This window comes from Hyla sarda, chromosome 7 (genome assembly GCF_029499605.1).
Source record: "Hyla sarda isolate aHylSar1 chromosome 7, aHylSar1.hap1, whole genome shotgun sequence".
NCBI lineage: Eukaryota > Metazoa > Chordata > Amphibia > Anura > Hylidae > Hyla > Hyla sarda.
Window position 1 is genome coordinate 139,405,913 of NC_079195.1, and position 57,164 is coordinate 139,463,076.

Here is a 57,164-nt window from a genome sequence, read left to right on the forward strand (position 1 = left end):
AAATAGATGACGTTCTCCTCATCTGGAAGGGGAGTGTATCTTCCGTACCACTGTTCATCGACTACATCAATTCTAATAATTTCTACACCGTAGTTGCTTCCACAAATGCAGCACACATCCTTGTAAAACATGTCAATTTGTCAAGACAGGGAATATCTTTGTAGATTCTATCAGCAACCGCAGCTTTCATATGAAACTTATTCCACTGCAATTCCACCAATGTTGTCTATGTCATTGAGTGCTCAGAATGAAATCTCAAATATATAGGATGTTCCAAAAGAAAGTTCAAAACTCGTATTCTGGAGCATCTCAATTATATAGACAACATGGGGTTTAGACGAAATCGGTCTGGATCTTCCAATCACTTTATAGATATACATCACGGTTCACACCGTACATTTGTGGATTATGCAATAGAAAAAGTTACCATAAGCACAAGAGGAGGTGATTTACATAGAAAATTATTGAACAGAGAAGCCAATTGGCAATTCATGTTGAAAACACACGCTCCTACTGGCCTGAATGTCAGACAAGAACTTTTACTTCATCACTGACTTTTTTTATTATTGATAAATTTTGATAGTTCCATGTCTTTCATTCATTTTTTCTTTTTCCATATTTTTTCAGTTTTTTCGTGGTGCGATCTCTTGTGTTCCCGCAAGTATATAGAATACTTATATTTTTATATACATAGCCATTACTTATATGGCGTGATCTCATCATTGAGGGTGCAAATGAGCATGTTTTTGCTATTTTTGCTATTGTTGTCATATCTGCTATTTGTGAAGGCTCTCTAGGATCAGTAGTCCTTGCTCGCTCTCTCTCAGGATTTTCTTAACAAAATGGCAGCCACAAGGCAGTGCATAGCAGAAAGACCGGGCTCACCTGGCTAGGCTCACTCAGCTCTTCAAACAAGTGGAAGCCTTAACCCCTTTAGAATCTATCAGCTGCTGTATGCTCCAAATTTTGTAGTTCTTTCCAGTCTGACCACAGTGTTCTCCGCTGACACCTCTGTTTGTGTCAGGAGCTGTCTAGAGTAGGAGATGTTTGCTATGTGGATTTGTTCATGCTTTGGACAGTTCCTGATATAGACAGAGGTAGCAGCAAAGAGCACTGTGGTCAGACTGGAAAGAACCATACAATTTTCTCTGGAGCATGCAAAAGCTTATAACTACTGAAAGGCTTAAAGGGGAACTCCAGTACATAAGTTCCCCTAACCACAAGATAGACTCCCCGCGATCAGACACTTATGCCCTATCCTTTGGATAAGTGATAAGAACTTATGTACCAGAGTTCCCCTTTAAAGGCATTCACATGTTTGATGTGTTTTCCACATGGCTTGTGACAAACTTTAAATTGAATTTCTAGTGGCTCACATTTAACTACTGCTTTCTTCTTGTTACTCTTCCATAAAGATTTTTGGAGAACACAACTTGAAGTTGTCATGTAGACAGATTGTTTCACCTAAGCTGTTGATCTTTGCAGATCTTCCAGAGTTACCAAGGTGATTCTTTAATTCATTTTTTCTGTGCCTAGGTTGTCAGTTTAGGTGGAGGGCCTTGTCTTGGTAGGATGTTTTTATTTTATGAGAATGGATTATATGGTGGTCCGTGAAATGTTCACAGCACGAGATATTTTTTAATAACCTAATCCAGCTTTATTCTTCTCCACAACTTTATCCATGTCCTGTTTAGTGAGCACCTTGGTCTTAATATTAATAGTTTAAACCAGAATGTAAAGTTGGGTCTTGACACACTAAGAGGTGACAAACACCTTCATCATTTACATGTGCGATAACTGTGCACAGTAGGTATGTTGCATGTGTAATCTGTACCTATTTATCTACAGTCATTATCTTACTAATTTTACAGCCATTATCTTACTAACCATCTATTAACTCAATTCATAATATTTTCCATGTGATATTGAATCAGTTTTTATTGGAGCCAGGTATACATTTCAACACCCTATTAATGTTGGCGTCACCAGCCAAGTTGAGGAATGTATTCTGATATCAGCTTCACTATATAAATAGGTCCATCCTAAATCTAACATGATTGGAATAACTCCTTAGCCTTTGCGTATCTAGAGAAAAAAAATCTTATCAAAACAATCATGTCTGGTGTCAAAGGAGGACCATGCGGCCAAAAAATCCAGTGCCAGGATCCTTGCAAGAATCCATGCCAAGACCCCTGCCAAAAAGTACCAGTCTGCGTAGATCCATGCCAAGACCGTAAGTTGTTACTATTAAAACACTATTTTACAGTTTACATCTGGATAGCATGTACATGAAAGATTGAGTACATGAATGATTACATCAGTGATCTTGTACTAATCCTCAGTGTATCCTATATGTCTCAGCACCAGTACGATATTCCAGAGATACACAGAGGAACATGATGTTCAAACTTGATGACTGTATCCAATTTTATTCAACCTTTTATGTAGATTGTATCTATTTATAAACTGTAAAATGGTGTGCCCATTTGGATAAGCACTTTTTGACACATTATGACTTACATTCTATGGCATAAAGAAATAATTTATAAATGTAATATCTCTGTTTTCAGCATGCAAACCAGGAAATCAGCAACAAGGTTATTTCTATAAACAAGGTAAATATGCATCACAGCAGCAGTTACAATATACTGTCTATTGATTGAAAAACATGAATTTATATTGTATAGTAAAAACAAAGTTTACAATAACAATGTCGAGTTAGAACAACATAATACCCAAATAGATACAGCACAACAGAACATTAGTAAATCAGTAGTTATCTAATAAAGCAATGTAATATCACCAACAAATGGAAATGAGAACATGAAACAGATATACAGGTATATAATTTTTCACTTTTAATAATGAGTGCATATCATACATATAATCCCAAATTGAGAGGAATCTATGCATATTAAGATGTTTCTATTACAACAATTTGTGTTGTTATTTTCAGTTTGATCACAATGCTCTCTGCTGACACCTCTGTTCATGTCAGGAACTGTCCAGAGTAGGAGCAAATCCCCATAGCAAACCTCTTCTGCTCTGGACAGTTCCTGACATGGACAGAGGGGTCAGCAGAGAGCACTGTGGTTAGACTGAAAAGAACTGTGCAACCTCCTCTGTAGTATATAGCAGCTTATATATACTGGAAGGATTAAACATTTTTTATAGAAGTAATTTACAAATCTGTTAAACTGTGTGGCTCCAGTTGATTTGAAAACAATAAATAAGAATTTATTTTTACTTCTATTAAAAAATCGTAATCCTTCCAGTACTTATTAGCTGCTGTATACTACAAAGGAAATTATTTTCTTTTTGGATTTCTTGTCTGTCAGGACCACAGTGCTCTCTGCTGACACCTCTGTCCATGTCAGGAACTGTCCAGAGCAGGAGGAAATCCCCATAGCAAACATATGCTGCTCTGGACAATTTCTAAAATGGACAGAGGTGTCAGCAGAGAGCACTTTGGTTGTGACAAAAAAAGAAATCCCAAAAGAAAAGAATTTCCTCTGTAGTATACAGCTGCTAAGAAGAACTGGAAGGATTAATAATTTTTAATAGAAGTAATTTACAAATCTGTTTAACTTTCTGGCACAAGTTGAATAAAAAAAAAAGTTTTCAACCAGAGTACCCCTTTAATTTTTGGGTTCTCTAAGGGAACTTGAAATAGCTATTGTATGATCATGCGTATAATGTTCTGGTCTACATAGTTTCTCAATGCTTGGCTGTCCATGTAATCTTGCAACACACAATAGATACATTTCTGTGGGAGCATCCACTGGATTCAAAGTGAAAGAAATTTAAAGGGATAATATATAAATTATACTAAATCTTTAACACAAATGCACAGTATTGATCAAAGCCCTTTGCAATTGTTTAAGATGCAGCTATTTGTACTCTATAACATGTTTCCTGCAAATTGTATACCATGATAAACCTGACATTTCCTTTTAAGGGTTGGGTCACAGGTGCCATGTTGGGCTGCATATTTGCTGCTGCATTTTTTCCCACCAATGAGCAGCAAAATCGGCAGCTAATTTTGCTATCCATTGCCTTCAATGGATAGGAAAATACGCAACAGCAAATACACAGCAAAATACGGCAAGTGTGACCCTACCTTAAAGGGTACCTCTCATCAAATAAACTTTTGATATATTTTAGATTAATGAATGTTGAATAACTTTCCAATAGCATGTTAATGAAAAATATGCTTCTTTCTATTGTATTTTTCCCGATCAGTCCTGTCAGCAAGCATTTCTGACTCATGCTGAAGTCCTAAGCACTCAAAGCTGCCAGTCTGCTTTGTTCACAGCCAAACAGGCTGTGAACAAAGCAGGCTGGCAGCTCTGAGTGTTCTCCTTTGTGAGCAAAGCAGACTGGCAGCTCGTAGTGTTTAGGACTCCAGCATGAGTCTGAAATGCTTGCTGCCAGGACTTGTAGGGAGACCCCTAGTGGTCATTTCTTCAAAGTGGAAAATTTAATAGAAAGAAGCATATTGTTTAATAACATGCAATTGTAAAGTTATTCTGCATACATTAATCTATAATATATCAAAAGTTTTGTTGTTGAGAGGTACCCTTTAAGGCTAGGTTCACAAACAGTCTTTTGATCAGTATTTTAGCTAAAATCAGAAGTGGAACTCATACAGAGAAAACTATAATTGAAGGATTTGCCCCTTTTTCTGTGTTTTGGAATCACTCCTGGTCTAACCAAAATAATGACTAAAATACTGTATGTGAGCCCAGTCTAATAGGAAGAGCAATTTCCTATGAATTCCTTTCTTTTTTTCCCCCTTTAATACTGTGCTCAATATGAAGTCTAATACACAGGATCATTTTCCTGAGCCAATTTGTCTAGTGGCATTTTTCACTCTTGTAACAGGTAAAATAAGATGATAATACTTTCGTTGATGGTGGATAAATGGTTAACTATTTGTGTTCTAACCTTTCCTGGCAGATCCCTGCAACCCCTGCTGTCCAGACCCTTGCCAGAACCAAGGAGCCTATTACTCTAATAAATGAAGATGTCACAAAGCAATTCAGACTGTCTTCCTCCTGGCAGACAAGATCTTATATATTCATCTTCTTTCACGTATTATCTATAGATTAAACCTTGTTCTATGTTTGTAATACATCCTGCTGCTGAATAAAATATTACCTTGCATCTAAATCATTTGCATTATTGGAATCCTGCATATTAAAATCTAGACAACTTATCTATGCCATGGGCTGTTACACCAGGATACAACAGGTTAATAAGTATATATAAGAATATATATATAAGATCTATTAGGAATGCTCAGGAATAAGGTGGAAGGGAATGTACAAAAATGTATCATTCCTCTTGTACAGTATCATCTACAAGGAATAGTTGCAGAATTGTGAAGTCTATGGGGGAGATGTATCAAAACCTGTCCATGTTTCCCATTGCAACCAATTAGATCACTTCTTTCTATGTTCAGAGGCCTTTTCAAATATGAAAGAAGCGATCTGATCATTTGGGTCTATCTTGTACTCTCTATATTGCTTTGATACAATGGGGGACATAAAGAGGTTTCTCTCCATGGATTTATACAGAATAATTAAGAAAACAAAGTGGTGGCATGTTCCATTAGATGCATTGCAGATCTATTCTAAAAGCATTTAAGGAGTATTTACTTCTTGCTCCAAAATCTCATGTGTCTCTGGATCACACTTGTGCATATGGCATACAGTCAACAACATATACTGTTTACCATTTGTACATAGAGAGAACTGCCAGCAATTTTATATGTATGCAAGTCCCCTGATGTATTTTATTAATGCATGTGGATGTAAAGTACCTTAAATGTTGTTGAATCACGTAAGTCAAGATGCAGTATGTATAATGCATCAGCCCTTAATCTAAATTAGTAGTTCATGACCACCAAACAAATCGTATATGAGGTGAGGTCACGTGACGGCACGTTGGCTCCTGCGCCTGACCGTTCCTCCGGCTGTCTGATGGATCCTTTGGACCAAGTGCTGTCCCCTTTCTTCCCGGCCTATCTGGTGGACTAAGAATGGGGAAACCCGTGGACACGGCCACAGCGCTGCATTTTTTTTTCTGGCTGCCTTCTGTGAGGGAGCTGTGCCCGTACATCCGGACGGGCAGCAGGAAGACAGCTTACCCCCAACTGTAAGGGTTCCTCTTGCGGAGAACATGAGTGGTGAAGGTGGGTCATGTGACCGGCTGCTGGTGAACCCAGAAGATGCCGGGAGAATGTCCCAGGCACCGGAGTGCCAGAGTGGCTGGGGCACGTGAATGGCCCCTTTTGCATGATGTCGCACATGAGGGGGGAGATATGGAAGTTGTTAAAGGACGATGGCACAGTGGTTATATGAATGTCAGCACGGAGTGATGCTCTCTATGTCAGAATGGGGAAGTTTGTGCTGTTGAAAGAAATCTCACTGCAGGACTATGGAGTGATTTGTACTAATTGAGCGGCTGAGGTAGAGCAAAAAGCCATTAAGGTGAAAATATAAGAGGGGAAAATGAAACTGTGTGATGAGACTGGAACTCCTCCAGCTGTTGACGGTAAGGAAAGAGGGGGGGGGGAAGGAGGGCGGAGAGTAGAAAAGAGCGAATCGAAGCAGTTTAACCTGAATTCGTTAGGAATATAATGATTTATTTGATTTGCAACAAATGTGAATATCGCCACGATTCTATCGCGCAAATTGCTTAATTAAACTCCCTTTAACAGCGTTCCAGGCTCCAGGACACCTAAAATGGCGGATCCACATGTCAGTACATGGGGCAGGGGATGCTGGGAAAGTGGGAAGGCAAGGCGGGAAGGGAGGTAGGTGTCATGACCCTGAATCACATGCGGGATGCCGCCTATCAGCATTCATTGACCCCTGTGATGTCACAGCCCTATATAATTGGCAGCCATTTTGAAGCTGCTCATTTCATGCCTTAAACTGCAGAGAGAGAGAGAGGACAGCTGCGTGTCTCTGTGTGTTACACAGACACGCTGAATTGATCATAATGCAGCGTTCCACTTCCAACTGCTAGTCACATCAGCGTTGTGGACAGAGAGCAGTGCAGCGCTTTGCTTGCTGACAGGAGAAGGATTTTTACGCTAGCCATTAACTTCCCAGTCACTTTATTCAACATTTTATCAGAGAGGGGCAGATAGCTTTTTGTTGCCTCATACATATCAACAAGCTGCCTTAACTTCATGAACCGTACCACAAGAAAGCATCTGCTGCTTATACTAGTCTGTAGACGGTATAATAGCCAGGAGCGGAGAGGTGGTGGGGAGGGGGGCATGCCACTACGGGAGTCGGCCAGCCTATCCAACTGTGGTCTGGCATCAGAATAAAGTAAGAATTTTCCTTTAAATAATGGGGAAAATGTCAGTAAAAGCACCTGCTTTTTCTTCTCATTCTGCTCTATGCAATGGTAGTTGCACTTCCTTACCTATACGGAGGTGACAGTTGTGCTTTAACAACTCGACCAATTTACTATCAGAATGAATTCAATATCTTGTGAATAAATGGCTGGGGAAGTTTATACTAAGGAAGAGCTGATGAGAAGATTCCTGGCCTCTGAATCCCTATGGTAAATAGGATGAAATCATAAAAGTCTGATAAAACATCCCACAAAAATGGAAACTCACAAAAAAGGTGATTTTTTCAAAATACAGAGAACCGACCAATAATCCCACTTAGGGAGTAGAAAAACGTACACAACCCTCTGACAAGGGTGTATAATCCACTCCAGAAATGGGAACTGGGTCCTCCAACCGTCTCAAAGGTAAATTTAAAGACTTAATAAATTTTAGATCCACAAAATTAGCAGCAGAACCAGAATCAACAAAAGCTTTACCAAATATTTTTCTCTTTTGAAAACATATTTGCACTGGTAACAAAATTTTTGAAGATAATTTTGGAGGTACCTCTGCACCTAAATGACCTCCCTGATTGTCATTTAGGAGCTGGCACTTGACGCAATTCTGGAACCGATGTTCTTCGTCTCCACAAAAGAAACATGTGCTTTTCTTCCGAATGGATTTTCTCTGCTGAGGGGAAAATTTCCCTATCTGCATAGGTTCCTCGGCAGAGACATGAGGGACAGGAAAAGAAGGAAACATGGAGGAAGGAGAGTGAGGAACAGAATTAAAAGTCCGCTCTCGATTTCTTTCTTTCATACGTCTGTCAAGTCGTATAGCTAATGTCATGGCTTGTTCTAATGAGTCAGGTGATGGATAGAGATGTCGCGAATTGTTCGCCGGCGAACAGTTCCCGGCGAATTTAGCATGTTCGCATCGCCGGGCGAACATATGTGAAGTTCTATTCGCCCCCTATACTTTAACATTGCAGTAAACTTTGACCCTGTGAGTCAGAGTCAGCAGACACATTACAGCCAATCACCAGCAGTCCCTCCCTTCCAGACCCTCCTACCTCTTGTACGGACGCCATTTTAGCCTCATTCAGCATGCTGCAGGCTTAGGAAGTGGAGGGTTAGAGAAGCTGCTCCTGCCGTATAGGGAAAGTGATAGCTAGGTTGCTGCTAAGTGGTGTATTCAGGGCCCAGTTTACTTCTAAAGCACTAGTGTAACATCTGCTTTAAGGACAGCACCCAAAAAAGCCCTTTTTAGGGCTGAAAGATATCAGTCCTGGTTGGGTGGGAACCGCTGGTTAAAAGGGGTTCTCCAAAATCAAACTTAAGTTCCTTCAAGCAACTACTACAGTATTCAAAGGGCTGAAATATATCAGTCCATGTGTCTTGCAACAGCTGGAGGCCCCCTGGTTGGGAGGGAACCGCTGGTTAAAAGGGGTACTCCAGAATCAAACTTAAGTTCCTTCAAGCAACTAACTACTACAGTATTCAAAGGGCTGAAAGATATCAGTCCGTGTGTCTTGCAACAGCTGGAGGCACCCTGGTTGGGACTGAACCGCTGGTTAAAAGGGGTACTCCAGTATTAAACTTAAGTTCCTTCAAGCAACTAACTACTACAGTATTCAAAGGGCTGAAATATATCAGTCCGTGTGTTTTGCAACAGCTGGAGGCACCCTGGTTGGGGACCACTGCATAAAAGGGGAACTCCGCTGGCAAGCTTTTTTTCTTTAAAGCAACTAACTACTACAGTATTCAAAGGGCTGAAATATATCAGTCCGTGTGTTTTGCAACAGCTGGAGGCACCCAAGTTGGGGACCACTGCTTAAAAGGGGAACTCCGCTGGCAAGCTTTTTTGCTCATTGTCACACTAGTGCAAATCACATTAGGTGTGACAGTTGTGCAAATAAAAAAAACTAAAAACTTTTTTGGCTGTTAAATAAAATCAGTCGTCACTGTCAGTTCACATCACAGTTGCCATTTTTTTTGCCTGCAGGGCAAATTGTGTCACCCTAGTGCAAATCACATTAGGTGTAATTGTTGTGCAAATAAAAAAAAAAAACCTTTTTTGGCTGTTAAATAAAACCAGTCATCACTGTCAGTTCATGTCACAGTTGCCAGTTTTTTTTGCCTGCAGGGCAAATTGTGTCACCCTAGTGCAAATCACATTAGGTGTGACAGTTGTGCAAATTAAAAAAATACCTTTTTTGGCTGTTAAATAAAACCAGTCATCACTGTCAGTTCATGTCACAGTTGCCAGTTTTTTTTGCCTGCAGGGCAATTTGTGTCACCCTAGTGCAAATCACATTTGGTGTGACAGTTTGCAAATGTAACCAAAAAAATTACAGGCAGAGGAAGGCCACCCCGCAGGGGCCGTCGTGGTGCTGGGATTCCCTTTGGCCCTAGAATGGCCAGTGTTCAGAGGCCACGTACCCTGAACCCCCAAAGTTCTGAGGACTCAGTTGACTGGCTATCACAAGACACCCAATCTACTACACCTTCCGCTCGGAACCTTGACGCACTGTCCTTCTCCTACTCACTTCGGGACAAGCTGACAGCAAGCCGCTGCCAATACCTCCTGTTTCTCCCCTCTCCTTCTATCTCCTTACTCCCTTACAAGTTTCCAGCTCCTCCATGACAAGTTCCGAGTGTGCTCCGGACTTCGAGATTAGATGAAAGCCCGCCCGGACGATGATAAACCCTGACACCGGCCTCCTGACAGCATTACAACACATCCCTCTTCATGATTGGTCGCCGCAGGGACCTGCCCAGCAGCTATTGGTCGTATTATTCAAAATAGATTTGCCGCCGACGCCTCTAGGAATCTCCCGTAGAGGATATACACGTTTTCATTCTGAATGGCCGCCACCCGGGCCGGTCCAACAGCGATTGGCTGACATTTTTAAACTTTATTCTACCGCCACCAGTGACAAAGACTTGCAACCCGGACTTATACGTCCCCCCTCTGATTGGCTCATCTAAGATCTCGGACAGCCAATCAGCATCCCGCTCACTATCTTTGTACTATATCCCAATATGGCCTATGTTCCCCTATGACATCGTAACTGTACTCAGCCTAGTACGGCTCGCTCCTGATTGGCCGCTTGCTGCGAGAGGTGAAGAGGTGGCCAATCAGGAGCGAGCCGTACTAGGAGGTACAAGAAGCTCGTCTCCATTCATTCCCTACAGCGGCAACCCTTCACAGCGATGACAGCCTCCTCCTACTGCCTCCTGACTGGTCCCACGGACACCGGCAGCTTCCTGATTGGTCGCCACCACGGACATTTCTCGCGGTTCAGTTTGAACTTCCAAATACTCCTGTAAAAGACTATACCTATGTTTTTTTACAAGTTTTATGTGGTTTTCATGCGCCTTCTTTGAATATCTTTAATTATTTAGGTCTTTAATGCCCGACCCTTACCTGGCCCCGGCATATACCCCACATGACGTCACCAGCTCACCTGGTTTTGGCGCTATTTTTTAATGTATTTATACACGTATACCTGTCACCTTGCCATACAGCAACCACCTGCAATTGAAAAAGGGAACTGTGACTCCCGAAACGCGTCTTGCTTTATATTTACTTATTATTTTCTTTGATTTCTTATGCTGTAAGAATAAATTATTTTGCATCAATACCCACGACTTGGGTTACTTCCTAGGGAGCGCAATTGCAGCTTTTTTCTCCTATACTTTTGCTTCTCCTCCTCTAGCTTAGCTTCGGGCACCTCTCATGCTACCACTTGCCCGCCTGCCGCCACCACCAACACTAGCACCGCAGCAGCTTTACTTCATCCGTCAGAGGAGTTATTTACACAGTTTGAAGACATGAGTGATGCGCAACCAGTATTGCCAGAGGATGTAGTTAACAGGGATATGTCTCAGTCAGGCAGCATTACACATGGACATAAGGTGTGATGATGATGTTGTACCCACTGCTGCTTCCTTTCTTGAGGTGTCAGAAAGCAGTGAAGGTGTTGATGATGACGATGTGTCCGTGGATGCCACGTGGGTGCCCGCTAGAAGAGAAGAAGAGGGGGAAAGTTCAGATGGAGAGACAGAGAGGAGGAGGAGACGAGTTGAAAGCAGGGGGAGGTCATTGCAAGGAGCTAGTGGCACACTCAGACAGCATGCATCGGTACCCGGGGTCAGCCAGACGGGATGCCAATCAACACATGCTGTTGCCACCACCAGAATGCCGTCATCGCAGAGCTCAGCAGTGTGGCATTTTTTTTGTGTGTCTGCCTCTGACAACAGCGAGGCCATTTGCAACCTGTGCCAGAAGAAACTGAGTCGTGGGAAGTCCAACACCCACCTAGGCACAACTGCTTTGCGAAGGCACATGATGTCACATCACAAACGCCTATGGGATCAACACGTCAGTACAAGCAGCACACAAAGTCAAAGCCACCATCCTCCTCCTGGTCCAGCATCTTCAGCCAGGTCAACCACTGCTGCCCTCCTTGCCCCCTCTCAACCATCTGCCTCTGCGTCTCTTGCCTTGAGCAGTTCCTGCTCATCTGCCCATAGTCAGGTGTCTATCAAGGAGATGTTTGAGCGCAAGAAGACAATGTCTCAAAGTCACCGCCTAGCCCAGCGTCTGACCGCTGGCTTGTCAAAACTGCTAGCCCACCAGCTTTTACAGTACAAGCTGGTGCAGTCTGAGGCCTTTAAAAAATTTGTATCCATTGGGACACTGCAGTGGAAGGTACCCGACCAAAAATTTTTTGCACAAAAGGCAATCCCCAACCTTTACTCCATTGTGCAAAAGGAAATTATGGCATGTCTGGCACACAGTGTAGGGGCAAGGGTCCATCTGACCACTGATACCTGGTCTGCAAAGCATGGTCAGGGCAGGTATATCACCTACACTGTGCATTGGGTAAACATGGTGACGGCTGCCAAGCATGGCATGCGTGGCTCTGCAGAGGAGTTGGTGACACGACTTGCAGGCAGGCCTGCTGCCACCTCCTCTACTCCTCCTACTCCATCCTCTTTCATAAACTCCTCAGCCGAGTCCTCTTCCACTGCTGCGTCTTGCGCCACATCACCGACACCCCCCCAGCTCCCCAGGTGCTATTCCACATCCCGGATACGGCAGTGTCACGCCATCTTGGGGTTGACTTGCCTCAAAGCGGAGAGTCACACCGCACCAGCGCTCCTGTCGGCCCTGAATGCACAGGTGGACCAGTGGCTGACTCCGCACCAACTTCAGATCGGCAAGGTGGTTTGTGACAATGGAACAAATTTGTTGGCGGCATTGAGGTTGAGCAAGTTGACATGTGCCATGCATGGCACATGTGTGTAATCTGATTGTACAACGCTTTGTGCTCAAGTACCCAGGCTTACAGGATGTCCTGATGCAATCCAGGAAGGTGTGTGGCCATTTCAGGCGTTCCTAGACGGCCATGGCGCACTTGTCAGATATCCAGTGGCGAAACAACATGCCAGTGAGGCGCTTGATTTGCGACAGCCCGACACATTGGAATTCAACACTCCTAATGTTCGACCGCCTGCTCCAACAAGAAAAAGCCGTCAACGAATAATTGTATGGCCGGGGTGCTAGGACATCATCTTCGGAGCTGGGAATTTTTTGCCATGTTACCGGAGGCTCATGCGCAATGCCTGTAGGCTCATGCGTCCTTTTGAGGAGGTGACAAACCTGGTCAGTTGCACCGAAGGCACCATCAGCGACATCATATCGTTTGTGTTCTTCCTGGAGCGTGCCCTGCGAAGAGTGCTGGATCAGGCAGTAGATGAGCGTGAAGAGGAAGAGTTGTGGACACCATCACCACCAGAAACAGCCTTATCAGCATCGCTTGCTGGACCTGCGGCAACCCTGGAAGAGGATTGTGAGGAAGAGGAGTCAGAAAAGGAATGTGGCTTTGAAGAGGAGGAGGAAGACCAACCACAGCAGGCATCCCAGGGTGCTCCTTGTCACCTATCTGGTTCCCGTGGTGTTGTACGTGGCTGGGGAAAAGAAGATTATACCTTCCCTGACATCACTGAGGACGAGGAACGGGACATGAGTAGCTCGGCATCCGTCCTTGTGCAAATGGGGTCTTTCATGCTGCCATGCCTGTTGAGGGACCCTCGTATAAAAAGGATGAAGGAGAACGACCTGTACTGGGTGTCCACGCTACTAGACCCCCAGTATAAACATAAAGTGCCTGACATGTTACCGCATTACAGCAAGGCGGAAAGGATTCAGCAAGTCCAAAATAAATTAAGAAGTATGCTGTACACAGCGTATAAGGGTCATGTCACAGCACAACAGGGATCAAACAGGGGAAGAGGTGAAAGTAATCCTCCTCCCACGAACATGCCGGCAAGGACAGGATGCTGTTTTGACATGCTGCTGATGGAGGAAATGCAGAGCTTTTTAAGTTGTACGCATCGCCACAGCCCTTCGGGGTCCACCATCAGAGAATGACTTGACTGACAGGTTGCAGACTATCTGGCCTTAACCGCAGATATCGACACTCTGAGGAGCGATGAGCCCCTTGACTACTGGGTGTGCCGGCTTGACCTGTGGCCTGAGCTATCCCAATTTGTGCTTGAACTTCTGGCCTGTCACGCTACAAGTGTCCTGTCAGAAAGGACCTTCAGTGCAGCAGGAGGTATTGTCACTGAGAAGAGGAGTCGCCTTGGTCAAAAAAGTCTGGATTACCTCACCTTTCTTAAGATGAATGAGGGATGGATCCCGAAGGGACTGACACTGGGCGATACATATGACTGAACAAGGCCTGATCAGATGAGCTGCCTTGGGCTAAAAATGGTCCACACGCTTCTGTATTTGAACTCTGAATGCTGGATGACTTGCGTGACTTATCCGCCACCAACTAGGGTTCAAGCCGCAATGTTTTAGGGCACTTTCTGCCTTGCGAAACAAACAGAATTTTTTCTGGCCGCTGCTACAGCAGTGGCTGCGACAATACCGAATTTTCCAAACAGGTGTACATGCCTAATTTTTGGGGACTCTGCTGCTGAACTTGTTATGGTGCTGCAAATTTTCTGTCCGCTGCTACAGAAGCGGCTGCAACAATACCAAATTTTTCAGGCATGTGTACATGCCAAATTTTTCTGGTACTCTCTGCTGACATCTCTCTCCATTTTAGCAACCGTGGATATTAGATGTATGCTAAGGGTAGCAAGGTGGCTCAGAGCCCTTGGGTTCAAATCCCACTATGTGCTGCCTCAAGGGGGGCTCTAACTATGTGCTGCCTAACATGGGGGAATCTATGTGCTGCCTAAAGGGAGATCTAACTATGTGATACCTAAAGGGGGGATCTAACTATGTGCTGCCTAAAGGGAGGTTCTAACTATGTGCTGCCTAATATGGGGGAATCTATGTGCTGTCTAAAGGGGGTAATCTATCTATGTGCTGCCTAAAGGGGGCTAAAGCACGTTATTCCAAACCATTTAGGAATAATAGGTGATTTATGCCCTTTATGGATTAAAACCAGACTCTGCATCAACTATGTAATTTTCCATGGGAGTTTTGCCATGGATCCCACTCTGGCACACCACAGTCCAGGTAATACTCCCCTTGAAACAACTTTTAAATCACTATTGTAGCCATAAAGAGTCCCTGTGGGTTTTAAAATTTGCCTGCCCGTTGAAGTCAATGGAGGTTCGCCCGGTTCGCAAACTTTTGCGGAAGATCACATTCACTGTTCGCAAACTGAAAATTTTATGTTCGCAACATCACTAGTGATGGATAACTTACAAAAGCATCCTTAATAGCATCAGATAATCCTAGTCTGAACTGACACCTAAGGGCTGGATCATTCCAACCCGAAGCCGTGCACCACTTCCGAAAATTTGCACAGTACTCCTCTGCTGTTTTCTTTCCCTGCTTAAGATTGACTAGCTGCGATTCTGCAAAGGCTGCACAGTCTGGCTCATAATAAAGAAGGCCCAAAGCAGAAAAGAAAGCATCCACTGAACTTAATTCAGGAAGGTAAGGAGAAAGCCCACTCTTGAGGGTCTCCTTGCAACAAAGACAATATAAGTCCTACTGTCTGGTCCTCTGGGCTAGTAGACTGTGGTCTCATGCGAAAATATAGCTTACAACTCTCTCTGAAAACAACAAGTTTTTTTCGGTCACCTGAAAAACGGTCAGGAAGATTAATTTTAGGGTCACTTGAAACAGCTGGAGGACAGACCACTGACTGACCATTAGCTGTCTCCAGAGCCTGAACCCTCTCAGCAAGAGATTGTACTAAATGGGTAAATCCATGCATTTGCTCTACTAAAGCAGTCAATGCTTCCATAATAGCAGATGCAGGTAGTAGTTTGGGCCTGTGAAAATGTCACATATGGGCAGGGAAGGAGTGCTTGTTAAGCTCACCCACACCCCTGTCCCTGCCTACTTGTCCGCTTATCCTAAATGATAGGCCGGCAACTGGTCGACAATCCCTTCCTAAATAAGTGAGGGGAGTCAAATGTCAACACAATAAAATACAATCCTGTCAGTTGTCAGGAGCAACAGGGAAGCAAGAAACTAACAAAGACAAACTAAACATGCACACATAAAGTCGATGTCAGTCAAACCGAGTCAAGCCAGGAGTGGGAAGGGGTGCCGAATCGCTAAGCCAAAGAGAAGTCAGATAAGGAGCCAAAAGTCAAGTTGCCGGGTATACAAGGGAATAAAGGAATGCTAGCTACTCAGGTAATGACCGCTTTCACAGGCATCTTTCCAGTGACTGATGCCTGGTAATATAGGGAGAGGCACATGTAGTCAATCAGTAGCTAGCCACTCAGACAGCAGGGCGTAACCCGGCAACCTTGCAAACAACACCTTGTCAACATCTGTTAACCCTGCTGGTGCTGACAACAACTATTTTTTTTATTTTATGAGAATGGATTCTATGGTGGTCCGTGAAATGTTCACAGCATGAGAAATTTTTTAATAACCTAGTCCAGCTTTATTCTTCTCCACAACTTTGTACCTATCCTGTTTAGTGAGCACCTTGGTCTTAATGCAGGTGGTTGTATACTAATGCTCTTTTACAAATCTTTACAAAACAGATGTATCATTATGTGACTTTGAATTGGTCAAACTTGATCTATGTTAGGGGTTTCACAGTAAAGAGTGTAAATACTTTTATTTCAAAATATTCATCTTTAATATTCATCTTTTATTTTTATTTTTAATCCATGTAAGATTTCTGACCATTTCTAAATGATATACAATTTTGTGGTGGTCCATTAAATTAAATCCCAATTAAATAAATGTGAAAATATGGAAAACTTCAAAATGTAGAAAATTCCATAAAGTCAATCCAGGCTTGTGAAGATTTACCTTTAGGTTTATTTAGGATATTTCCAATTAAGTAAAAGGTTTTTCTTAGTGTAAAAAGTGTGCAGGTGCATCAAGGTTCTGAAGCAAGTCATTATAAGTGATAAAAAGACTTTAGGATTCAAGTGAACTGCTCTCAAGTGCTATAGTAAGTTTAGTGAAGGACTCTTTTAGGAGTTGGCTTTAAAGAATTAAGGAGGCTTTAAGAAGGAGTCTATTGAGACTGAGTCTTCCAGTGGGAAGGTGCACAATCACGGTTCAAAGCTCCCAAATTGGGACCAAAGTATATAAATAAAGAAATACAACATTTGACAATAGCATGTAAGGAGTTAAAAGGCTGGTATCGGAATTAACTCTAATCTTGGCCATTGTAGCAGCTGTACATTATTACACCTGATGTAGATGTCATTTACACAGTATAACTTTATACTGTGGTGCACAAAATTAGTTTAAACCAGAATGTAAAGTTGGGTCTTGACAAACTAAGAGGTGACAAACACCTTCATCATTTACATGTGCGATAACTGCACAGTAGGTATGTTGCATGTTTAATCTGTACCTGTTTATCTACAGTCATTATCTTACTAATTGTACAGCCATTATCTTACTAACTATCTATTAACTCAATTCATAATATTTTCCATGTGATATTGAATCAGTTTTTATTGGAGTCAGGTATACATTTCAACACCCTATTAATGTTGGCGTCACCAGCCAAGTTGAGGAATGTATTCTGATATCAGCTTCACTATATAAATACCGTAGGTCCATCCTAAATCTAACATCATTGGAATAACTCCTTAGCCTTTGTGTATCTAGAGAGAAAAAAATCTTATCAAAACAATCATGTCTGGTGTCAAAGGAGGACCATGCGGCCAAAAAATCCAGTGCCAGGATCCTTGCAAGAATCCATGCCAAGACCCCTGCCAAAAAGTACCAGTCTGCGTAGATCCATGCCAAGACCGTAAGTTGTTACTATTAAAACAATATTTTACAGTTTACATCTGGATAGCATGTACATGAAAGATTGAGTACATGAATGATTACATCAGTGATCTTGTACTAATCCTCAGTGCATCCTATATGTCTCAGCACCAGTACGATATTCCAGAGATACACAGAGGAACATGATGTTCAAACTTGATGACTGTATCCAATTTTATTCAACCTTTTATGTAGATTGTATCTATTTATAAACTGTAAAATGGTGTGCCCATTTGGATAAGCACTTTTTGACACATTATGACTTACATTCTATGGCATAAATAAATAATTTATAAATTTGATATCTCTGTTTTCAGCATGCAAACCAGGAAATCAGCAACAAGGTTATTTCTACAAACAAGGTAAATATGCATCACAGCAGCAGTTACAATATACTGTCTATTGATTGAAAAAAAAAAATTATATGGTATAGTAAAAACAAAATTTACAATAACAATGTCAAGTTAGAGCAAAATAATTCCCAAATAGATACAGCACAACAGCACATTAGTAAATCAGTAGTTATCTAATAAAGCAAGTAATATCACCAACAAATGGAAATGAGAACATGAAACAGATATACAAGTATATAATTTTTCACTTTTAATAATGAGTGCATATCATACATATAATCCCAAATTGACAAGAATCTATGCATATTAAGATGTTTCTATTACCACAAGTTGTGTTGTTATTTTCAGTCTGACCACAATGCTCTCTGCTGACACCTCTGTTCATGCCAGAAACTGTCCAGAGTAGGAGCAAATCCCCATAACAAACCTCTTCTGCTCTGGACAGTTCCTGACATGGACAGAGGGGTCAGCAGAGAGCACTGTGGTTAGACTGAAAAGAACTGTGCAACATCCTCTGTAGTGTACAGCAGCTAATATGTACTGGAAGGATTAAGATTTTTTTTTCATAGAAGTAATTTACAAATCTGTTCAACTTTGTGTCTCCAGTTGATTTGAAAAAAATAAAAATAAAAAATTTCCCCTGAAGTACCCCTTTAACCCCTTAAGGACTCAGCCCATTTTGGCCTTAAGGACTCAGACAATTTAATTTTTACGTTTTCATTTTTTCCTCCTCGCCTTCTAAAAATCATAACTCTTTTATATTTTCATCCACAGACTAGTATGAGGGCTTGTTTTTTGCGCGACCAGTTGTCCTTTGTAATGACATCACTCATTATATCATAAAATGTATGGCGCAACCAAAAAACACTATTTTTGTGGGGAAATTAAAACAAAAAACGCAATTTTGCTAATTTTGGAAGGTTTTGTTTTCACGCCGTACAATTTCTGGTAAAAATGACATGTGTTCTTTATTCTGAGGGTCAATACGATTAAAATGATACCCATTATTATATACTTTTATATTATTGTTGCGCTTAAAAAAAATCACAAACTTTTTAACCAAATTAGTACGTTTATAATCCCTTTATTTTGATGACCTATAACTTTTTTATTTTTCCGTATAAGCGGCGGTATGGGGGCTCATTTTTTGCGCCATGATCTGTACTTTTTTTTGATACCACATTTGTATATAAAAAACTTTTAATACATTTTTTATAATTTTTTTTTTAATAAAATGTATTAAAAAAGTAGGAATTTTGGACTTTTTTAATTTTTTTTCGTTCACGCCGTTCACCGTACGGGATCATTAACATTTTATTTTAATAGTTCGGACATTTACGCACGCGGGGATACCAAATATGTCTATAAAAAATGTTTTTTATGCTTTTTGGGGGTAAAATAGGAAAAAACGGACGTTTTACTTTTTTATTGGGGGAGGGGATTTTTCACTTTTTTTTTACTTTTACTTTTACATTTTTTTACATTTTTTTTTACACTTGAATAGTCCCCATAGGGGACTATTCATAGCAATACCATGATTGCTAATACTGATCTGTTCTATGTATAGGACATAGAACAGATCAGTATTATCGGTCATCTCCTGCTCTGGTCTGCTCGATCACAGACCAGAGCAGGAGACGCCGGGAGCCGCACGGAGGAAGGTGAGGGGACCTCCGTGCGGCGTTATGAATGATCGGGCGCTGCGGGCGATCCGATCGTTCATTTTAATCGCGAACTGCCGCAGATGCCGGGATCTGTATTGATCCCGGCACCTGAGGGGTTAATGGCGGACGCCCGCGAGATCGCGGGCGTCGGCCATTGCCGGCGGGTCCCTGGCTGCGATCAGCAGCCGGGATCAGCCGCGCATGACACGGGCATCGCTCCGATGCCCGCGGTTATGCTTAGGACTTAAATGTACGTCCTGGTGCGTTAAGTACCACCTCACCAGGACGTACATTTACGTCCTGCGTCCTTAAGGGGTTAATATAATTTCTTTAATGAGGTTGACAACAGTGCAAATATAGCATATGCAGCTTGGCAGAAGAGACACAACATTTGGGACCTTATTTTTCAAAACTGAACAAAACTGAAAAACTGTCTTTGTTGCCCACAACAACCAATCAGAGATTAGCTTTCATTTTAACAGTCCAGTGTAGAAGATAAAAAATATGAGCAGTGATTGGTTGTTATAGGCAATAAAGATAAATGATCTTTTAGACAAATGCGATAAACCTGCCTCTTCAAGTTTTAGTACTTTTTTTTTCCCATAAAGCATGTTTTTAATTTACGTGGTACAACATTTTACATTTTTCTGCCAACATAGCTATATAAGGGCTAGGTTTTTGCAGGACATGATGTAGATTATATTGTTACCATTCTGGGGTACATGGTTTTTTGTGCTTATGTTTCTGCTTCTGTTTACCATGCAGTAAAAACAACAAGATATTTGTATTCCTATTGGCATTCTTTGAGGCAAAATGTGTTTTCTTACTTAAAGGGGTACTCCGGTGGAAAATGTTATTTATTTTTATAATTTATCATAGCGGCTGTATATTACAGAGGAAATTCTTTTCTTTTTGGATTTCTTTTCTGTCACGGCCACAGAGCTCTCTGCTGACACCTCTGTCCATGTCAGGAACTGCCCAGAGCAGGAGAAAATCCCCATAACAAACATATGCTGTTCTGGACAGTTTCTAAAATGGACAGAGGTGTCAGCAGAGAGCGCTGTGGTTGTGACAGAAAAGAAATCCCAAAAGAAAATAATTTCCTCTGTAGTATACAGCTGCTAATAAGCACTGGAAGGATTAATAATTTTTAATAGAAGTAATTTACAAATCTGTTTAACTTTCTGGCACCAGTTGGTTTTAAAAAAAAAAGTTTTCCACCGGAGTACCCCTTTAATTTTTGGGTTCTCTAAGGGAACTTGAAATAGCTATTGTATGATCATGCGTATAATGTTCTGGTCTACATAGTTTCTCAATGCTTGGCTGTCCATGTAATCTTGCAACACAAAATAGACACATTTCTGTGGGAGCATCAAAGACCCAAAGTGAAAGAAATATAAAGGAATGAATAATATATAAATTATACTAAATCTTTAACACAAATGCACAGTATTGATCAAAGCACTTAGCAATTATTTAAGATGCAGCTATTTGTACTCTATAACATGTTTCCTGCAAATAGTATACCATGATAAACCTGACACTTCCTTTTAAGGGTGGGGTCACAGGTGCCATGTTGGGCTGCGTATTTGCTGCTGCATTTTTTTTCACCAATGAGCAGCAAAACAGGCAGCTAATTTTACTATCCATTGCCTTCAATGGATAGGAAAATACGCAACAGCAAATACACAGCAAAATACGGCAAGTGTGACCCTACCTTAAGGCTAGGTTCACAAACAGTCTTTTGATCAGTATTTTAGCTAAAATCAGAAGTGGAACTCATACAGAGAAAACTATAATTGAAGGATTTGCCCCTTTTTCTGTGTTTTGGAATCACTCCTTGTTTAGTGTAACCAAAATAATGACTAAAATACTGTATGTGAGCCCAGTCTAATAGGAAGAGCAATTTCCTATGAATTCCTTTTTTTTCCCCTTTAACCCCTTAAGGGCCAGGCCATTTTACACCTTAGGACCAGAGCGTTTTTTGCACATCTGACCACTGTCACTTTAAGCATTAATAACTCTAAGATGCTTTTACGGATTATTCTGATTCTGAGATTGTTTTTTCGTGATATATTCTACTTTACTTTGGTGGTAAATTTTCGGCGTTACTTGCATCCTTTTTTTGTGAAAAATTCAAAAATTTCATGAAAATTTTGAAAATGTAGCATTTTTCTAACTTTGAAGCTCTCTGCTTGTAAGGAAAATGGATATTCCCAATACATTTTATTTTTATTCACAAATATAATCTGTCCACTTTATGTTGGCATCATAAAATGGACATATTTTTACTTTTTGAAAAAATTAAAGGGCTTCAAAGTAGAGCAGCAATTTTCAAAAATTTCATGAAAATGGCAAAATCTGAAGGGACAGATGTTACAGAACTACAACTCCCAGCATGCCTGGGCAGTCTAGGCATGCTGAGAGTTGTAGTTTGGCAACATTTGGAGGGCTACAGTTTGGGCACCACTGTAACAGTGGTCCCCAAACTGTGACTCTCCAGATGTTGCAAAACTACAATTCCCAGCATGCCCAGACAGCCTTTGGCTGTCTGGGCATGCTGGGAGTTGCAGTTCGGCCTTCCTAGTGGTTGCCACAGTAAAAATCACTTTACTTTCAGTTTCATTTCTCCCCCCTACTGTCGATTCCCTACCTGAGCGGGGATCTCCGGTGAATATCTGCGATGATTACCGGGCACCACGAGTCTTCTCCTCCAGGTACCGGCCTCCATGTTCTCCCCCCGTTCTGCCTGACATCCAGGGGTGGGCAGAACGGGAGGATTCCATGGCAACCCACCGTCCTGCTCTGCCATTGGTCAGAATCAGTTCTGACCAATGGCAGTGGATGGGAGGAGATCGCAGCATTGCGACCTCTCTCCTACCCTGCAGGATGCTGGGGCCTGTCACTCACAGGTCCGAGCATCCCTATTTTCCGGGTGATCGGGTCACCAGAGACCCGATCAGCCCGGAATAGGAGAAAATCGCATATCTGAATTGACATGCCATTTTCTGCGATCATCGACATGCGGGGGTCCCGGGGCCCCCCTCGGCACTTGCACGGCATGCCTGCTGAAAGATTTCAGCAGACATGCCGTTCGGATCTCTGCCCGGCGAGCGGCAGAGAACGGAAATACAAAAGGACGTTCTCTAACATCCTTGGGCATTAAAGCCCAGGTAGCGGGGATGTTAGAGAACATCCTATGTCCTAAAGAGGTTAATACTGTGCTCAATATAAAGTCTAATACACAGGATCATTTTCCTGAGCCAATTTGTCTAGCGGCATTTTTCAACTCTTGTAACAGGTAAAATAAAATGATAATACTTTAGATGATGGTAGATAAATGGTTAATTACTTGTGTTCTAACCTTTCCTGGCAGATCCCTGCAACCCCTGCTGTCCAGACCCTTGCCAGAACCAAGGAACATATTACTCTAATAAATGAAGATGTCACAAAGCAATTCAGACTGTCTTCCTCTTTGCCCACAAGATCTTATATATTCATCTTCTTTAACATATTATCTATAGATTAAACCTTGTTCTATGTTTGTAATACATCCTGCTGCTGAATAAAATGTTACCTTGCATCTAAATCATTTGCATTATTGGAATCCTGCATATTAAAATCTAGACAACTTATCTATGCCATGGGCTGTTACACCAGAATACAACATAATAAGTAAATAAAAGAATGTATATAAGATATATTAGGAATGTTCAAGAATGAGGTGAAAGGGAATGTTCAAAAATGTATCATTCCTCTTGTACAGTATCATCTACAAGGAATAGTGGCAGAATTGTGTAGTCTATGGGGGAGATGTATCAAATTCTGTCCATGTTTCCCATTGCAACCAATCAGATCACTTCTTTCAGTGTTCAGAGGCCTTTTCAAACATGAAAGAAGCGATCTGATAATTTGGGTCTATCTTGTACTCTCTATATTGCTTTGATACAATGGGGGACATACAGAGGTTTCTCTCCATGGATTTATACAGAATAATTAAGAAAACAAAGTGGTGGCATGTTCCACTAGATGCATTGCAGAGCTATTCTAAAAGCATTTAAGGAGTATTTACTTCTTGCTCCAAAATCTCATGTGTCTCTGGATCACACTTGTGCATATGGCATACATTCAACAACATATACTGTTTACCATTTGTACATAGAGAGAACTGCCAGCAATTTTCTATGTACGCAAGTCCCCTGATGTATTTTATTAATGCATGTGGATGTAAAGTACCTTAAATGTTGTTGCATCACATAAGTCAAGATGCGGTATGTATAATGCATCAGCCCTTATTCTAAATTAGTAGTAGAAGACCACCAAACAAATCGTATATGAGGTGAGGTCACGTGACGGCATGACGTGACGTCGTTGGCTCCTGATTCTGATCGTTCCTCCGGCTGCCTGATGGATCCTTTGGACCAAGTGCTGTGCCCTCTCTCCCCGGCCTATCAGGTGGACTAAGAACGGGGAAACCCTTGGACACAGTTGCAGTGCCGCAGTGCTGTGTTTTTTGTTTTTTTTCTGGCTGCCTGCTGTGAGGGAGCTGTGCCCGTGCATCTGCACGGGAAGCAGGAAGGCAGCTTACCCCCAGCTGTTAGGTGTCCTCTTGCGGAGAACATGAGTGGTGGAGGTGGGTCATGTGACCGGCTGCTGGTGAGAATGTCCCAGGAGTGCCAGAGTGGCCGGGGCACGTGAATGGCCCCTTTTGCAAGATGCCGCACATGAGGGGGGTGATATGGAAGTTGCAAAAGGACGATGGCACAGTGGTTATATGAATATAAGTACAGAGTGATGCTCTCTATGTCAGAAGGGGGAAGGTCGTGCTGTTGAAAGAGATCTCACTGCAGGACTATTGGGTGATTTGTACTAACTGAGAGGCTGAGGTAGAGCAAAAAGCCATTAAGGTGAAAATATAAGAGGGTAAAATGAAACTGTATGATGAGACTGGAACTCTTCCAGCTGTTGCCAGCTAGGAAAGAGGGGGACAAAAATGGAGGGTGGAGAGTAGAGATGAGTGAATCAAAGCAGTTGAACCCGGGACACCTAAAATGGATAAACATGTCAGTACATGGGGCAGGGGATGCTGGGAAGGTGGGAAGGCAAGGCGGGAAGGGAGGTAGGTGTGATGACCCTGAATTACATGCAGGATGCAGCCTGTCAGCATTCATTGACCCCTGTGATGTCACAGCCCTATATGATCGGCAGCCAATTTGCGGCTGCTCAATTCATGCCTTAAACTGCAGAGAGAGAGAGGACAGCTGCGTGTCTCTGTGTGTTACACAGACACGCTGAAATGATCATAACGCATTGTTCCACTTCCAACTGCTAGTTACATCAGTGTTGTGGACAGAGAGCAGTGCAGTGGTTTGCTTGTTGACACTGAGAAGGATTTTTACGCCAGCCATTAACCTCCCTGTCACTTTATTCAGCATTTTATCAGAGAGGCAGATAGCTTTTTGTTGCCTCATACATATCAACAAGTTGCCTTAACTTTATGAACCATACCACAGGAGGCAGGAATGATTTTTCAGCACAATTCTGTGTATTTTCCCCACAAGAAATAATCTGCTGTTTATTCTAGTCTGTAGACCGTATAATAACCAACAGAGTGCAATTTTGGGTTTAATACACATTTTTCTTATTTTTTGTGGTGCTGCGCTGTGTCCTGCTGCTGTGCAAAAATATTTTTTTTCAGCGGACTGTAGCGCATTTGTCTACCACTATACGTGCATACCACATACCTACATCAAAGCAGACTACTATTTTGTACCTGTTAATCTGTCAAGGGCCTACAGTGAAAGTCAAAGCAAAATTACTCATCAGCTGGTGTTTTAAAAAAAATACTGAGTTTTTTAGGCGTATTATAGCCATTTTTCTGCCCTCATCAATGCATATCACATACTTACATCTAAGTAGTGTACCATTTAGTACCTGTTAATCTGTCAAGGGCCTACATACTGTGAAAGTTCAAGCAACAGTACTCACCGGCTGGTGTTTTACAAAAATACTGAGTTTTTATGCGTATTGTAGTGCATTTTTCTGCCCACATCAGTGCATTCCACATACCTACATCTAAGTAGTTTACCATTTAGTACCTGTTAATCCGTCAAGGGCCTACATACTGTGAAAGTCAAAGCAAAATTACTCATCGGATGTTGTTATAAAAAAAATACTGAGTTTTTAGGTGTATTGTAGCGCATTTTTCTGCCCTCATCAGTGCATACCACATACCTACATCTAAGTAGTGTACCATTTAGCACCTTTTAATCTATCAAGGGCCTGCATACTTTGAAAGTCCAAGCAAAAGTACTCACGGGCTGGGGTTTTACAAAAATACAGAGTTTTTTGGCGTATTGTAGCGCCTTTTTTTTCCCTCATTAGTGCATACCACATACCTACATCTAAGTAGTGTAACATTTAGCACCTTTTAATCTATCAAGGGCCTGCATACTTTGATAGTCCAAGCAAAAGTACACACGGGCTGGGGTTTTACAAAAATACAGAGTTTTTTGGCGTATTGTAGCACATTTTTCTGCCCTCATACGTGCATACCTTATATGTACATCTAAGTAGTGTACCATTTACTACCTGTTAATCTGTTATTGCCTACATACTGTCAAAGTCCATGCAAAAGTAATCAACGGCTATTTTTTTTTCCGAAAATACGTTTTCCAGGTATACTGTAGCAATTTTTTTTGCCCTCATAGGTGCATATCACATAACTACATCTAAGTAGTGTACCATTTGTTACCTGTTATTCCATCAAGGGCCTACATACTGTGAAAGTCAAAGCAATAGTACTCACCGGCTGGTGTTTTACAAAAATACAGAGTTTTTTGGCGTATTGTAGCGCATTTTTCTGCCCTCATCAGTGCATACTGCATACCTACATGTAAGTAGTGTACAATTTTGTTCCTGTTAATCTTTCAAGAGCCTACATACTGTGAAAGTTCAAGCAAAAGTTATTATCAGCTGCTGCTCTAGACAAATACTGTTTTAAGAGTAGTGAAGCATATTGTACTCCCCTCATATACGCACTAAGTATGTCAGGCAGAGAAGTGACAGGATGTGCACAGAGGAGTGGCAGAGGCCTTAAACCATCAGGAATAGGTCGCAGCAGACTAGGGGCGAGTGGCAGCAGGAGTCACAGCGAGAGGCCTGAGCTCCCGTTATCAGCTAGCGGTCATATCTCGACCAGCAACCCATCTGCCTTCGTCGATTAGTAAACACAGTCATCCACTTTATCACAAGTGACATTTGTCACCCCCAGTCAACAGTCATTGGGTTCCTCAGACACAACCCTCAGTTGGCATGGCCCGGGAGCAGTCCCTATCCTCCCATTGCCTCTGTCCTATGCTGTTCTCTCTTCTACAGAAGTACCTTATGCTGTGGGTTCAGCTCCACTATTCACTGAGGACGATCTAATAGAGGACAGTCAGCAGTTACTGCCCAGCCAAGAAGGGGAGGAGATATGAGCCACTTCCTCCGCTAGGCGGGCAAGTAGTGATGAGGAGAGTGACATGGAAGGCGGTGTTGCCAGGGATCAGGATCCTGAAGCAGACATTGTTGAGGAACCTGAGTAGGGCATCAGTGACATGCAGACACAACTCGATGATGATGAAGCCGATCGCAAATGGGAGCCGGGTGCAGAAGGGGCTTCATCATCATTGGGAGAAGAGAGTTGCAGGTTGCCCGTGAAGGAACAGCTGAGCCAGCAAGGCAGTAGCATGGTTGACAGTCAGCGTGGTGGCAAAAGTGAAAATTCTGGAGCAAAAAGTGCCTGGGGGAGACCATGTGCTTCGCGGCAGCTTACCTTCCCAGGAGGTTGTCGAACAGGGGTTCCTGGAGATGGTGGCAGTAATAGTCAATTAGTGCGGACTGTTGGTGGGAAAATCAGCTACTCAGCGGTGTGGCAGTTTTTCATCAAGCATCCGGAGGAGGTTCACATAGCCACATGCAAGATATGTTGGCAAAAGGTGAAGCGTGGCCAGGGTCCCAATGTTGGCACCACGGCCCTGCATCAACACATGCATCACCACCATAAAGCGGCCTGGGAGAACCGTGGATCCGATCTAGTGGTCCAGCCTGCTGCATCACCCAGTGGCCAGCCGCTCCCTCCTTCAGCAAGCCAAGGCTCCACCACCTCAGCCGAAGGGTGCTGTATGTCAAACCTTACTTCTGTCACTCCAGAGGCTCTTGCCAACATTCCGCCAACAATCCATCCACGAAGCCATGTCCAAGAGACAACAGTATGCGCCCACTCATCCAACGGCGCAGTAGCTGAATGTGCTCCTGTCTAAGTTGCGGATGCTGCAGTCCCTCCATCTTCAAGTGGTGGACTCTGCACCTTTCAGAGAACTGATGGCTTGTGCCGAGCCGAGGTGGAGAGTACCAAGCTGTCATTTCTTTGCAAAGAAGGCAGTACCAGCCCTGCACAATTTTGTGGAAGAGAAGGTGGGCCAGTTCTTGAGCCGGTTGGTGTGTACCAAAGTGCACGGCAGTGCTGACATCTGAAGCTGTAACTACGGTCAGTGACAATGCATGTCCTTTACGGCTCACTGGGTGAATGTGGTTCCTGCACAGGCACAACCCCAACTTGGACAGTTCACGCCGCTTCCTCCTCCACGCTATCAGCCCGTTAGTCCTGTGACACTGTGTGACTCTGCCTCCTCATCCTCCACCATGTCCTCAGTCTCCACTTCCAGGACAAGCCTCAGTGGCCCTTCAGCATACCATGTGTGCAGGGCACGGCAGTGTCAGGCTGTTATTCACATGGTTTACCTTGGCAAAAAGAGTCACACAGGGGATGAACTGCTAAACGTCATTGATAAAGAAATCGGAGCTTGGCTTACTCCACGAAAACTGGAAATGGCAACCATGGTGACCGACAACAGGAAGAACATCGTGGCCACGCTGCGACTAGGAAGGGTGACCCATGCGCCCTGAATGGCACACGTGTTAAATCTGGTTGTCAAGCAGTTCCTGAAGTGTTCCTCCCATTTGCAAGACATCCTAAGAATGGGAAGTAAACTTTGCATGCACTTCAGCCACTCGTACACCGCAAAGCACACCATCCTTGAGCTGCAGCATCAGAATGGTATCCCCCAACATAGTCTGATTTGTGACTTTGCCACATGTTGGAATTCCACCCTGCATATGTTGGACTGACTGTACGAACAGAGAAAAGCCATTAGAGATTCTTGATGATCCAAGCGGATAGGGGTAATCTTGTGTGTAACTTCAACGTGAACCAGTGGCAGCTCATACTTGACACCAGCCGTTTCCTCAGGCCCTTTGAGTAAGCCACATTATACATAAGTCGCCAGGATTATGGGATAAATGACGACATTCCACTGCTTCATATCCTACAACAAATGTTGGAAACGATGGCTGGTCAGGGCAATGGAGGCATTGCGCCTACATCTCACAGCCACATGAGCCCTGTTGCTCCTGAAATGGAGGAGGAGGATGAGGGGCACAGTGGAGCAAAGTTCAGGTTTGATGAGATGGGCAGTGTTTCTAGTCATCTGACAGGAGAGGAGGAGCATAATGAACTAGAGAAGCCAGAGGGTTATGAGGAAGGCGAAACAGAGGAACCAGACACACCGTGGCAGTATGCAGTGGAGATGGAGGCAGGGAGCCCCTTCGAGTCACTTGCACAAATGGCACGATGCATGCTCACTTGCTTGCGCAGTGACAGTCGAATTGTCACCATTAGGCAGTGGGATGACTTCTGGGTCTCCACCTTATTGGACCCTCGCTACCGGAATAAAATGGGTGCCTTTTTTACACCCACTGAGAGGGGGGACAAACTGACCTACTACAGAGAGATCCTATGTAGTCAGTTGGCTGATGCTTATCGGCACCATCATCCATCCACTAGCACGTCTTACTCGGGGGGCCTCTGCGCTCACCTTCCCCTGCCATGGCTGCTGGGGAGGGGTGGGATACGGTAGCAGGAGCAGTACCAGCTCCATCAGCAGTAGCCTGAGTCCACAGTCACTGATGAGTAACTTTCTTCACCCGCATAGTGAAGCAACTCATCAGCTAACACTTCATTCCTAAATAGTGGCAACACAGATGTTACGCCGAGCGCTCCGGGTCCCCGCTCCTCCCCGGAGTGCTCGCTACACTCTCCCCACTGCAGCGCTCCGGTCAGATCCACTGACCCGGGGCGCTGCGATTACGCTTCCAGCCGGGATGCGATTCGCGATGCGGGTAGCGCCCGCTCGCGATGCGCACCCCGGCTCCCGTACCTGACTCGCTCTCCGTCTGTCCTGTCCCGGCGCGCGCGGCCCCGCTCCCTAGGGCGCGCGCGCGCCGGGTCTCTGCGATTTAAAGGGCCACTGCGCCGCTGATTGGCGCAGTGGTTCCAATTAGTGTGTTCACCTGTGCACTTCCCTATATCACCTCACTTCCCCTGCACTCCCTTGCCGGATCTTGTTGCCATCGTGCCAGTGAAAGCGTTTCCTTGTGTGTTCCTAGCCTGTGTTCCAGACCTCCTGCCGTTGCCCCTGACTACGATCCTTGCTGCCTGCCCCGACCTTCTGCTACGTCCGACCTTGCTTCTGTCTACTCCCTTGTACCGCGCCTATCTTCAGCAGTCAGAGAGGTTGAGCCGTTGCTAGTGGATACGACCTGGTCACTACCGCCGCAGCAAGTCCATCCCGCTTTGCGGCGGGCTCTGGTGAAAACCAGTAGTGACTTAGAACCGATCCACTAGCACGGTCCACGCCAATCCCTCTCTGGCACAGAGGATCCACTACCTGCCAGCCGGCATCGTGACAACAGATACTTTCCTTACAATTGCAGCAGTGCCAGTCTTTATTTCTTTTAGATTGAGACACTTTTATATCTACATATTAAGGCTCATTCAAATAAACTGTAACACCTGTGCTCTGGCCAAACACTCTGTGTCCTCGCAGCCCCGGCGTGTGTGCCCCTGCATCCTAGGGCGTGAGTGCTCCGGAGCTCTTTCACTTAAAGGGCCGGTGCTCTATTAATCAAGTGTCTACACCTGTCCCCTGTCCTTAAATATCAGCTCCTCCCTTGTTTCCCTGCCTGATCTTTGGTTACCTTGTGCCATAGTGAAAGTCCTGTGTCCCTGTTACCGTGTACTTGTTCCTTGCTACCTTACCTCCCCTGCACCTGTGTTCCTGACCTACTGCCATCTTGTCACGTCCTGCCAGTCTCCTTCTGTGCCATGCCACCTCCCAGCTACCTGTGTGGACAAGTCGTGCCAGGGGTAGTGACCTGGGTGCCGCCTGCCACAGTAAGACCATCCCGCTTTGCGGCGGGCTCTGGTGAAAACCAGCGGCACCTTAGACTCCGCTCCCTGGCACAGCTCACGTCATCATCCACACAGTCCCAGAGGATCCCCCACCTGCTGTGTACCGTTACATAAACCTTCTGGCCACTTGGAGTAATTATTTTCTAATGCCAGATTTTGCAGCATCCATACCCTCCCTGGAATTGAAACCAAGTAGTATATTTTATGTAACTTGTCAGGAGGGAACTAAAAAAACTGAACAAGCATGACTTGGATAATAACTGTATAGTTGAGAAGGATGAGAATTTCTATAAAACCAAACTATTAAAACAGTTAAGAAACATTAAGTAGGGCCCTATCAGCTGCTCAACATGTTAGTTGATTTTTATATTTTTTTTGCTTTCGCTATAAAAGAAACAAAACACTTCTGTAAAATATTTTCTTTAAACTCTGCATCATGATGTTAGGGTGCATGTCCACGGTTTTCAGTCTGGCAATAAAAACTGATATAGTTCAAAAATGAGCCAACCGGAGTAATTATCTGACTCAAGTTAATGGGATATGGTGCGGAACCAGCAGCCGTATTGCATAATCGTAGAGGGAATGTAGCCCAACTTTATTTTTCTACCTGAAGATGTGTGCTAACATTCACAATTTTTTCTACAGTTCCTCTAGTCAGTGCAGGTATCCTTGAACACTAGGAGCAAGCAGGCATATAAGTCCATCTCACCAACAGCTCCTGATCAACACTTCTACACAGATAAGGCCTGGCCCTTCCCCAGAGACAATGTAAAAGGAAGGATATCCAGATAGGTATGTGATACAATGGTAGCTTTTATTTGCGTCCAGTAAAATCACCATGAACATTTAGTTACAGCTAAGCTTAATGGGGTCCATAATCACAAGAGGCCCCTAATCATGGATGAATGGCGTCTTGTGATGTCAGAAACGCATTGGACTAAAGTGTTGCAGAGTGTTTACTTGTGATTTTACTGGACGCAAATAAAAGTTACCATTGTATCACACACTATATTTTCCTTTATGTCCTTGAACACTGGCATGGTTTTATCATATGCCCTATTGGCAAGGAGAACAGTAACATTAGGAAAGATTTATCAAAACCTGTGTGGAGGAAGAGTGGTGCAGTTGCCTATAGCCAGTGGCGTTGCTGGGGTTGGTGTCCCCCGGTGCGGTAGAAAATGGTGTCACCCCATACCTTCCCCCCCCCTCAGTAAGTTTTTAGCCCGTTGTGACAGACACCACTGGTGTAGCGCATTGTGAGAAATTCCAGTGTAATAATCAGCTATACCAGTTGCCACAGAATGGGAAAGTGTTAAAGAAGTTTTCACCATTTAAATATACAGCTCCAAGAATTGCTTAAAGGGGTACTCCACTGGAAAACATTTACTTTTATATCAACTGGTGCCAGAAAGTTAACCCTGACGTCCTGGGACGTCATGGCACCCTGGGCCTTAAGGACCAATGACGTCCCAGGACGTCATGGCGTTTTCCGGTATCTGCCGCTCGCCGGGCAGAGATAGGAACCGGATGCCTGCTGAAATGCTTCAGCAGGCATCCAGGGCAAACGCCAAGGGGGGCCATGTAGGAAATCACCCTTGTGATCTGTGGCGATACCGGGCTGATCGGGTCTCTGGGACCCAACAGCCCGGTAATTTTGCATGATCCCGGCTGTCACAGACAGCCAGGACCATGCTAATGTATAGGAGCGAGGTGGCAAGCCTGCCACCTCCTCCGATCCCCTGCGATTCTTCGGTTAGTTAACCAACCAATCGCAGAGGGGGGGGGTGGTTACTTCCTCCCACCCTGCCCGGCCCCTGGAAGTCCGGAGAGGACGTGAGGAAGACCGGAGGACGCAGCGGGGGACAGGGGAGTGCTGGGGCCCAGCCCCGGTACTTACCTCGTCCCTGAAGACCCGGATCCCGGCGATGAAGACGGCGGCGGCGGCGACAGGTGAGTTCCTCTTCAGCCACGGTCGGGCCCTTTACAGCAATGCACGTCGCCGTAAAGCGACATGCATTGCTGTATTGGGACCCTGTATACTACAACTCCCAGCATGCCCAGACACCCCTTGGCGCCTGGGCATGATGGGAGTTGTAGTTTTGCAACATCTGGAGGTCCACAGTTTGGAGACCACTGTGCCCTTCCAGATGTTGCAAAACTACACATCCTCAGCATGCCTTTACTGTCCAGGCATGCCTGGACAGTTTTGGCATACTGGGAGTTGTAGTTTTGCAACATCTGGAAGGGCACAGATTGGGAACCACTGTATTAGTGGTCTGCAAACTGTAGTCCTCCAGATGTTGCAAAACTACAACTCCAAGTATGCTGGGAGTTGTAGTTCGGCAACATCTGGCTCTAAAGAATGTTTGGGAGTTGTGGTTTTGCAACAGCTGGAGGCACAGTGGTTGGGAAACATTGTCTGTTTCCTAACTCAGTGTTTCCCAACCCGTGTGCCCCCAGCTGTTGCAAAACTTTAACTACCAGCATGCACTGATAGACTGTGCATGATGGGAGTTGTAGTTTTGCAACAGCTGGAGGTTTCCCCCCATGTGAATGTACAGGGTACATTCACATGGGCAGGGGGCTTACAGTGCGTATCAGGCTGCAAGTTTGCAATGCAGCAAATTTGGCGCGGCAGCAAAAAAACTCGCAGCGGGAAACTCGCTGTAATCCCCCACCCGTGTGACTGTACCCTAAAAACACTACACTACACTACACTTACACAAAATAAAATAAAAAGTCAAAAACACTACATATACACATACCCCTACACAGCCCCCCTCCCCAATAAAAATGAAAAACGTCTGGTACGCCACTGTTTTCAAAATGGAGCCTCCAGCTGTTGCAAAACAACAACTCCCACTATTGCCGGACAGCCGTTGACTGTCCAGGCATGCTGGGAGTTTTGCAACAGCTGGAGGCACCCTGTTTGGGAATCACTGGCGTAGAATACCCCTATGCAAATCCCTAATTCAGGCCTCAAATGCACACGGCGCTCTCACTTCGGATTTCACCCTGTCGTATTTCACGGCAACAGTTTAGGGTCATATATGGGGTATCGCCATACTCGGGAGAAATTGCCTAGCAAATTTTGGGGGGCTTTTTCTCCTTTCACCCCTTATGAAAAGGTGAAGTTGGGGTCTACACCAGCATGTTAGTGTAAAAAAATAAATTTTTTACACTAACATGCTGGTGTTGCCCTATACTTTTCATTTAGACAAGAGGTAAAAGGGGAAAAAAGCCTCCCAAAATTTGTAATGCAACTTCTCCCGACTATAGAGATACCCCATAAGTGGGCGCAAAGTGCTCTGGGGGCGCACAACAAGGCCCAGAAGGGAGAGTGCACCATGTACATTTGAGGTGATTTGCACAGGGGTGGCTGATTGTTAAAGCGGTTTTGACAAATGCAAAAAAAAAAAAAAACCCACTTTTGACCCCATTTCGGAAGCTACACCCCTCACGGAATGTAATGAGGGGTGCAGTGAGAATTTACACCCCACTGGTGTCTGACAGATCTTTGGAACAGTGGGCTGTGCAAATAAAAAAAATTGTACAGCCCACTGTTCCAAAGATCTGACAGACACCAGTGGGGGTAAATGCTCACTGTACCCCTTGTTACGTTCCTCAAGGGGTCTAGTTTCCAAAATGATATGCCATGTTGGGGTTATTTTGCTGTCCTGGCACCATAGGGGCTTCCTAAATGCCCCCTGAGCAAAATTTGCTCTCAAAAAGCCAAATCCTTCTCTTCGGAGCATTGTAGTTCGCCCGTAGTGCACTTCAGGTCAACTTATGGGGTACCTCCATACCCAGAAGAGATGGGGTTACAAATTTTGGGGGGTATTTTCTGCCATTAACCCTTGCAAAAATGTGAAATTTGGGGGGGAAACACACATTTTAGTGAAATTTTTTTTTTCTATGTTTGCAAAAGTCGTGAAACCCCTCTGGGGTATTAAGGCTCACTTTATTCCATGTTACGTTCCTCAAGGGATCTAGCTTCCAAAATGGTATGCCATGTGGGTATTTTTTGCTGTCCTAGCACCATAGGGGCTTCCTAAATGCGACATGCCCCCGAGCAAAATTTGCTCTCAAAAAGCCAAATATGACTCCTTCTCTTCTGAGCATTGTAGTTCGCCCGTAGTGCACTTCAGGTCAACTTATGGGGTACCTCCATACTCAGAACAGATTGGGTTACAAATTTTGGGGGGTATTTTCTGCTATTATCCTTGCAAAAATGTGAAATTTGAGGGGAAACACACATTTTACTGAAATGTTTTTAATTTTTTTTTTACATATGCAAAAGTCGTGAAACACCTGTGGGGTATTAAGGCTCACTTTATTCCTTGTTATGTTCCTCAAGGGGTCTAGTTTCCAAAATGGTATGCCATCTGTTTTTTTTCCTGTTCTGGCACCATAGGGGATTCCAAAATGCAACATGCCCCCCAAAAACCATTTCAGAAAAACATACTCTCCAAAATCCCCTTGTCGCTCCTTCGCTTCTGAGCCCTCTACTGCGCCCACCGAACAATTTACATAGACATATGAGGTATGTGCTTACTCAAGAGACATTGGTGCTACAAATATAAGTATGCCTTTTTTTCCTTTTACCCCTTGTAAAAATTCAAAAATTGGGTCTACAAGAACATGCGGGTGTAAAAAATGAAGATTGTGAATTTTCTCCTTCACTTTGCTGCTATTCCTGTGAAACACCTAAAGGGTTAAAATGCTGACTGAATGTCATTTTGAATACTTTGGGGGGGGGGGTGCAGTTTTTATAATGGGGTCATTTGTGGGATATTTCTAAGATGAAGACCCTTCAAATCCACTTCAAACCTGAACTGGTCCCTGAAAAATTGTGATTTTGGAAATTTTGTGAAAAATTTGAAAATTGCTGCTGAACTTTGAAGCCCTATGGTGTCTTCCAAAAGTAAAAACACGTCAATTTTATGATGCAAACATAAAGTGGACATACTGTATATGTGAATAAAAAAAAATATTTGGAATATCCATGTTCCTTACAAGCAGAGAGCTTCAAAGTTAGAAAAATGCTACATTTTAAATTTTTCATCAAATTATGGAATTTTTCACTAAGAAACGATGCAAGTATTGACAAAATTTTACCAATAACATAAAGTAGAATAAGTCATGAAAGAACAGTCTCGGAATCAGAATGATAGGTAAAACCATTCCAGAGTTATTAATGTTTAAATTGACTGTGGTCAGATGTTCAAAAAACGCTCTGGTCCTAAGGTGTAAAATGGCCTGGTCCTTAAGGGGTTAAACAGATTTTTAAATTACTTCTATTTAAAATCTTAATCCTTACAGTACTTATAAGCTGTTGTATTCTCCACAGGAAGTTGTGTAGTCCTTTCCAGTCTGTCCACTGCTCTGTCTGTCCATGTTAGAAACTGTCCAGAGCAGGATAGGTTTACAATGGGGATTTGCTCCTACTATGGACAGTTCTTGACATGGACAGAGGTGTCAGCACAGAGCACTGTGGTCAGACAGAAAATAAATTAAAAAAGAAAAGAAGAGACACACACAGAAAGAGAGAGAGAGAGAGAGACACACACACACAGTCAGAGAGACACACACACAGTCAGAGAGACACACACTCACAGACAGAGAGACACACACACACAGTCACACAGAGTCACACGCAGTCACACACAGACAGAGTCACACACAGAGTCACACACAGAGAGCCACACACAGACAGAGATAGCGACAGACACACACACAAACACACACACACACACACACAGAGACACACACTCACAGACAGAGAGACACACACAGACATAAAATCACACACGGACAGTCACACACAGTCACTCACATACAAGAGTCACACACAGTCACCATAGGCGTTCGCAGCCTATTGCATTAGGGTGTGCACCCTAAAGCACAAACTCACTCTGCGCACGCATGTGTGTGTTTATGTATGTGTGTGTATAAATATATATATATATATATATATATATATATATATACACACACACGCACACACTCCTGCTTGCATAGTGTATGAGGATTGGATCCAGGGCCAGTTTTAGGCTTTGCATGGCCCTGGGCAAAATCAGAAGTGGGGTCCCAAAAGTCGTAATAGTGCACTAATCAGATTAGCACATTTTAGGTCACTTCAAATACCATAAAAAATATATAAAAAGCAAAAAAAAATGGTACCGATAAAAACTACAAATCACAGCGCTAAAAATTACCCTCATACATCCCCACATACAGAAAAATAAAAGTGCTATAGGGATCAGAATAGTACAATTTTATATTTTTGTATTCACATTAGGTTGGCGGCATAGTTCCCCCACATTAGGTTGGCAGCATAATTCTCCCACATTAGGATGGAAATATATTTCCCCCACATTAGGTTGGCAGTATAGTTCCCTCACATTAGGTGCAGTATAATTCCCCCACATTAGGTTAGTAGCACAGTTCCCCCACATTAGGTTGGCAGTACAGTACCCCCACATTAGGTTAGTAGTACAGTTCCCCCACATTAGGTTGGCAGTATAGTTCCCCCACATTAGGTTAGTAGTACAGTTCCCCCACATTAGGTGCAGTACAGTTCCCCCACATTAGGTTGGCAGTATAGTTCCCCCACATTAGGTTGGCAGTATAGTTCCCCACATTAGGTGCAGTATAGTTCCCCCACATTAGGTTAGTAGTATAGTTCCCCCACATTAGGTTGGCAGTATAGTTCCCCCACATTAGGTTAGTAGTACAGTTCCTCCACATTAGGTGCAGTATAGTCCCCCACATTAGGTGCAGTACAGTTCCCCCACATTAGGTGCAATATAGTTCCCCAACATTAGGTGCAGTATAGTTATAATTGTAGGGAGGAGGACAAGTCTAGAATTTACCATGAGGCTTACGGGACTTATTCTACCCCTGATCTTATATTTGCCACGGGGTTCAATGGGCGGAGCCAAAGGGTTGTCAAAATTAGGTTTTGCCATGTATGATTGTAACTGTCTATTATATGTAGACTCACAGCTCAGGACTACATTCCCATCATGTATGATTGTGACTGTCTATAATATGTAGCCTACATATAATAGACAATCACACATGATGGGGATGTAGTCCTTAGCTGTGAGCCTACATATAATAGACAATCACAATCATACATGATCAGGGCTGGTGCAAGGACTTTTGGCACCCAAGGCAAAAGCTAATTTTGCCGCCCCCTTGACCCCACACATTGGCTCCGCCGTTTGACACACCCAACCTTACTACTGGGGTGACACACTGTAACAAACCCCCTCCTCATGTAATCTCCATACTACAGGGGTGACACACTGTAACAAACCTCCTCCTCATGTAATCTCCTTACTACTGGGGTGACACACTATAACAAACCTCCTCCTCATGTAATCTCCTTACTACTGGGGTGACACACTGTAACAAACCTCCTCCTCATGTAATCTCCTTACTACTGGGGTGACACACTGTAACAAACCTCCTCCTCATGAAATCACCTTACTACTGGGGTGACACACTGTAACAAACCTCCATCTCATGTAATCTCTTTACTACTGGGGTGACACACTGTAAAAAACCTCCTCCTTATGTAATCTCCTTACTACTGGGGTGACACACTGTAACAAGCCTCCTCCTCATGTAATCTACTTACTACTGGGGTGACACACTGTAACAAGCCTCCTCCTCATGTAATCTCTTTACTACTGGGGTGACACACTGTAGCAAACCTCCTCCTTATGTAATCTCCTTACTACTGGGGTGACACCCTGTAACAAACCTCCATCTCATGTAATCTCCTTACTACTGGGGTGACACACTGTAACAAACCTTCTCATGTAATCTCCTTACTACTGGGGTGACACCCTGTAACAAACCTCCATCTCATGTAATCTCCTTACTACTGGGGTGACACACTGTAACAAACCCCCTCCTCATGTAATCTCCATACTACAGCGGTGACACACTGTAACAAACCTTCTCCTCATTTAATCTCCTTACTACTGGGGTGACACACTGTAACAAACCTCCTCCTCATGTAATCTCCTTACTACTGGGATGACACACTGTAACAAACCTCCTCCTCATGTAATCTCCTTACTACTGGGGTGACACACTGTAACAAACCTCCTCCTCACGTAATCACCTTACTACTGGGGTGATACACTGAAGCAAACCTCCATCTCATGTAATCTCTTTACTACTGGGGTGACACACTGTAGCAAACCTCCTCCTTATGTAATCTCCTTACTACTGGGGTGACACCCCGTAACAAACCTCCATCTCATGTAATCTCCTTACTACTGGGGTGACACACTGTAACAAACCTCCTCCTCATGTAATCTCCTTACTACTGGGGTGACACCCTGTAACAAACCTCCATCTCATGTAATCTCCTTACTACTGGGGTGACACACTGTAACAAACCCCCTCCTCATGTAATCTCCATACTACAGGGGTGACACACTGTAACAAACCTCCTCCTCATTTAATCTCCTTACTACTGGGGTGACACACTGTAACAAACCTCCTCCTCATGTAATCTCCTTACTACTGGGGTGACACACTGTTACAAACCTCCTCCTCATGTAATCTCCTTACTACTGGGGTGACACACTGTAACAAACCTCCTCCTCATGTAATCACCTTACTACTGGGGTAAAATCAAAACCGAAAGACCAGGGAGTCAGGAGTTTGTCTGGTGCAGAGAGGAACCATCAGGCAGCCAAGTAAAATCAATGGATTTATTAGATGCAACGCGTTAAGCTGCGCATGCGCAGCTTCATCAGGCATGACAAGAGAAGGCTGGTAACAGATATATATACCTCCAGGAATTAACCATTAGAGTACTTTTTGAATTCCTGGAGGTATATATATCTGTTACCAGCCTTCTCTTGTCATGCCTGATGAAGCTGCGCATGCGCAGCGAAACGCGTTGCATCTAATAAATCCATTAATTTTACTTGGCTGCCTGATGATTCCTCTCTGCGCCAGACAAACTCCTGACTCCCTGGTCTTTCGGTTTTGATTTTACTCTTACCCAGGAGGGCTGCAGTGGACCTTCTTCTTTACTTCTTCTGCACTTTACCTTGTTGTGTGTGGACGCACAACCAACTTTGGTAAGCGGCTTGGGAATTACCGTCCCCTACCCCCACCAACAAGATCTACTGATCCCGCACATGAGGCGCCTTCCTCCCTCTCTCTAGATTACTACTGGGGTGACACACTGTAGCAAACCTCCATCTCATGTAATCTCTTTACTACCGGGGTGACACACTGTAACAAACCTCCTCCTCATATAATCTCCTTACTACTGGGGTGACACACTGTAACAAACCTCCTCATGTAATCTCCTTACTACTGGGGTGGCACACTGTTTAGCAGACAGTGTAACAGTATTAGATAGAGACAGTATCACATATTATAGGATTAGATACAGGGGCTCAGCAACCAGTATCAGACATAGGGGGATTAGATACACAGCTCAGCAGACAATATCAAACATAAAGGGATTAACTACACAGCTCAAATCCCACATGGGGATTAGATACAGGGGCTCAGCAAACAGTATCACACATGGGGGGATTAGATACAGGGTCTCAGCAAACAGTATCACACATGGGGGGATTAGATACACTGCTCATCAGACAGATCACACATGGGAGGATTAGATACACAGCTCATCAGACAGATCACACATGAGGGAATTAGATATAGGGGCTCAACAAACAGTATCACACATGGGAGGATTATATACACAGCTCATCAGACAGATCACACAAGGGGGATTAGATACACAGCTCAAACAGTATCACTTATGGGGGGTTTAGATACACAGTTTAGCAGACAGATCACACATGGGGGATTAGATACACAGCTCATTAGACAGATCACACACTTGGGGATTAGATACATATTTTATCAGACAGATCACACATGGGGGATTAGATACACATTTTAGCAGACAGATCACACATGGGGGGATTAGATACACAGCTCATTAGACAGATCACACATGGGAGATTCGATACACTGCTCAGCAAACAGTATCACACATGGGGAGTTTAGATATATAGCTCATTAGACAGATCACACACTGGGGGATTAGATACACATTTTAGCAGACAGATCACACATGAAAGGAGCCTCACCAGGTCAGTGTCTCTTCCCTGTCCGGCTGAGGCTCAGAGAACAGGAATGTCCGATATTTGTGACTGACCTTTTCACCCTGATTTGAAGACACTGTCGCGCAGCAGCTGAGGCAGAGAGAGGCACTTCGGGGGAGGAAGCAGCGCTCCTCGTCAGGATGAAGTAAGCAAAAAAGCAGCCGCAATGTGGTTGTGGTTGGTTGGGGGGGGGGGGGTGAGGCAGGTGGTACTGAATCTCACAGTGCTTCTTCAACAACATGAGGGGTGGGGCGGGGGGGGGTGGTTGTGGGATGGGGGGTGCTGTCACAGACAGTTTTTTCTTGCAGCTCCTCCAGCAAGACAAGGCTGAGGGGAGGGCGTGTATGTTGTCAGTGCAGCGCTGCATGCCGCCCTCCTCCAACATGGGGTGGGGGTGGTGCTATTGGAGATACGGCTGGATGGCTGAAAAGCTAGGTTTGCTGTGACAGGCAGAGCGGCGCCCCCTCAAGAGGCCACTCTAGGCGATTGCCTAGTTTGCGTATAGGCAGAGCCGGCCCTGTACATGATGGGGATGTAGTCCTGAGCTGTGAGCCTACATGATGTAGGCTCACAGTTCAGGACTACATCCCCATCATGTATGGCAGCAGGCCAGCAGCCACTTACCGGCACTTGCTGCTGCTGCAGACCTCTCTCTCCTTAGCCGCCCTCTCCAGCAGCCCAGACTCCAGAGCTGGGGGCCCGGGCTTCTCCTGTCCTGGCAGCGGGCCTGTCCTTGCCCTGGCAGCGGACCTCTCCTGTGCGGGCTCTCCAGACACAGTGCGCGCGTGCGAGCTCCAGGCACTGTGCACCATAAGTCACCTAGACGTCATGTGCAGCCGTGCGCACTGACTCCTGACCCATCATCCCCCGCGCTCTTAAAGTGGCCCCCGGCGGCATGTAAGGTCAGTCAGTGTAGGGATGTGTGTAGTAGCGGTTTGCGGCGCCGAGCGGGGGGGGGTGGGGGGTGGTATTTTGGGCTGGTGATGTCGGGATGTCCGGTGGGGCTGGGGTTTAGTAGTGAGAAAAAAAAATAAAGTCCTGCAGCAGGGGGCCGCAGCCGCGGTGATTAGGGTGTCCCTGTGCACACCCGGCACACCCCGTGCGCACGCCTATGACAGTCACACACAGAGTCACACACACACACGGAGTCACACTCACACAGACAGAGACACACAAACAGAGATAGAGTGAGACAGACACACACACTCACCCATCCAGCGCAGCGCTCCTTCTCTCCAGGCGCTCTGCGAGTGACGTCACGTCCTCCTGCACGGCCCTGCAGAGGCACGTCGGGCCGGCGCAACAGAAGACATGGGGGTGCAGGCCGGTTCACTGTGCAGGTGATGGGGGGGATGGTTCTACTTGTACGGAGACAGCGCAACTGAGGACCGGGGGCGTACCTGGTGTCACCCCATCAAGATGGTGTCACCCGGGGCGGGCCGCACCCCCCCCCCCCCCGCACCCCGGTCGCAAGCCACTGCCTATAGCAACCAATCGGATCGCTTCTTTATTTTTTAAAAGGCTTCTGAAAAATGAAAGAAGCGACCTGATTGGTTGCTATAGGCAACTGCGCCACTCTTCCTCCACACAGGTTTTGATAAATCTCTCCCATTGAGTTGTCAGATTGTTGTTTTTATTTTTTAAATGCCTTTTTAAAAATGAAAGAAGTAATCTGATTGGTTGCTACAGACTTGAGATGTGAGATGAGTTAAAAGATGAAGCATGAAGTTTGCTGAAGACAAGCAGACTAAGGATGTGGATTACTGAAATCATGTCCTGTGGTCCGATGATACCAAGATAAACTTGCTTGGTTCAGATGGTGTCAAGCATGTGTTTTGGCAACCAGTTGAGGAGTACAAAGAGTGTCTTGCCTACAGCCGACCATGGTGGTGGTAATGTCATGGCCTGGGGATGCATGAGTGCTGCTGGCATTGGGGGACTACAAAATATTAGGGAACCATGAATGCCAACATAAACTATGACATATGACTTACTGAAGCAAAGCATGATCTCCTCTCGGTGCTGACTGGGCCACAGGACAGTATTCAAATATGATAATGTCCTCAAAAACACCTCCAAGGTTACCACTGCCTTGCTACAGAAGTTGAGGGTAAAGGTGATAGGCTAGCCAAGCATGTCTCCAGACCTAAACCCTATTCAGCATCTGTGGGGCATCCTCAAATGGAGGTGGGGGAGCACAAGGTCTCTAGCATCCACCAGCCCTATGATGTTGTCATGAAGGAGTGAAAGAGAACCCCAGTGGCAACCTTTAAAGCACCAGTGAACATCATGCTCAAGAGGTTTTAAGGCAGTGCTGGAAAATAATGGTGGCCACACAAAATTATGAAACTTTGGGCCCAATTTTGACATTTCCACTAAGGGGTGTCCTTACTTTTGTTGCCAAGGTTTAGACATTATTGGCTGTGTGTTGAGTTATTTTAAGAGGACGCAACATTAAACTCTGTTATACAGGCTGTGCACTCTCTATTTTACATTATAGTAGAGTGTCATTTCTTCAGAGTTGACACATAAAAGATATAAAATATTTACAAAAATGTGAGGGGTTGTAGTCAACTGATGCACTAAGAGGTTAAAATATGTGTGACAAACACCTTCATCATTTACATGTGCGATAACTGTGCACAGTAGGTATGTTGCATGTGTAATCTGTACCTGTTTATCTACAGTCATTATCTTACTAATTTTACAGCCATTATCTTACTAACCATCTATTAACTCAATTCATAATTTTTTTCCATGTGATATTGAATCAGTTTTTATTGGAGCCAGGTATACATTTCAACACCCTATAAATGTTGACATCACCAGCCAAGTTGAGGAGTGTATTCTGATATCAGCTTCACTATATAAATAGGTCCATCCTAAATCTAACATCATTGGAGAAATTACTTTTACTCCTCAACCTCTGTGTATCTAGAGAAAATAATCTTTCCAAGAACAATTATGTCTGGGGTAAAAGGAGGACCATGTGGCCAAAAAATCCAGTGCCAGGATCCTTGCAAGAACCCATGCCAAGACCCCTGCCAAAAAGTACCTGTCTGCGTAGATCCATGCCAAGACCGTAAGTTGTTACTATTAAAGTCTTAAAGCAAATGTCTACTTTTGAACACTATTTTACAGTTTACACATGGATAGCGTGTACATGAAAGATTGAGTACATGAATGATTACATTAGTGATCTTGTACTAATTCTGAGTGTATCCTATACATATTCAGCACCAGTATGATATTCCAGAGATACATTTACGAGTCTGATGTCTTTAGATGTTTAATATCCTAGAAAGTATTGTTTGCTCTGTGTCTGTACAGTTCTTGCTCTTGGAATTTTATCTATATTAAACAACATATACACTAAAGTAATATAACATAGAAAGTACAGACTCAATCACTGCAGCACTGGAACTCTGCAAAAAAGCTTGAAACATGATGTTCAATGTTCAATGGCTGTTTCCAATTTTATTATTTATATCTATATGTAAACTGTAAATTTGTGTCCCCTTTAGGATTAGCACTTTTTGTAATATTATATGAGCAAACATTATATAGCATAAACAAATAACACAAAATTGTGCACAGCATACAGTCAATATAAATTTGATATCTCTGTTTTTAGCATGTAAACCAGGACTTCAGCAACAAGGTTATTTCTACAAACAAGGTAAATATACATCACAGCAGCTGTTACAATATACTGTTTATAGATTGAAAAACATTAACTTAGGTTGAATAGTAAAAGTAATGTTCTGATAATAATACCCAAATAGATATAACATTTTGTTTCAGTAGCAAAGCAGTAATTATCTTATAAAACAATGTAATGTAATGTCACCAACAAATGGAAATGAGAACAAAAAACAGGTATTCAAGTATATAATTTTATATTTCATCATGGATGCATATCATACATAGGATACCAAATTGAGAGGGATTCATGCATATTGAGATTTTTCCTTATTGCCCAAACTTTAACCCCTTAAGGACCCAGTAATTTTCACTGTAGGACCCGGCCATTTTTTGCACATCTGACCACTGTCACTTTAAGCATTAATAACTCTGGGATGCTTTTATTTTTCATTCTAATTCCGAGATTGTTTTTTCGTGACATATTTTGTCGATACTTGCATCATTTCTTGGTGAAAAATTAAAAATTTGATGAAAAAATTGAAAACTTTGCATTTTTTTTTTACTTTGAAGCTCTCTGCTAATAAGGAAAATGTATATTCCAAATAAATTATATATTGATTCACATATACACTGGGGGAGATTTATCAAATGATTTAGACTGGTCTTTCCTGTCTAAATTTGTCGCACAGAAAGTCGCAGTCTAAATATGTGCAACTTTTTTGCGACTTTTGCTCTAGAGGATTTTTAGAACATGATGCATGCAAGTCTATTTTAGACTGAAATGCATTGAAAAATGCATTGGTGCTGAATTTATCAAGTGCAACTTTTGTGCGACAAGTAGCATCTGCCCAAAATACGCTGAAATGTCAGACCTTGTTGGAGCAGGTCTAAATGCAGTTTAAGCTGTAGACCCTGAAGTCTGAGCACAGAATTTATCAAGGGCTGTGAGACCTTTGATAAATTAGGAGCACAATAGACAGGAGACTACAACATATGCTGGTCTATAGGCATACCCAGAATAGACTAGATTAGTAAATGTCCCCCAATATGTCTACTTTATGTTTGCATCATAAAGTTGACATGTTTTTACTTTTGGAAGACATCAGAGGGCTTCAAAGTATAGCAGCAATTTTCCAATATTTCACAAAATTTTTAAATCGAAATTATTTAGGGACCAGTTCAGTTTTGAAGTGGACTTGAAGGGCTTTCATATTAGAAATACCCCATAAATTACTCCATTGTAAAAACTGCACGCCTCAAAGTATTCAAAATGACATTCAAAAGGTTTGTTAACTCTTTAGGTGTTTCACAGGAATAGCAAAAAATTTTAGGAGAAAATTCAAAATCTTCATTTTTTACACTCGCATGTTCTTGTAGACCAAGTTATTGAATTTTTACAAGGGGTATAAGGAGAGAAATCTTCCTGAAATATGTAACCCAATTTCTCTTGAGTAAGAAAATACCTCATATGTGTAAGTCAAGTGTTCGGCGGGTGCAGTAGAGGGCTCAGAAGGGAAGGAGCGACAGTGGTATTTTGTAGAGTGAGTTTTTCTGAAATGTTTTTTGAGGGGCATGTCACATTTAGGAAGCCCCTATGGTGCAGAACAGCATAAAAAAAAAAAACACATGGCATACTATTTTGGAAACTACACCCCCACCCCTGAAGGCACGTAACAAGGGGTCCAATGAGCCTTAACACCTCACAGGTGTTTGACGACTTTTCGTTAAAGTTGGATGTGTAAATGATTAAGGGATAATAGAACAAAATGCCCCCCAAAATTTGTAACCCCATCTCTTCTGAGTATGGAAATACCCCATGTGTGACGTCAAGGGCTCTGCTGGCGCACTACAATGCTCAGAAGAGAAGGAGCGCCATTGAGCTTTTTGAAAGATAATTTGTTTGGAATGGAAGTCGGGGGCCATGTGCGTTTACAAAGCCCCCCGTGGTGCCAGAACAGTGGATCCCCCCACATGTGACCTCCCTTTTTGGAAACTACACCCCTCAAAAAATTGAATAAGGGGTGCAGTGAGTATTTACACCCCACTGGCATTTGATAGATCTTTGGAACAGTGGGCTGTGCAAATGAAAAATAACATTTTTCATTTTCACGGATCACTGTTCCCAAAATCTGTCAGACACCTGTGTGGCGTAAATGCTCACTGTACCCCTTATTATATTACGTGAGGGGTGTATTTTCCAAATTGGGGTCACATGTGGGAGGGGTCCATTGTTCTGGCACTATGGCGGCTTTGTAAACACATGTGGCCTTCAATTCCGGACATATTTTCTCTTCAAAATCCCAATGACGCTCCTTCTCTTCTGAGCATTGTAGTTTGCCCGCAGAGCACTTTACGTTCACATATGGGGTAAGTTCTTACTCAGAAGAAATGGGGTTACAAATTTATGGGGGGCTTTTTTCCTATTTTCCCTTGTGAAAATGAAAAATTTAGGGTAACACTAGCATTTTAGTGAAAATAAATATTTTTTTTTCATTTTCCCATCCAACTTTAATGAAAATTTGTCAAACACCTGTGGGGTGTTTTCTCCGAGTGCAATTTCTCCGAGTACGGAAATACCCCATATGTGGCCCTAAACTGTTTCCTTGAAATACGACAGGACTCTGAAGTGAGAGAGCGCTATGCGCATTTTAGGACTAAATAGGGATTGCATAGGGGTGGACATCAGGGTATTCTATGCCAGTGATTCCGAAACAGGGTGCCTCCAGCTGTTGCTAAATTCCCAGCATGCCTTGACAGTCAGTGGCTGTCTGTAAATGCTGAGAGTTGTTGTTTTGCAACAGCTGGAAGCTCCGTTTTGGAAACACTGCCATACAATACGTTTTAAATTTTTATTGGGGGGGAACAGTGTAAGGGGGTGTATATGTTATGTTTTACCCTTTATTTTGTGTTAGTGTGGTGTAGTGTTTTTAGTGTACATTCGCACTGGCGCGTTACGGTGAGTTTCCCGCTAGAAGTTTGCGTTCCGGCGAAAAATTTGCCAAAGCTCAAAATTCGAACAGGAAACTTACTGTAAACCTGTCTGTGTGAATGTATCCTGTACATTCACATGGGGAGGCAAACCTCCAGCTGTTTCATAGTTACATAGTTACATAGTTAGTACGGTCGAAAAAAGACATATGTCCATCAAGTTCAACCAGGGAATTAAGGGATAGGGGTGTGGCGCGATATTGGGGAAGGGATGAGATTTTATATTTCTTCATAAGCATTAATCTTATTTTGTTCCAGGAATGTATCTAATCCTGTTTTAAAGCTGTTAATTGTTCCTGCTGTGACCAGTTCCTAAGGTAGACCGTTCCATAAATTCACAGACCTCACGGTAAAGAAGGCGTGTCGCCCCTTGAGACTAAACTTTTTTTTCTCCAGACGGAGGGAGTGCCCCCTCGTCCTTTGGGGGGGTTTAACCTGGAACAGTTTTTCTCCATATTTTTTGTCATATCCCCCCTTAAACGTCTCTTCTCAAGACTAAACAATTGTAACTCCTTTAATCGCTCCTCATAGCTAAGATGTTCCATGCCCCATATTAGTTTAGTCGCGCGTCTCTGCACCCTTTCCAACTCCCAGCATGTACTGACCGCAAAATTACAACTCCCAGCATGTACTGACCGACCGTGCATGCTGGGAGTTGTACGTTTGCAATAGCTGGAGGCACACTGGTTGAAAAACCTTCAGTTAGGTTCTGTTACCTAACTCAGTATTTTTCAACCAATGTGTCTCTAGCAGTTGCAAAACTACAACTCCCAGCATGTACAGATCGCCGAAGGGCATGCTGGGAGATGTAGTTATGCAACAGGTGGAGGTACGCAACTACAACTCCCAGCATGCTGAGACAGCTGTTTTGGCATGCTGGGAATTGCAGTTTTGCAACACCTGGAGGGCTAGAGTTTAGAGACCACTGCACAGTGATCTCCAAACTGTGGCCCTCCAGATGTTGCAAAACTACAAATCCCAGCATGCCCAGACAACAAACTGCTGTGTGGGCATGCTAGACGTTGTAGTTTTGCAAGATTTAGAGGGCTAAAGTTTAGAGATCACTGTGCAGTAGTGATGTTGCGAACATAAAATTTTCGGTTCGCGAACCGTGAACGTCCGCGAACCGGGCAAACCGCCATTGACTTCAATGGGCAGGCGAATTTTAAAACCCACAGGGACTCTTTCTGGCCACAATAGTGATTTAAAAGTTGTTTCAAGGGGACTAACACCTGGACTGTGGCGTGCCGGAGTGGGATCCATGGCAAATTACATAGTTGGTGCAGAGTCTGGTTTTAATCCATAAAGGGCATAAATCACTTATTATTCCTAAATGGATTGGAATAATGTGCTTTAGCCCCCCTTTAGGCATCACATAGTTAGATTCCCCCCTTTAAACAGCACATAGATTCCCCCATATTAGGCAGCACATAGTTAGAGCCTCCTTTAGGCAGCACATAGTGGGATTTGAACACAAGGCCCCAGCGCTGCAAGGCAGCAGTGCTAACCTCTGAGCCACCATGCTACCCTTAGCATACATCTAATATCCACGTTTGCAAAAATGGACAGAGATGTCAGCAGAGAGTACCTGAAAAATTAGGCTTGTATACATATGCCTGAAAAATGTGGTATTGTTGCAGCCGCTTCTGTAGCAGCGGCCATAAAAATTGCAGCACCCTAACAATTGCAGCAGCAGAGGCCAGAAAAATTAGGCATGTACACATGGATGAAAAATTGGGTATTGTCGCAGCCGCAGGTGTAGCAGCAGCCAGAAAAATTGCAGCAGCAGAAAAAGTGCAGTAGCAGAGGCCAGAAAAATTAGGAATGTACACCTGGCTGAAAAATTTGGTATTGTCGCAGCTGTAGCAGCGGCCATAAAAATTGCAGCACCATAGCAAGTGCAGCAGCAGAGGCCAGAAAAATTAGGCATGTACACATGGATGAAAAATGGGGTATTGTCGCAGCCGCAGCTGTAGCAGCAGCAAAAAAAAAAAATTGCAGCTCTAGAATAAGTGCAGTAGCAGAGGCCAGAAAAATTAGGCATGTACACATGGATGAAAAATTGGGTATTGTCGCAGCCTCAGCTGTTAACTGAGCGTAAATTTTTTTTATAGACATATTTGGTATCGCCGCGTGCTTAAATGTCCGAACTATTAAAATAAAATGTTAATGATCCCGTACGGTGAACGGCGTGAACGAAAAAAAAAAAAAGTCCAAAATTCCTACTTTTTTAATACATTTATTAAAAAAAATTATAAAAAATTACTTAAAAGTTTTTTATGTGCAAATGTGGTATCAAAAAAAAGTACAGATCATGGCGCAAAAAATGAGCCCCCATACCGCCGCTTATACGGAAAAATAAAAAAGTTAGAGGTCATCAAAATAAACGGATTATAAACATACTAATTTGGTTAAAAAGTATGTGATTTTTTTTAAGCGCAACAATAATATTAAAGTATGTAATAATGGGTATCATTTTAATCGTATTGACCCTCAGAATAAAGAACACACGTCATTTTTACCATAAATTGTACGGCGTGAAAACGAAACCTTCCAAAATTAGCAAAATTGCGTTTTTCGTTTTAATTTCCCCACAAAAATAGTGTTTTTTGGTTGCGCCATACATTTTATGATATAATGAGTGATGTCATTACAAAGGAAAACTGGTCGCGCAAAAAAACAAGCCTTCATACTAGTCTGTGGATGAAAATATAAAAAGAGTTATGATTTTTAGAAGGCGAGGAGGAAAAAATGAAAGCGTAAAAAGTCCTTAAGGCCAAAATGGGCTGAGTCCTTAAGGGGTTAAAGAAAAAAAGCTTGCCAGCGGAGTTCCCCTTTTAAGCAGTGGTCCCCAACCAGGGTACCTACAGCTGTTTCAAAACACACGGAGTGATATATTTCAGCCCTTTGAATACTGTAGTAGTTAGTTGCTTGAAGGAACTTAAGTTTGATTCTGGAGTACCCCTTTTAACCAGCGGTTCCCTCCCAACCAGGGTGCCTCCAGCTGTTGCAAGACTAACGGACTGATATCTTTCAGCCCTTTGAATACTGTAGTAGATATTTGCTTGAAGGAACTTAAGTTTGATTCTGGAGTACCCCTTTTAACCAGCGGTTCCCTCCCAACCAGGGTGCCTCCAGCTGTTGCAAGACTAACGGACTGATATCTTTCAGCCCTTTGAATACTGTGGTAGATAGTTGCTTGAAGGAACTTAAGTTTGATTCTGGAGTACCCCTTTTAACCAGCGGTTCCCTCCCAACCAGGACTGATATCTTTCAGCCCTAAAAAGGGCTTTTTTGGGTGCTGTCCTTAACCCCTTAAGGACTGAGCCCTTTTTCACCTTAAGGACTCGGCCATTTTTTGCAAATCTGACCACTGTCACTTTAAACATTAATAACTCTGGAATGCTTTTAGTTATCATTCTGATTCCGAGATTGTTTTTTCGTGACATATTCTACTTTAACGTAGTGGTAAATTTTTTTGGTAACTTGCATCCTTTCTTGGTGAAAAATCCCCAAATTTGATGAAAACTTTAGCATTTTTCTAACTTTGAAGCTCTCTGCTTGTAAGGAAAATGGATATTCCAAATAATTTTTTTTTATTCACATATACAATATGTCTACTTTATATTTGCATCATAAAATTGATGAGTTTTTACTTTTGGAAGACACCAGAGGGCTTCAAAGTTCCGCAGCAATTTTACAATTTTTCACAAAATTTAGAAACTCGCTTTTTTTCAGGGACCAGTTCAGGTTTGAAGTGGATTTGAAGGGTCTTCATATTAGAAATACCCCATAAATGACCCCATTATAAAAACTGCACCCCCGAAAGTATTCAAAATGACATTCAGTAAGCGTTTTAACCCTTTACGGGTTTCACAGGAATAGCAGCAAAGTGAAGGAGAAAATTCACAATCTTAATTTTTTACACTCGCATGTTCTTGTAGACCCAATTTTGCAAGGGGTAAAAAGGAGAAAATTTTTACTTGTATTTGAAATCCAATTTCTCTCGAGTAAGCACATACCTCATATGTCTATGTAAAGTGTTCGGCGGGCGCAGTAGAGGGCTCAGAAGGGAAGGAGCGTCAAATGGTTTTTGGGGGGCATGTCACCTTTAGGAAGCCCCTATGGTGCCAGAACAGCAAAAAACCCCACATGGCATACCATTTTGGAAACTAGACCCCTTGGGGAACGTAACAAGGGGTAATGTGAACCTTATTACCCCACAGGTGATTCACGACTTTTGCATATGTAAAAAAAAAAAATTTTTTTTACCTAAAATGCTTGGTTTCCCTAAAGTTTTACATTTTTAAAAAGGGTAATAGCAGAAAATACCCCCCAAAATTTGAAGCCCAATTTCTCCCGATTCAGAAAACACCCCATATGGGGGTGAAAAGTGCTCTGCTGGCGCACTACAGGTCTCAGAAGAGAAGGAGTCACATTTGGCTTTTTTGAAGGAAATTTTGCTTTGGGGCATGCCGCATTTAGGAAGCCCCTATGGTGCCAGGACAGCAAAAAAAAAACACATGGCATACCATTTTGGAAACTAGACCCCTCAGGGAACGTAACAAGGGGTAAAGTGAACCTTAATACCCTACAGGTGTTTCACGACTTTTGCATATGTAAAAAAAAAATTAAAAATTTACCTAAAATGCTTGGTTTCCCAAAAAATGTACATTTATACAAAGGGTTAAAGCAGAAAATACCCCCCAAAATTTGAAGCCCAATTTCTCCCGATTCAGAAAACACCCAATATGGGGGTGAAAAGTGCTCTGCTGGCGCACTACAGGTCTCAGAAGAGAAGGAGTCACATTTGGCTTTTTGAAAGCAAATTTTTCTCTGGGGGCATGCCGCATTTAGGAAGCCCCTATGGTGCCAGGACCGCAAAAAAAGCCCAGTGTTTTTAGTGTAGTGTTTTTAGGGTACAGTCGCACGGGCGGGGGTTCACAGTAGTTTCTCGCTGGCAGTTTGAGCTGTTGCAGAAAATTTGCTGCAGCTCAAACTTGCAGCCCGATACTTACTGTAAGCCTCCGCCCATGTGAGTGTACCCTGTACATTCACATTGGGGGGGACATCCAGCTGTTGCAAAACTACAACTCCCAGCATGTGCTGACAGACTGTACATGCTGAGAGTTTTAGTTTTGCAACAGCTGTAGGCACACTGGTTATGTATCACGGAATTTGTGACCTTACTCAGTGTTTCAAAACCAGTGTGCCTCCAGCTGTTGCAAAACTACAACTCCCAGCATGTACGGTGCATGGTGTAAGGTGACTGCTGGGAGTTGTAGTTTGCAACAGCTGGAGGCACACCGTTCGTGAAACACTGAGTTAGGTAAAAAAAAAAAACTCTAAGTTTCACAACCAGTGTGCCTTCAGCTGTTGCAAAACTACAACTCTCAGCAGTCACCGACAGCCAACGGGCATGCTGGGAGTTGTAGTTATGCAACCAGCAGATGCACCACTACAACTCCCAGCATGCACTTTAGCTGTTTGTGCAAGCTGGGAGTTGTAGTTATACAACAGCTGAAGGTACACTTTTCCATAGAAAAAATGTGCCTCCAGCTGTTGCAAAACCATAAGTCCCAGCATGCCCATAAGGGAATGCTGGGAGTTGTGGTGGTCTGCCTCCTGCTGTTGCATAAATACAGCTCCCAGCATGCCCTTTTTGCATGCTGGGAGCTGTTGCTAAGGAACAGCAGGAGGCTGTAACTCACCTCCTGCTGCTGCTTCATCACAGGACTGTCCCTCGCCGCCGCCGTCGCTCCTGGGGCCCCGATCCCAACATGGACGCCGGGGATCGGGGTCCCCAGCACCCGGGGTCGTCTTCCCGCACCCGCTCACGCCCTCCGGAAGAGGGGCGGAGCGGGTGCGGGAGTGACGCCCGCAGCAGGCGCCCTGATTGGTCGGCCGGTAATCCGGCTGACGAATCAGGGCGATCGTGAGGTGGCACCAGTGCCACCTCACCCCTGCAGTCTCTGGCTGTTCGGGGCCGTCAGAGACGGCCCCGAACAGCCAGTAATTCCGGGTCACCGGGTCACTGGAGACCTGATTGACCCGGAATCGCCGCAGATCGCTGGACTGAATTGTCCAGCGATCTGCGGCGATCGCCGACATGGGGGGGCATAATGACCCCCCTGGGCGATATGCCGGGATGCCTGCTGAACGATTTCAGCAGGCATCCGGCTCCGGTCCCCAACCGGCTAGCGGTGGGGACCGGAATTCTCACGGGCGTATGGATACGCCCTGCGTCCTTAAGGACTCGGGATGCAGGGCGTATCCATACGCCCTGCGTCCTTAAGAGGTTAAAGCAGATGTTACACTAGTGCTTTAGAAGTAAACTGGACCCTGAATACACCACCTAGCAGCAACCTAGCTATCGCTTTCCCTATACAGCAGGAGCAGCTTCTCTAACCCTCCACTTCCTAAGCCTGTAGCATGCTGAATGAGGCTAAAATGGCGTCCGTGCAAGAGGTAGTAGGGTCTGGAAGGGAGGGACTGCTGCTGATTGGCTGTAATGTGTCTGCTGACTCTGACTCACAGGGTCAAAGTTTACTGCAATGTTAAAGTATATGCTCGCCTGGCGATGCGAACGCGTACATGCAAAATTCGCCGTGAACTGTTCGCCGGCAAACAATTTGCGACATCTCTACTGTACAGTGGTCTCTAAATTGTAGACCTCCAGCTGTTGCAAAACTATAACTCCCAGCATGCCCAAACAGCTGTCTGGGCATGCTGGTAGTTGTAGTTTTGCAATTTCTGGAGGGCTGTAGCCCTCCAAATGTTGCTAGGCAACTCACCGGCTTCTGTAGGATCAAGGAAGCCAGCCGCATGACATCGCCACCCGCCGATCACCGTCGCTCGCAGCCTCCACAGATCGGTAATGGACCTTCGGCAACGGTCCCTGTCAACCACCCCGCCCACGATCTGCTATTGGTCGTTGCGTCTATTCAACCAATAGCAGGGATAGGAGGGGTGGCACCGAGATCCCACTTATATTCCGGGTCACCGGATCACCATAGACCTGTAATGACCCAGAATCGTGCAAATCGCAAGTGTGAATTCACTTGTGATTTGCCGCGATCGCTGACATGGGGGGGGGGGGTCTGATGACCCCCCTGGGCATTTGCGCGGGGTGCCTGCTGATCAATATCAGCAGTCACCCCGGTCCGGTTCCCGCCCGGCGTGGACCAAAATTCCCATGGACGTACATGTACGTCCTGGGTCCTTAAGTTCCAAGGTGTCAGGACGTACCTGTATGCCCGGGGTCCTGAACAGGTTAAAGGGGTACTCCGAAGGAAAACATTCTTTTTTAAATCAAATGGTGCCAGAAAGTTAAACAGAACTTTATCTGTATTAGACAGCAGCTGTTAAGTACTGGAACAATTAAGATATATATATTTTTTTTTTTAAATAGAAGTCATTTACAAATCTGTTTAACTGTCTGGCACCAGTTAATTACTAACCAGAATAACCAAAATACTTTGAAGTATTACTAACCAGACTAACCAACCTAAAAGTAAGAACAAAACATTGAATAACTTTTTTTTTTCCAAATACTGTTCTCAATATAAATTGTAATTTATGTAACCACTTTCTTGCACTGATTAATCTTTTAACAAGCAGCCAGCACTGCAGCCACATTAAATCAGTGACCAGCGGATTTCTCGGCATATAACATGCATGCAGGGTTTTTGCCTGTTATTTTAGTTATAAAAGTTTGTGTTATGCGCCGATAAATACGGTATTTAAACAAAAAAAATCACACAAGGAGCAGTATCGGGAGACCATTTTAGAGATATATGGAGGGAACAGGTTTTACATGGCCTTGTATATCATTTTGAACATGTTGAATAGTTTAAACTGTATTTGCAGGGCAACATTATGCAGAGTTGAGGGTGGATAGGAGGGGAGCAACAAAGGTGGATGTTGCAGTAGTCCAACCAAAAGATGATGAGTAAATATATCAATAGTTTAGTCGCATCAATATTAAGAAATGAGTGGATTCGACTAATGTTTTTGAGGGGAAGGTGGCAGGATGTGGTAAGGGATGTGTGGTTTGAAACACAGTGCAGAGTTGAAGGTGACTCCAAGGCAGCTGACTTGAGGAACTGGGGACTTGGCTGTTATTAAAAGATCACAGGGGAGGTAAAAATGATGAATTCCATTTTCCTAATGTTGAGTTTGAGAAAGCAGGTGAAGGAGAATAAAGGCAATCTGGGATTTTCGATAGGAGGGAGGTGACACCTGGACCAGAGATGTAGATTCCAATGTCATCTGCGTAAAAGTGGTATTAAATCCATAGGATTCCATAAACTGAGCCAGGTCAGGAGTGTAGATTGAAAGTAGAGGCACAAGGACAGAGCCTTGGAGGACTCCAACAGTGAGAGGGTGAGGCGAAGAGAGGGTTTGTGAGTGGGAGACATTGAATGGTGAGGTATGAGGAAATTCAGGACAGGGCTCAATTAGTGATGCCTAGTTATGAGAGAGGTTGTAAGAGAAGAAAGTGGACAACTGTGTCAAAGGCAAAAGGAAGCTCAAGGAGAAGGAGCACAGAATATTGGCATGAGGCAGTCACAAGATAAGAATACATTAGCTAATGGTAAATATATGGTGATAAATGGTTTATTATTTGTGTTCTAACCTGTAAACCTTTCCTGACAGATCCCTGCAACCCCTGCTGTCCAGACCCTTGCCAGGACCAAGGAACCTATTACTCTAATAAATGAAGATGTCACAAAGCAATTCAGACTGTCTTCCTCTTCGCCCACAAGATCTTATATAATCATCTTCTTTGACATAACATCTATAAATTGAACCTTGGTTGATGTTTGTAATTAGACTGCTGCTAAATAAAATGCACTTTGCATCCTAATCATTTGCATTATTTGAAAACTACATATTTAAATCTTGACATGGATTGGCATGGGTTGGTATGTTAGAATACAAAATGTTAATAAGAGTGACAAACAGAGGTAATGTCCAGCACATGCACAACTAGGCACAGTTCCCACTATGCACAAGTAGACAGCTGCATCTTGAAATGCACCTGAAGCCCAAACACTAGTGGTGCTCAGTCTTAAAGGGGTACTCAGCCCCTAGACATCTTATCCCCTATCAAAAGGATAGGGGATAAGATATCTGATCGCGGGGGTCCCACCGCCGGGACCACCGGGATCTCGGCTGCAGCACCCCGCTGTCATTACTGCACAGAGCAAAACTCGCTCTGTGCGTAATTACGGGCAATACAGGGGTCGGATCATTGTGACGTCACCGTCATGCCCCCTCCCATAGACTTGTATTAAGGGGGCGGAACCGTGATGTCACGAGGGGGCAGAGCCGTGATGTCAGAATGCACAGAGCCAGTTTTAAATGTGCAGTAATGACAGCGGGGTGCTGCAGCCGAGATCCCGGGGG

General features: G+C 43.7%; 2 protein-coding genes across 4 annotated transcripts; both read left to right on the plus strand.

Annotated features, from left to right (window-relative positions):
* Positions 1 to 15,902: 15,902 nt before the first annotated feature.
* Positions 15,903 to 23,242, plus strand: LOC130282709 (cornifin-A-like). 3 transcript variants are annotated; one of them, XM_056531242.1, is made up of 4 exons: positions 15,903 to 16,036; positions 17,471 to 17,630; positions 17,968 to 18,012; positions 23,044 to 23,242. In XM_056531242.1, the coding sequence occupies exons 2-4, from the start codon at positions 17,513 to 17,515 to the stop codon at positions 23,106 to 23,108; spliced, it is 228 nt and encodes a 75-aa protein (XP_056387217.1). In that variant the 5' UTR covers positions 15,903 to 16,036; positions 17,471 to 17,512; the 3' UTR covers positions 23,109 to 23,242. The 3 variants fall into 3 exon arrangements, with proteins under 3 accessions (XP_056387217.1, XP_056387215.1, XP_056387216.1); XM_056531240.1 differs by having other exon boundaries at positions 17,486 to 17,630; XM_056531241.1 differs by lacking the exon at positions 15,903 to 16,036 and adding an exon at positions 16,202 to 16,352 and having other exon boundaries at positions 17,486 to 17,630.
* A 20,842-nt stretch (positions 23,243 to 44,084) lies between these two features.
* LOC130281632 (cornifin-A-like) lies at positions 44,085 to 56,608 on the plus strand. Its single transcript, XM_056529062.1, has 3 exons — positions 44,085 to 44,202; positions 44,755 to 44,799; positions 56,412 to 56,608. Exons 1-3 carry the CDS (start codon positions 44,085 to 44,087, stop codon positions 56,474 to 56,476), a joined length of 228 nt encoding a protein of 75 aa, XP_056385037.1. The 3' UTR covers positions 56,477 to 56,608.
* The last annotated feature ends 556 nt before the right edge of the window (positions 56,609 to 57,164 follow it).

Bases quoted from the DNA above. Each gene is read 5' to 3' on its own strand.
- LOC130282709 (XM_056531240.1), top strand. The intron at 17,631-17,967 runs GTAAGTTGTTAC...CTCTGTTTTCAG, and splicing joins CGTAGATCCATGCCAAGACC to CATGCAAACCAGGAAATCAG. The intron at 18,013-23,043 runs GTAAATATGCAT...CTTTCCTGGCAG, and splicing joins AGGTTATTTCTACAAACAAG to ATCCCTGCAACCCCTGCTGT.
- LOC130281632 (XM_056529062.1), top strand. From the start codon at position 44,085: ATGTCTGGGGTAAAAGGAGGACCATGTGGCCAAAAAATCCAGTGCCAG. The intron at 44,203-44,754 runs GTAAGTTGTTAC...CTCTGTTTTTAG, and splicing joins CGTAGATCCATGCCAAGACC to CATGTAAACCAGGACTTCAG. The intron at 44,800-56,411 runs GTAAATATACAT...CTTTCCTGACAG, and splicing joins AGGTTATTTCTACAAACAAG to ATCCCTGCAACCCCTGCTGT.